This window comes from Hydra vulgaris, chromosome 09 (assembly GCF_038396675.1).
Source record: "Hydra vulgaris chromosome 09, alternate assembly HydraT2T_AEP".
Lineage (NCBI taxonomy): Eukaryota > Metazoa > Cnidaria > Hydrozoa > Anthoathecata > Hydridae > Hydra > Hydra vulgaris.
Genome location: NC_088928.1, coordinates 21,653,763 through 21,725,851, shown reverse-complemented (window position 1 = coordinate 21,725,851; position 72,089 = coordinate 21,653,763). Strand labels below are relative to the sequence as shown.

General features: G+C 29.1%; 3 protein-coding genes and 2 non-coding genes across 5 annotated transcripts; 4 read left to right on the top strand and 1 right to left on the bottom strand.

Annotated features, from left to right (window-relative positions):
• Positions 1–13,831: 13,831 nt before the first annotated feature.
• trnap-ugg (transfer RNA proline (anticodon UGG)) lies at positions 13,832–13,903 on the top strand. Its single transcript has one exon. It is a non-coding gene; the product is annotated as a tRNA-Pro (tRNA).
• A 5,099-nt stretch (positions 13,904–19,002) lies between these two features.
• Positions 19,003–19,401, top strand: LOC136085336 (uncharacterized). The gene has a single exon (XM_065806634.1). The coding sequence runs from the start codon at positions 19,003–19,005 to the stop codon at positions 19,399–19,401; it is 399 nt and encodes a 132-aa protein (XP_065662706.1).
• Positions 19,402–40,156: 20,755 nt separating this feature from the next.
• On the bottom strand, positions 40,157–40,682 carry LOC136085335 (uncharacterized). Its single transcript, XM_065806633.1, has 2 exons — positions 40,343–40,682; positions 40,157–40,293 (listed from the first exon to the last, which is right to left on the bottom strand). The coding sequence occupies exons 1-2, from the start codon at positions 40,680–40,682 to the stop codon at positions 40,157–40,159; spliced, it is 477 nt and encodes a 158-aa protein (XP_065662705.1).
• Positions 40,683–44,108: 3,426 nt separating this feature from the next.
• On the top strand, positions 44,109–44,180 carry trnap-ugg (transfer RNA proline (anticodon UGG)). Its single transcript has one exon. It is a non-coding gene; the product is annotated as a tRNA-Pro (tRNA).
• A 4,028-nt stretch (positions 44,181–48,208) lies between these two features.
• On the top strand, positions 48,209–49,346 carry LOC136085040 (zinc finger MYM-type protein 5-like). Its single transcript, XM_065806399.1, has 3 exons — positions 48,209–48,534; positions 48,615–48,710; positions 48,792–49,346. Exons 1-3 carry the CDS (start codon positions 48,352–48,354, stop codon positions 49,002–49,004), a joined length of 492 nt encoding a protein of 163 aa, XP_065662471.1. The 5' UTR covers positions 48,209–48,351; the 3' UTR covers positions 49,005–49,346.
• The last annotated feature ends 22,743 nt before the right edge of the window (positions 49,347–72,089 follow it).

The window sequence follows — 72,089 nt, the reverse complement described above, 5'->3', positions numbered from 1 at the left end:
GGCTGTCAAAAATGACAGTGTTTACACCAGCATAAAATTTTAAATAATTTTGTCAACGTATAACTCCAATAAATCCAATAAATCCAACGTATAACTCCAATAATCCAAATAAATTAAATTATATAATTTTGAACTATAATGCCAAGAAAACAAAAGATAAGCAAGGTATGTTAAAATTTATTGGGTGGCCATAATAAATTGTCATACGACTGTATGTTATTGAATTATTTTAAAGATTTTGCGTTGACGGCTTCTTCTGGCAAAGAACTTTTTTGTTTTGTTTATTGCTTAAATTTCGCGTTGCGTAATTTATGGACAACTCTAATAAAAAAGATATTCAAAAATTCGATTTTAAAAGAATACTCAAATTTCAAGCCATTAAATCACATTTATTAAACTCTCAATGACGTTAACCGATGCGGCTGAAGTTTTTTTTATATATGAAGATTATTTTGTGTAATTAATGTTAACAATTTAACATTAGTAATGTTAACATGATAACAAGCTGTTAACAGCTTGTCTTTCATTGCAAATAGGTGTTTATTGTAAGTTTTCGTTTGGTTTTTTTAGCATACTTTTTGTCGCGGCTGAAGTTTTTTTATATATAACTAGTTTTTTGAGCTTTAATGTTAGCAGTTTGTCTATTCAAGGTCCTTAAGAAAAAAAGTGAGGGGGGAGGGGCACGTGCCCGCCTGCTCAAAAAAATGTCTTCTTGTCTATCGTACATTTCGCAATAGCATTAAGTGCCAGCCAAAACCGAATCATTATGAAAACCATGCAACCATTGCAGTGCTTTTCGGAAAATGCTTATTGAAAAGAAACAGCAAGAACAAAACAACAAGCAGAAACAAAATGGACCCACACTTGAATGGAAGAAAAATTCTTTATTAACTTTTAGTGCATTATATTAATATAAGATGTATGCTTTAAAAAACTTGTTTTTTGTCTTTTTTTTATTGTGATAATAAAACTATTGTGATATCTTTCGATCTGTTATATGAATTTCTGACATCCAGTCATTCATTTTAGTATGCACTGATATCGAAATCCTACTCTCTTCGTTTTTTGTTACTTTGTCCCTAACTTTTGTGCTCATTCAGGAAGATAATTGGAAAAAAATATCTATTTTATATTTCTGCAGAACGATATTTTATAACTTAACTGATATTATCCCTCTTAAAGTATTTACAGCTTTATTTTTTTTTGGTTTATCACAAGTTTAAAAATCAGCAATTGGATCATTAGTATGGCAATGTTGATCTACTTAACTAGAACCAGCAATTAATCTACTGTCCCAGTTCAAGATATTCAATCAAACTCGGCAATAGCTTTATTGCTATCTATCAAGTAGCCAGCGTCACCAACGGCTTTAGCTTCCTCCGAACAAGCTTCAGATCGATCTGATTTAACTGAATCTTCTTGTAACGCACATGCCAAGCAGGCTACTAGAAAATCAACCCGTAAATTTATCAATTCCTGGCTTGACATATACAAATGGCTTAGTTATGACAAAGACAAAAATAAAACGTTCTGTTCAATATGTCTCCTGATAATTTAAAATTCTTATACTTCTCGTTCACACAAAGTTACTACATATAAGCTAATGTTGCATGGGCGAGTACTCATAAATTCAAACTAATCACACTATATCGAAAACAAAAAAACTAATTCCTTTACAAATTTAAAAAAAAAAATGCACTTGAAGTCTTGTAATTTAGAAAACAATTTCAAGACTTAATTTTTGGTCTTGAAAAGTTTTATCAAGTCTTGATTTTCTTAAAATTATTTTTATGTAACAAGACCACTTTGAAAAAGTATAGATATGCCTTAAAACAATTTTAAGACTATAATGGAATTGTCTTGGTATTGGTATTGAAATAAACTTTTTACGAGACGCAGATCCTTATTTGATGAGACTTCAGACATATCTGTAATGGAACAGGTTTCATTGTGTGTTCGATCGGTCGACCGTGACAAGTTTCAAATTGAAGAATATTTTTTAGGTTTTTACGGAAAAGAAAATACTGATTCTAAAACCCTTTTCAAAGTTGTTTTTGATATGTTGACATTAAATTTACCCGTAAATAATTAAAAAGGCAACGCTTTGATGGTGCGAGTAATGTTTCGGGAACTTATACCGACTTACAAGCAAAAATAAGAGCCATCGAATTTAGAGCATTACTTGTATATTGTCAAGCTTATTCACTAAACCTCGTAACCCTAGACTTTATGAAGAATGTTATCGAGGTAAGAGATATTTTTAGCTTACTAGGGAGTATGATTGAATCAAAAGACTGCATAAAGATTAAAAGGAAACAGTTAAGCGATGAAGTAAGAAAGAACAGAATTTAAAGACGTTCAAGGAAAAAGGGATGACAAATAGTAGCCATTTAGAAAGAACCTGGTGATGAGGCTTTGAAAAAAAGTAATGATGAAGAAGATTGCTCTAAAAGTTTTTTTTTTTAAAAAAACTGGCCCAGTGGGTTTTTTTGGTAATTTCGGGAATTTTTGGGTAATTTTGAATTTTTTGGCGTTTTATTTTTTTTTTGTATTTGTTCAAAAAAAAATTTTTGTTTTTTTATATATTTAAAACTAGTATAGTTTTTTGAACTTTAAATTTATTTAAAATATATTTTATTCAAGTATAAAAAATATATAAAAGTTTAAAATTAACTATTCAACTTTTATTTTAAAGGATGGTTGCCTGAGAAAAAAGAGCATATGCCTCAGTTACCAAACGACACCCAATGAAATTCCCAAATTAACTATATAGAAACATACACAAGGAACCACCAAATTTATGTAGGAATAGTAGATAATTATGATGTACTTATCAAAATCAGAAAAATTATTGAAAATTGAGCAATATTTAGATAAGCAAACAGTCTTTAAACCCAACTCAAAATATTTGGTGTTGTTCAAGATCAAGTATTTAATTTTTTTATATTATAGTTTTTGTTACATATAAGACTTTGTAGGTGTAAAGGAAAAGTATTAAAAATGAAAATATGTTGATTAAATAAATTCAACATTTTTTCAAGATGCAAAGTGACAGCTGTCACCAATCCGAATGTGTTGAGTTGTGGCTCTCACTTCTGAAAAACCCTGAACTAACTCATTACCACACATCTATCAAAAAGAGATGTAACGATGCTATAACACCTATCCATTACCTTGCATACATGACCAATCCTCACTTTTCGGGTAAAAATAAGTTTTGCATTAAAAATTAAAAAAATTATTTTCATACCTATATGCTAATCGAAATTTTTTTTTTCATAGGCAAAAACCTGCCGAATAAAATGAAGATGAGGCTGAAGAATGTCTTTACAATCAATATTTTGATTTTGTACCTCGGTTGATTTTGCTTAAATTAAGGGATTGTGATGCGCATCCTAAAAGGATGTTGAGCGATCAAAATTATTTAAAAGGATGTTGAGCGAAAAAATATTTTCCTCGTTTGATTTTACCTGGTCAAAAGTTAGAAATAAATTAGAAAGTGAAAAGGCTAAAAAGCTTGTGCAAATATATAGACAGTATCAAAAATAGATAGTTGCTTTTGTAATAAGTATATTAAAGATGTAACTAATCTTGTCAAAGTGTTTTTATTCTAAAAAATTGTATTGAACAAATCTAATTTGTTTGGTTTCCAGAATAAAACTGTGTTAAATAAAAATAAAACTGTGTTAAATAAAAATAAAACTGTGTTAAATAAAAATAAAACTGTGTTAAATAAAAATAAAACTGTGTTAAATAAAAATAAAACTGTGTTAAATAAAAATAAAACTGTGTTAAATAAAAATAAAACTGTGTTAAATAAAAATAAAACTGTGTTAAATAAAATTAATATTGTGTTTGAATTGAAAATTTCCCTTTAGCTCTATGATATGTTTATGTTTTCAGAAACGTTGGTTAAAAGTAGTATATATTAATGATATAATAATTCATAAAATTATAAAATATTTCAAATAAACTCAGATTGCCTTGGTTTTATTGAGTTTTTTTAGGCGAGCTTTACTGAATTTTATGCGGCGGGTTTTTTAATGCTAACCCTGAGTTACACTGAACATATTAATTTATTAAATAAAATTAATGATTTCACAGTAAAGCGAAATTATATGAAGATTCAAAATACTGTAATTGCTGCAATAAGATATGAAGTTTCAAACACTGCTGCAGGTGCAATCGCTACAGGATTTTTAAAAGATTTGGTGGAGGCTAAAGTTGTTACAGAATCAGCTCTTTTTTATTACTGGCAAATACAAAGAACATAGAGCCAAAAATAAAGTTTGTCAGAGTGTCAGATTTTCGTAGAGAATAAATTAGATTCTGAAGCTGTTTCTTGTATTCTCTTTAATAGAAGAACTAAAAAAAACTAATTTATTGACATTTAATGAAGAAACCAAAAAATTTTATCCTCTGATTAAAAAGGAAAATCAATATACTTTGACTGATGAATGTGGTAAATATCTTCATCGTTCAACTAAAGAAGAAATATGTGAAAAATCAAAAGTTAAGCCTGCCAAACACGCAGCAAATAAAATATTTTATTAGTCTATTTTGCATGATGTTTTAAGTTCATTGGTTGCGACAACACTTCTACAAATACATGTCATGATGGAGAATTTATCCATTCATTAGAGATTGAATTAGAAAAGAAAATTAGGATGGTTAATATGTCCTCTTCACACAATTGAAATTTGCATTTAGCATTTACTATAAGAGTTTAATGGAAAGACAATCTCAAAGAAAGGATTTTCTGGGCCCAATGATAAGTTGCTTTCTAAGGTTACTAAAATGAAAGAAATTACAGTTTCAAGCCAATATTTATAGGTCCCGGTTTAATTGAATTCGGCGAGAAAATAAAAAAAGAGTTTTCTTCAGACCTGAACGAACCTTAAAAAGTATGCCAGTCAGTAATTTCAGGACTTATTAATGAAGGTTTGTCGAACCAAAAACCAGACTTTATAGTTCTTTCAAGGCGGCTCAACACAGTTTATTCCTTACTTTTATGGTGAGTATGCAACCATGGGTTAGATGGAGATAACTTAAGAAACTTATTTAAACCTGCATGCAACCAAATTGGCTGTGTCAATAACATGGGAAGAGGTTTATAAGTATGTATTAACTCATCTTAACCTGCCAAATGAACATTATTGAGCTAAAAATAATCCTGGATTGTCCTATGGTAGTTCCTTATTTCCCTGTTCACTTACAAGGATTAGAGGCACAAGGAGTTGAGATGGAAGTTAAAGAGATAAAATTACCCTTCCCTATCCTCAATAATATATACGTTGTTAATAATATTAAAAAAATTTTAGTGTCTAAAAAATACTCTTTAAAACAATATATTTTTTATGCAACTGCAGCTTCTGAAACAGTCTTTAGTTTTGAGAGACGAGATTGATTTATCAGTGTAAGTGCAGGAAAAAGATCGATAATGCCTCGTTTCAACACCAACAAGGACCTCATTCAATTTTTGCATTCATTTTTAGTACCTTTAGTAGAGTTATAAATATTGAGAAATGAGTTTTATTTTTGATAGTTAACTTATATAACTTTCATATTTTAAATAAGCATAAAACCAAGTACGCTTACATAAGGGAAGGGAGAAACACTCTAAATATTTCAAAACTGTTCTATATTCACTGATATTATTAAAAAAGTTTTCAAAGTTTTTTTACCATTGATATAGGAACGGTAAAAAAACTTTGTTTGTCCTTTATCGATGGTAAAAAAACTATATTACGATTTTGGTCCCTATAGTAGTATATAATATTTTGATTATAGTAAGTGTGAGTAGTATATAATATTCAGTAGTATATAATGATTTTGGTCCCTATAGTAGTATATAACATTATAGTATGATTTTGGTCGCCCTCCCCATTTGATTTAAATTTTGAAAACTTAAGGTCTGTTTTTGCAAATGTTGCCTTTATTACGGTAAATTTGTTTACGTCTTTCTTTAATGTATAAACTTAAAGGCAAAAAAATTCTAAGGTCCGAGCTTTTTAATTTAAGTTGAAAAGTACGGGATACCCTATTGAGCATATCTTCAATTATAATTCGATGCGAGAACAGAAACCTAATTTTCAATATTAATAACCTCAATTCTAAATATACCAACCATACACAAATGTCACATAAAACTCAAGTTTAACTATTCGTTTTGTCAATAATAATTTAATATGTTTCTAAAAATAAACACCATTAAAAAACGTTTGTCTGACGCTACGTAAAATAAAAGTTTAAAAAACGTTGCACAAAATTTTAGCACAAAATTCGTTTCCGTAAAACGCGATTTTGACATACCTAATAATATAGGTAAACTAGAACCAAAAAATAAGAATCAAAATATTGTTTGGAAAAAGATAAAAATTTAAGCAAAAAGATACAGTTTTCCTTAAATTTATAAAAAAATGTTCAAATTTTCTGATTTACAACTTTTCTTGAGCTCAAATAACAACATTCTGTGTTTTTTGCAGGGTGGTCAAAGTTACTCCAAATGTTTATGATCTTTTGGGATAACTTGACTACATAATTAATACTCATTTCAAAGTAGTCTAATCATTATTTGTTCTGATGGTTGTTTTTTTAATGTTATTTAAATAACTTATTTTATAGTAAATAAATTATTTGCTTTTTAAGCTGAATAATTTTTTGTTGTTATTGTTCTTCCAAATTTATGAAACTTTTTATTTTTATTAACTCGATTAAGTAATAAGTCCACAATAATTGACTAATGTAATGATTATGTGACTGCCTCCTATAAATTATGTGACTGCCTCCTATAAATTATGTGACTGTCTCCTATAAATTATGTGACTGCCTCCTATAAATTATGTGACTGCCTCCTATAAATTATGTGACTGCCTCCTATAAATTATGTGACTGCCTCTTATAAATTATGTGACTGCCTCCTATAAATTATGTGACTGCCTCCTATAAATTATGTGACTGCCTCCTATAAATTATGTGACTGCCTCCTATAAATTATGTGACTGTCTCCTATAAATTATAGTTTATTAAATTTAGAAGCTAGTTTATAAATTGAACATTTATTTTCATAGATAAAATCAGCAAAGATTGTTTGTGTTACTTATTTTTACTATTTTTTTTAGTAAAATGACTCGTGAAATATAACAAACATAATATTAAAAATCGTACATCCAATACTTTTTTTCAAAACCATTCTTTTGAAAAAGTGTATCGAATCAATTCATATCAAGTAATCTTTACTCGTAAACTTCAAAAAGGTTTAATATACCAAAAAGTACTATTCATATTAAAACGAATTTAAAGCATAAATAGTGCATCGGTGCACCAACCATACTCATGATGAGGAGCAATTATTTTTAACTAGAATCACGTTTCTGTCTAACTGAGGATTTGCATTAGATAAACTTGATGTAAAAATGTTAGTTGCTGCTTATTTCAAATTACAAAAGTTATACAGTAAATTTATTTTTAAACAATATAAGTGGTGATGGTTGGTTTCAAATTTTATTAAGTGTTCACAGTTAACCCATAAAATTGAATCAAAGATTAAAAAAAAAGTGCAATTTTTTTTAATTGCAGCTATAAACGGAAAAGAATTGAAACTTTATTTTAAAAACATTAAACAACAGTTTGAAGGATTTTCAGATAGTAACATTTGAACCTATGATGAAATCAATTTGAGTGATGACCCTGGACATAATTAAAGATATAATGAAACGTGGAATCTAGTTGTAAAAAATTTAGCAGTAAGGTTGGCTTCTCTATGATGTTTTGTGAAAACAAGTTTGGGGAAATTTTGCTATACGTAGTAAAACAAACTTAAAAAAAATATTTTGGGATATTTTTCTCCAACTTGAACCATAATGTTATTATTGTTTGTAAAAAGCTTAAATGAAGCTGATGATACAAAGAATGTTACACACACAAAAAAAAAGAATCTTAGCAAAAAATAACTTTAAATTAAACCAGGAGAATTTATTCGAGCGGATTATGAAAGTGACACAGAAACAGCAACTGAAGGATAAAGTGAAGTTGACTCATTGGTAGACTAAGAAGATGTTTGAAATTTATATTAGTTTCTACTGTTTTTTTTTAATTTAATTAATTATTCTTTTTTTTTTTTTATTTAGGTGCGCCAAGAAGTCCTTACGGTCTTATCACAGAGCACCGCGGATAACCATTTAATTGGAAGATCATGCCTCCCTCCTAACCAATGTCGCAAAACTTGCCGAGAGGTGGGGTTTAAGCCGCGGATTCTTTGTTTCTATGGTAAGTGCGCTGCCACAGCGCCAAGGCTGCTCTATTAATTTATACTATTTTTTTTCTTAAAAGTTAATTTATATTATTTGTATCTATATTTTATATTATGTTACATTTTTGAAAACTCTTAATTTTTTCTTCCTTAGACATTAAGTATATGTATCAGTAAGATTTTAAAATCATGAGGATAAATTAAATAAAAATTAATTACTTTATTAGTTGCATTAATATTTCTTTATTATGTTTCTCTTTAAGTTCTTTAAGTTCGTCTTTATAATGTTCTTCTTTATATTGTTCTTCTTTATGTTCTTTAAGTTCTTCTTTATAATGTTCTTCTTTAAATTCATTTAGTTATTTTCAGTTCTTATGAAATAGTTGCTAACTAAAAATTGCATTAAAAATAGTAACACTTTATTTACAACCCTATTTTTTTTTTTTTTTTTTTCGTTACTTAGGTGCCCCAAGAAGACCTAACGGTCTTGTCACAGAGCACCGCGGAAGCGCATTTAACCAGTTCACGCCTCCTTCGTTACCGTGGCGCAAAAATATGTCCCAAAGCTCGTTTCGAACCGCGATCTCCTGGTTATAAAGCAACCGCTCTAACCACTGTGCCACGGACACACAAAATTCTAAAATTTATATCATTGTCAAACTTACTCCATTACTGGGCAACTTTAAGCACTGTATTAATTCCATACAATCTTTGGTGAATACACCATTTTACTAATTAAATATCATCATTTATGTTCAATTTTCAACATCAAATTAGCATTAGGAAAATTTTTCATTTTAATCAAAATATTGCATTATTTATCAAAATTTGTACAATTACCCCGTTTTACGGTATCTATCTTAATTTCAATACAGCTTTGTTTAATCAAGAATAAAATAAACGAAAAGTCAGAAAGTATTGACCTAGTAGATACTTCCGACGTCCGACTTAAAGTAGATACTTCCGAGGAATAAAAATTGAGAAGAAGTGAGCTGTTTTTATTGAGATATCGAATGTCAGCATAATTTCAAGTAAATGAAAAAGTAACCTAATATATACATATATATATTTTTTTTTTTGTGATAAAATTAAATGTGATATTATTTAAAAATATTTTTTTACTTATAAAGAATCACTTATTGCGCGTGAAGAGTAGATACTTATTTGTTTTAACAATTTAGTCAGCAAGGCATTGCTTTAATTAAAAAAACTAGTGAAGTCGTAAGCAGTCGAAACCAGTAATTACAAGTCCTATAAATTTTTAAAGTTACAAAAGTAAAACAATAAAAATTTGTGTTACAATCTTATTGAAGATAATTAAAGTGTTTTATTATATTTATTTGTTATAACGGGTAAACAGAAAAATTTGAGATTTTTTTAACGCTTTTTATTTTTGAATTTTTTTTGTGCACTGATTCATTTATTGTCTCTATTTTAGTGCCCACTCTCTGTAGCTGCTGCTGGCAAAGTTTTATGAAAATATTCTTACTATTTTGTAATCTATATCAAAATGAAGCGTCAAAGTTTGATTGATCGTGTGTACAGTTATTGTGATTCGCATTTCAAGGAAGGTGGAAAAGTCGTCGGGGTTCATTTTTTGAAAGAAAATCACCCAAGAGCAAACATTTACAGATACATTTCAATGTGGGAAAAAGGCAAATTAAAACTTCGTGCTGTTGGTTCTGGTCGAAAAGCTAAAATAGTGACTAAAACCAATATTACCAAGTTGAAAAACATGATTGATGGTCGTTCTGGCATTTCCACCCGACAAATTGCTCGAAAGCTCAAGTGAAGCCAATCTCATGTTGTGTATACAATTAAGCAACACACAAATATTGTTTACCGAAAAAAACAGACCATTCCAGCCGGTACTCCTGAACAAGTATCCAAGTTACAAATATGTTGTGGCAGATTATGTATAAAATTTTATGGGTGTGATTTTATAATTGGTGATGAATCATACTTCACATTTTCTCACTCTCATAAGAACTCAAACGTTGGGTATTGGTCAAGCAATCCAAAAGCAGTTTCTTGTGGTGTGAAATACAAGTCCAAAGCAAAGTTTGAAAAGAAAATGCTTGTATGGTTTGCAATTTCACCTCAAGGCATCTCAACACCCTATTTTGTTCCTTTGGGCCTTGCTGTCAAACAAAATGTGTATTTGAAAGAGTGCATTATCAAAAGACTGATGCCTTTTATTAAAAGGCATCATCCTGAGGGTAAATTTTTGTTATGACCTGACTTGGCTTTACCCCATTATACTAAATCAGTGACAAGCTACTTGATCTCAAAAAACATCACTTTTGCACAAAAAGCCTATGATCCACCTCCAGTGCCTGAACTTCGTCCAGTAGAGAACTTTTGGTCAATTTTGAAGGAAATGATTAATAAGAACAAATGACAGGCTACTTCAGTTGATGAATTAAAACAACGGATCAAGTATTGTTTGAAAAAAGAAAGATGTAAATGCTGTACAGAATATATGTGGAGGGGTGTATCGAAAGGTTGATTTTGTAAGACGAAACGGTGAAACAAGTCTATTGCAACCTCAAAAATAAACTATTTGATAATAAATCTACGAGCTGTTTTTTATTTTATCAAAAAATCTTGATCCACTGCAAAGTAAGATTGTTTCAAAAAAAATCTCAAATTTTATTGTTCACCCGTTAGATAACAAAATATTTAAGTAAGAATATTTTCATAAAACTTTGTTGTCAGCAGCTACAAACTTTATTATTATTACTATTATATATACATACATATATATATATATATATATATATAATATATATATATATATATATATATATATATATATATATATATATATATATATATATATATATATATATATATATATATTTATATTAGTAAAAACACTTGTCTAATTTTTGATTACTTCAACACTGTGTTTCACCATCAGTAGCTTCATCAGGAAAATTTTCTAAACCTAAACAAGTTTTAAATTATAGAAAAGTTTCAAATTATAGAAAATTATAGAAGTTTATAATTAATTATGTAATAACTTAGTGCTTGTCATAAAGGTTCTTGAAGCAATAAACTGACGAGGCGTTGACGACTTTTATCGGTAGCTGATTCCAGATAGGCACAATTCTTTTTGAAAAAAAAGTTTTCTCTTTAAACATAGCTCTTAGTTACTCGCTTAGAAATACAATGAAGGTAACCCCTTATTACACTCGCTGGTCCTTATAAACCGATTGAGTTTGCAATTGTACTTGAGTAATTGTGTTTGATAATGTTGAAATTATTTATCATTTCAAAATGTTAATTGCCTCGCCTCTATTACGCCTTTCTTTTAATGTTGTTAAACTAGTTTTTGTAAGTCTCTCTTGGTATGTCATGTTCTTTATTTCAGGAACCAGCTTCGTAGCTAGTCTTTGGAACTTTTTAATCAGTTTGATGTCTAATTGGTGGTAAGGATTCCAAACTGAGGACGTATACTCTGGATGAGGACGAACAAAAGCACAATAAACTATTAAAATTGTTTCTATATTCCATATTTTAAATGACCACCTCTGAGACCCAAGCATAAAGTTGCTCTGGTTGAAACAAGTTTTCAAGGGTGATTTTTCCAATTCAGGTTATTTGTAACTTGTACACCAAGATCTCGTTTGTAGTTTTTTTTAGCGAATAAAGAGACCCATTGTCGTTAAATATTTTATATTTATATACAGGAACTTTTAGTGTTGCTGATGATTTCCTGATAACCATTGATTTGCATTTTGCATAATTCAGCTTCATTTTCCATTTTTTGACCAATCAATAATTTTGTTCAAATCTTTTTGTAGCGTCGTTCGATCGTTCAAACTTTTGATAATTCTTATTAGTTTTTTGTCGTCTGCAAAGAGCTTGACATAGTGTGTAGTCGCATAGGAGAGGTCAAATTTTTGCAAAAATTTGACCAGTTGTTTGAATCAAGATTTTGAGTGATTTTTATGTAATTACCTCGTCTATTATTCGGTCTTTTGGTTAGCGTTTTAGTTTTATGAGTATATGTACTGATGTTATAGTTCCAAGTCAGAGTTGAGTGAAGATGGTTAAGATTGGAAGAAGCTTAGTGGTGGACCAAACTAGTTGAAAATATTTTTGTAGGATTTTCAGTGATGACAAGATCTAGAGTGTTGCTTACAAAAGATGGTTCGTGCACGTGTTGTACTAGGAAGTTGTTGTTCATAAGATCGATGAATTCACGACTAGCAAGTTTACCTCTGTGTATACACAGACCACCAAGATGAGTCCATTTAATGTCTGGATGATTGAAGTTTAATTATAAATAAAATTAAAGCGTAATTATAAATATCAATAAAACATGCCTATTAGAAAAGATGTTTAATATTGTCTATTTACAATAAATGAATATTTAAAAAAACTAGTAAACAATTTTATATGCATTCTTTAGTGAAATCAATTATTGATATTGTTTGACAACAAGGCATTTGGCCAGTGTGATAAAACATAGTTGTAAAAAGCGTTAATGATAGTTTCTTAAACAGTATCAAAACGTATGCAATGACTTTGAGTTTAATATATAATAAACACATAAAGATAAAAATATAACAATGTTGTATATTTAAAATTAATACATAAAATTTATACATAATAAATGCACCACATAATACCAAAATTTTAAACTTTAGTAAGCTGAAGCATAGATATAAATAAGCAATCAAAAAAAACCAAGAAGTATGCTTCGTTTCTCCAGACATCAAAAAGTCTGGGTAAAGGTTGCATGGTTCGCACACTTATTAATTCATGTTCTTTTAAAATTTGTATGTGAAATACTTTGAGTTTCTACTAATTTTTTCAACGAGTAAAATAAATTTTTGTATGATTGACTGCAATCAAGTTTTGCATGTGTGTAGTATTTCTCAAAGGCTTTCTTGTCACATTTGTTTGACATCTGAACTACAAATTATTACAAAATATTGTATACAATAAATATTATATATACAAATTACTTAATTATTATTTTAATTATGTAGCTACTAATAGCCTGTCTAATTATACAAAAAACATTTTATTTTAATTCAATAATTGCTTAAATGACTAATGATTTTTTACTGCATTACAGATCATCAAAATTTTGTGAAAATTAATCAATAGTAAATATCTTATTTCTTTTAAAAACCAAAACTAAATAGTACAATTATTTTACTTTATTTTATTCATATTAAACAGAGATATATTGTAGCTCAATGCATCAAATAGAACTCTGATAAACTATATGTTTTAAACCATAAACAATAAATGCACTGTATTTATTGTTTTTGCAATACAAAATAACTCTCTTTAAACTATTGTAAGAATTGTATAGAGTTATCTTTAGCAATGCCCAGATTCCTTATTAAACAAATATTGTTTAAAGGTTAAAGAAAGCTTGCCTAAATTTATTTTTTGACAAATTTATAGTGTAGTGCGACAGAATATAGAAACATTTTATAAAGTATGCCAAACAATCTAGCTCACAATATGTACGAAAGAGCAACTTTTGTTTTGATTGTGTTATGCTTGAATGATCAAGATGCATAATTTAATTATAGACGAGTGAATCATTTTTGTGGCTCAATGGTCTAGCGGTATGATTCTCGCTTTGGGTGCGAGAGGCCCCGGGTTCGAATCCCGGTTGAGCCCTCAGTTTTTATTATATTTATCAAAAATTATAATTCAGTATAAATAAGCATGTATTAATTTCCAATTTCCAAAAGGTTCTTCAAAAGTTGGTTAAATTTAGCACTAATAAATGCTGTGTACAACACTTTGGACACAACAACAACTCCCATAGGTTTACTATATATGATTCATGTATGAACACAAAAGAATGAGCATTAAGTCCATAATTTTTGAACGGGATTTAGGTGTTCACGTCGACTCGAATTTATTATTTTTAAAACACATACTAATCAAGTCAACAAAGCAAAACAAATATTGGATTAGGTAAGAAGATCGTTTTCATCTTATCCAAATCTCATTTAAAAAACTTTTCTTAGCTCTGATACTGCCCCATTTAGAATCTTGTGGATCAATTTGTACCCCGCAGCTTCTCAAAGACAAACGTCAAATGGAAAACGTGTTAAGAAGATCTTCTTAACGAATTAGAGGCTTTAACGATCTTTCGTATGAGCAATGACTATTGGCGCTAAATAAGGCAGGTGTATAATAAAAAATTATTTGAGGAGATATAACTAATGTCTTCAAATGGTGTAATAACAATAATCATGGTAAAAATTTATTTGAAATCGATAACTAATTTAATACCCGTGGTCATATAACCAAACTGACAAAACATTCCTTCCGATTAAGTATTCGTACATATCTTTTTTCTATAAGAAAAATTAATAAAAAAAACTCTTTCCTGATGACGTCGCAAGAAAAAAATTTATATTTTTTGGTTGAATTGTATTTCTTTCAGTCCGTCCTTAGGGTGGTACGAGTGGAGCAGCCGCTCAAAGCCTCGCGATTAGAAAGGCCATTTTAAACGCGAGCAACAAAAACCTTTACTTATTTTTAACGAGAGTCAGTGAGGCCTTACTCTCGTTAAAAAGTAACTGACGTTAAAAAATAAGAAAAGTTTTGGTTAAATGAAAATAATATAATAATAATATACGAGCCAAAAATATCTATCTGATTACCCGCGCAATAAGTTCAATTATTCAATAATTGAAAAACATACCAAAAATTCTCATTCGTGCGAGACAAAAAAATCAACAAAATGATGCAAAACATCTTTTGAAGCTATCAAAGCTCTTTTTTGCAATGACATCACAAATGGAGGACTCATTTGTTTAACGACTGTTGTACTTCTTGTTTAGCTTAGCGAAAGCAAGTGAGATTAGGAGACAAAAGCACTCTTAGGTAAAAGTTATTTAATTTAGCAATAGGAGCTAAAAAACTACAGAGTAAAAGCTCGAACCAAAGTTGCTTGAAGAAAACGTGGAACTTTTCCTGTCAAAATGTCTTTAAATTGTGAAGAAGTTGTTGCTGATAGTGCAAATAAAGAATCTCCTCTAATTGTAGATATTTTAATAAACACTGACACTGTGGTTTACTGTGTAAATGTTGAAAATAAAAATTACACTTCTGTAAATATCTCAAAATCATATTCAAAAATACAATAAATTGATATAGTTGAATCAGCTTATAAAAATCTACTATCTGGATTTAGAGTTATTGATGTAAAAGAGTTCTAAAAAGTTCTAGAAAGCCATTTTTATCTTAATAACCGTTTTACCAATTTTGAAGAAATTTTGAGGAGTTGTTTCTCTCATTACAAGCTATGTTTTAATAGAACAGTTTTTTAATCAGAGTTTAAGATTTTGTTATTTTAATACTTTGAATAAAAAATATTTTCGCCATCTTTGGATGTGCACAGCGCTCAGATTTTTAGTTACAGGAAAATGCCTCTATTCAATCACCCTTTGATCTATTGTGAAGCATTTGGTAAAAGGTTATGAAGATATCTTGCTCGGTGATTTGGTTTTTATGGCCGGTGTAAGTGCATTTTTTGCCCATTTTCATGTTTTTGTGGTTACTATGGCAACCAAGGATCATTTTGTACTTTTTTTTAAAGGTTTTGTTTATTCATATTATATTAACTTATTACATTCTTGATTTAGTTTTAAATGTTTCTTGTTTTTGTTTAGAAAGGGGGAGGGGGCTTCCCCCTTAATCGTTTATAGTTTTATTCCATCGTTTTATAAAGTGTTTATTTTTATGGCTGGCAATTATTTGCAAATTAATATTTTAGTTCGTTTTAAGTAAATTCTCATTTGATAATATAGTTTGTATGTTACAAATTTGCAAACTTATAAATAAATTTAACTATTTATATATCTTTATGGTTATAGATATTGAATTATGAATTAATCATTGTAATGGCATTAGTGACTGAGGTTTTAGTGTATTAAACAAATTTAAATCATGTTTAGAGAAAGAGACAAGTATAGAAAACTTGAAAGTGGTTTTGAAAAACGGAAGAAAAAGGACAAACGTAAAAAGTTGTAAAATCACAACAGAATGTGCTAGTTAAATTTTTAATACAAGATGGAGCTGAACTTCAAGGTTAAGATGGAGGATCAACTGTTGTTGAGGGTTTGAGTAGGGTGGGTAAAAAAAATGAAAAATTCGTAGATCAATTTATTCCAAGTACAAATAATGATTAAAAACTAAATGATTTTTTGCCATCTGATACATTTGATCCCCAAAATCTTTCAATTTCTACCAGAGGATTAGCGTCCTCCTGGTCCTCAAAACTTTATTGTTTGTACTGAAGCTGAAGGGATCGTTTCTGAAATTAAGAATCCAGTTGTTTGGCCTGTTACGTTTTCAACTGCTAAATTTGATGAAATTTTCTAAAAGGGCTCTTTGCAATATTTTAGTTTTCCCAAAAGCTCAGAAAAAATATATTTTTCGGCTAAGTACTATAAAAGAGTCATGAGCAACGGAGAGGAAGTGCATAGGCAATTGCTTGTATACAGTAAAACTAGTGACAAAGTGTTTTGTTTATGCTGTAAGTTATTTGGTAACAACACAGGGTCTCAATTATCTTGCGAAGATTACAGTGGTTGGGCACATCAGTGATTGAATCCCATGAGGTCACCAAAGCACGTTGAGAACGTTAAAAAATGGAAGGAATTTAACATTCAAAACGAATTAATAAAGCTGCTGTCTGAAAAGGTAAAATCTAGGAATGTCGCGGATATAAAAGCAGCTATGTATTTCTCACTAATACTAGACTGCACACCGGATTTTATTCAAAAGGAGCAGTTATCCTTAATCATACGATTTGTAAGAATTGATGTGAATGCAAGTTCTCTTGAGAGTGAAAATGAAAGTGTTAGCACCGAAGAGCATTTACTTGGATTCTTAGATTTATTCACCAGATTTAAAACCCATTTCCGAACACATTTATAGCCTATAGAACTTTACTGATTATACCTGTAACTGTGGCAAGCGCAGAAAGGATTTTTTCACGCTTGAAACTTATCAAGACATATTTAGGGTTGTCCATAGGTCAAGAAAATCTGGCAACCCTACCATCCCTGGCAACGTTACTCCTTGAATCTGATACAACAGCCAAAATCAATATTGATGACAACATTGACAACTTTGCTGGAATGAAAGCGAGAAAAGTACAATTCATATAAGGTGAGTCCTAGTTTTGATATCGAAGATTTCATTCCTTTGATGCAGTTTTAAAAATTATCTAACCATGGACAAATGTTTTTACAATATTAATAATACTTTATTATGTTCTTTTATTTTACAGATATGAACACTTATATAACATCTCCCTACCTATAAGCAACCTTCATATCAATTGCCGAAAACATAATGTACCAACCCAAAATGTTTTGCACTTACACAACGCCTTTCAGACAGTAAGATATAAAACTATTTTTTCGTCAAACCGCTTGAAATGACAAGACTAGTTCTTTCAAGAAAGCCTCGCAAAAATGTTTTGCTCCAGGCCTCGCATTTTCTAAGCCGGCTCTGATTTCTTAATATATTTTTTGGGTCAAAAGATTTTAAAATTTTTTAAAGTTCGTGTTACTTTATTTTTTTAAATACACTAAGCTATTACAAAGTAAGTTTAAAAACTGCTTTATTTCAATGCACTCTAATGATAATGAAGGTCTTATATTATTTTAATGATATCTTGCAATTGCGTACCGTTTGGTCGACGTCACGAAATTTTACTAATCTCAATTCTGGAATTGGTATTTGGACAAACAAATCATTCGTATAAGCATAGCTGCTCTATGAAGTTCAATGAATTTCTTATAAAACTTAATACTGTGATATAACTTATATCGCAGCGATAAGTTTTATATATACTGTCGTGCAACTATATGGAAAGCTGTTTCCATTAATTTTAAAAGTGCTTTCAAAACAAATGTTTTATTTATCACTTCCGCGATGTCAAGCAAATAATGTTACCTTTTTTTTTTTATTATAGTATTATAAAACTGTTACTGAATTTCTGAAACACGTGCTTTTAGCTGAAGATTTTTTTAATTATCTTCACTGCAAATTGTTTTAAAAAAAAATGATCTAAAAATATGACGAGTATACACAGATAAAAGTATACACAGATTCTAATGATAACAAATAACTTTAACATTAACTGGGAATATAACAAAGATTAAAAAAAAAACACGCTCAAAATCAAATTTTGAAAAATTCCCTAATTTTTGTGAAGAATTTGAGCATTTGCAAATATCTGCATAAAACTTTTGTTCAAGTAATTTTTGTTAATAAAATGTTATCCAGATTCGCAACAACACTTATTTCCGGCAAAAAAAATAATAGATTTTGATCATCAGCTTTAATACTATTGGATAATTTTTCTCTAATAACTTTTTTCTAATATTAAGTTTCTAATAATTAATTCTAGTAATGAATAAAATAATATTAAAAAAAAATGAATTAATTATATGAACCAATTGATTTTTAGAATAATGACAAATAATAAAAAGTATTATCTCTTGAACTACCAGATCGCACTTTGCAATATATTACTAGCTTGATCGCACTTTGCAATATATTACTAGCTTGATCGCACTTTGCAATATATTACTAGCTCTTAGAACATTGCAGAGTAAAAAAAGGATAGAAAGCACAATTTTTGGATTTGCTCATTGTTTAAAAACCGTTGTGAAAAAGGAACATTTAACAAACTTATTCTTGAGCTACGACTTCATAATAGATAATTTTTTCATCGTTTTTACAGAATGTCGCCTAAAAGGTATGAACATTTGTTGTCAATAATTGCACCTAGCATTACAAAAAAGTCATGTCGAAGCCATCAAACTATATCACCTTTAAAACGATTGATTGTGACACTGAGATACTTGGCTACTGGAGATTCACAACAAACACAAGTTTTTTACTTTAGACTGGGCAGAATAACAGTTCGCGTCATTACAAATAAAACAAAAAATGCCATTTGGGATGTGTTACAACCATGCTATCTAAAGGCACCAAGTATATCAAATGAGTGGGAAAAATTGGCAAATAAATTTGAAAATGAATGGGACTTTCCTTATTGTATTGGGGCCATAGATACTAAAAATGTATGTATAGAAGCTCCTAGTTTGAATGGATCAGCATATTACAACTACAAAATGTGATGCAAAACATTGCTTTGCTTGGTATTTATTTGGTAGATATAGGTAGCTACGGCAGAGATAACGATGCTTCTATATTCAAAGAAAGTGAAATGGGTAAAGCTTTCAAGAACAACTTATTTAAACTTCCTAAATACCAACAGGTGTCAAATGGCACACAAGTACCACCGGTACTAGTTGATAATGATATTTTTGCATTGAAATCATGGTAAATGAAGCCTTTTTCTGGTAAAAATTTGACAATCAAAGAACGTGTTTTTAACTCTCGGTTATCTAGGACTAGACGAACAATTGAAAACACATTTGAAATTATAGATAAGCTAAAATAATTGCCAAATTATAAAATTAAAAATTATAAAACTATAAAACTATAAATAAGCTAAATGGAAAGTATTTAGAGGTCCAATAAAAGCAACTCCAAAAAATGTTGAAAATATTTAAAAAGCTGCAATTTTTTTACATAATTATTTAAAGATTAATGACGGTACTAACATTGTACCATCTGGATTTGTTGATTTATAAACAAATTCTGGTGAAGTTATTCCTTAAGAATGAAGGAAAATAACACTTGAAGGTAATGCTTTACATATTTTACCTCAATGTATAAGTAATCGATACACAACAGATGCTAACACTGTAAGATTGATGCTAACTTAGTATTTTTATCATCCAAGTGGATCCTTGTCATGGCAACATAATTATATAACTAGCTGTGTGCACGATCTAGCAGGAAATAGAATTTTTTTTGGAACAATGAAAAAAAACAATTTTTTTTGTATTATTAATATGTTGAAATAATGGTTTAAATTATGTATAATAAGATGTTAACAAAAACAAACAAATTGTATATTAGTCGACATTACCTTTAAATTCCAGAGCAGCTAAATATTGCTGTGCGTCTATTTTAGCAACTTCTTGGGTTTTAGGAGGTAGTTTTTTGATTATAGCACAAATAGATTTACTAAAATGTGTAATATCGTCGCTTTCTTCATGTACACGAATTCCAAATGTTACATTAATACTGTTCATAGTACTTAGTATTGCATCTTATATTTTTGTACTTTCATCAGATAGAGATCTTTTAAATTGTTTTATTCTCATATTTATAGGAGATTTTATTTTATTTAAGGATTTTTGTTGATTACTGAATGTATATTCACTTAAATTTTCATTTTCTACTTCTGCCTGATTACTAACTTCTTCGTCATAGTTCATAGTATCATAACTTATACAAGACATAGGTAATTTTGTTGATGATTCTTTTATTGTTGCTTTGTCTCCAACATTAATTGTGGCATCTCTATCGTCAATGTAAACATTTTAACCACTGCAAAAAGGCATACTCTTTACTGATAGCAATTCGCCCTGAGCCAGAAGGTCCACTTTTTTTTCCTTTAAAAGCGACCATAGGCCAATCTTATATTTGTGTATCTTGATTCACATTCCTGGTTAGTTAAACAAAACAAAGCACCAATGGCTGTTGAAGCATTTTTTTAATAATAATATTATTCTTGTATCGAATTTGTCGTACAGCACAGGATACTTCTGCATTTAATGCATAAAGCTTTGCTAAATTCTTTAATAAATCTTTTTTGTTCACGTTCCATTTTATGCTGATATGTGAAAACCTTTTTTTTTTCAATATTCTGCATTCGAAATAGTCAACTAATCATATTTTAAGGTTCTTTTGTAGTCAACTAATCATATTTCTTGCTTCTTCTGTGGATAGTTATAATTTATGTACAAATGTTAACCATTTAATGAAAAATAATATACCATTAGGCATAATTGGTGCAATAAGCATTATTAATAGTCAAAACAGCAACATGCAACTAAAAAAACGGCAAAATACAACTGGATTGCAAGTTGTCTTGGTAGAGCAAAGATGGCATTTTTACTTTTTATGTTTTGTTAAATGGTAACGTAAATAACACTAGTCAACAAAAAAAAAATTTCTGGTTCTGAGAAACAATTTGTTTTTGTATAGCATTTCTCATTTGGATTTCAAATATGCAATTCTTTTTTTGCCATCACATAGGGTAAAGTCCCTAATATTGTCGAAAAAAAGTTATTCAAAAGACTCTTAAAAACATATGTGAAAAAATTATGTGAAAAAATTATGTGAAAAAATTGTGAAAAAATTATGTGAAAAAATGCTTAAGACTCTTAAAAACATTCTGTTTTTAAGAGTCTTAAGCATTTTTTTTACATAATTTTTTTGTTAATAAACTTTTAGTAAAAATATTTATGTTTTCTAAAATCTCTATAAAAAAACGCTTCTTTTGAGACCCAGGTTGACATACTTTTGAATAACTTTTTTTTCAACTATATTAGGGACTATACCCCAAATACTAAAGGTTTGAACCTAAATATCTTTACAATTTGACGTAATGGTAAAAAGTGAGTTTCATATTTGAAATCAAAATGAGAAATGCTATACAAAAAACAAATTGTTTGTTCGGAACCAGAAAAAATATATATATTTTGTTGACCTGTGTAATATGCCATCAACATCTGAAAAGATTATTGCTTCTGATCAGAAAATTTTTTGGCTAATCAATGTGTGAGAGCACTAAAATATTGTCGAAACAATTATTTTCATTGCTACGTATCTGAATAATTAAATTATTGGCTTAAGACTAACTATATATATATATATATATATATATATATATATATATATATATATATATATATATATATATATATACATATAAATTTTTGACTAATCAATGTGTGAGAGCTCTAAAATATTGTCGAAACAATCATTTTCATAGCTACGTATCTGAATAATTAAATTATTACAGAAAAAATTATATATATATATATATTTATATATATATATATATATATATATATATATATATATATATATATATATATATATATATATATATATATATATATATATATATATATATATATATATATATATATATATATATATATATATATATATATATATATATATATATATATATATATATATATATATATATATAGTATTTTAACTTTACACTGTGTTTTATTTACGGAGACTCAACAGAAACCCTTAAAGATGAAACACCGTAAAATAAAAAAACATTTGAGAGTTTTTGACTTTATTTGATATTTTTAACTCATTTCTTATTGCTCTGTTCTTTTAAAAACATTGAGCTCTCTATTTTGTAGAATAAATTGTTAAAATGAGATTTAAAAATAAAGAGTTATTAGGTAATAATGTAATTTTTATGATATGTTGCTATAAAAATAGCTTTTATGATTGGATTATTAGTCACTATGACTTCAATAAAATCTTTTTTGGAATAATTTACTTGCATAAACTAGCAGCAAAGCAGTAGAACTTATTAACCATTTGTTTAAGCATTCAATATGAATACATGCCTTGGCAAAAATTTACAGCAGTTAAACAATTCATGGTACAATGTTTATGTGAAGAATAGCTGTTGCCCTGTTTACAATAATCACGTGGCATTTCACAGAAAAACTCAGTAAAATCACCTTAATCAACTTAAAAGAGTAATAAGCGCTCATGAACTAGCTGTTTTTCAATGTTCAAAACAAATTGGTTTCTTTCGTGTAATATCTTTGGTTATGGAACTCTAGTAACTTAAATCATATTTTGCTGGACCAACAAAAGCAAATAATGCCCATATACGACTCTTTTTTTATCTTTAAACACTAATGTTTTACTGATGTTGTTCAAATCTCTAATTTCAAACATATGAAGCTATGTTTTTAATTTAAAAAGTTTTAATTTGCTTTTGCCAGTCTGTCTTTATTTCTTAAATATTTCCAGATATAGGAAACCTTATAAAAAATGTTTCCGGAGGTAATCTATCACTATATCTAGAATCTGATTTACAAATTCCCTAAGAATAATACTTTGTAGGAGCTTTGCTCTTCACGTTTATCAAACTGTTGTCCCATAATCACTTGCGCTACATTTAGTTGTTCTATTTTTAGAGCACAAACGGTACGCGCTATTGATTTCAAACAAAACATTACGTCATAAAGGTCTCGTACTCGTCACAGTTATATATTAAATTATTATGCAAAAGAAAATATTAAGTAATTAAACCAGGATTATTTTTTTATTTTAAAGAGAATGTAGAAACAAAAGCGAATAATTTTTTATACTTTTACATAATTCTCGTTTATTTACATTCTCTCTCATTTTTTGAGTACTTTTATAAGTAATGCAAAAGAACTCGAGTTTTTTTAATCTATTTAGAAAAAAATTACTTGTTATCTAAAACACGAAATCCCCAAAAACTCTTGATCAAGTGGGTTTTATTTATCTCCAATAAAATACAATGAAAGTATATGCGAAAGTATAAAAAATAAAATATGGATATGGAATAACATCAAAAAGTTGCCTTTGGATATGCGTTCAAAAAAATTTTAATATATTACAATTTAGTTATTTAAAAGAATTGCTAAAAATGAAAAGAATAGCATCCCAGTGGGCATGCGTAGTCCGGAGGTCGTCCATAAGACGTCTCCTGGACGTCCAGACGTCCGATGGACGTTTCCCGGATTATTGAATATGGCATATAGCAGATTCCTAGATTATAGAATATGGCATATAGCAGATGGCATATAGCAGATAGCATATGGCATATGGCATATGGCATATAGCATATAGCATATAGCATATAGCATATAGCATATGGCATATAGCAGATGGCATATGGCATATAGCAGATAGCCTATGCTCATATTTGAAAAAGATATGAATGTTTTAACCAATTTCACCTTAATAATGATTCAAAAAGTATTCATAATGGTGTCTTAGTTCTTCACAGAGGGTCAAAATTCTAAAATAAAAAATGCATTTTTAATGCCATATTACAAAAACCTAATTAATTAAAATTATTTCTTCACTTTTAAATTATTTCAGGCCTTTAGGCTGTAATAGGTTGTTATATAACGATCTTTCAAAAGTATACTTCTTTAACTTTTCATTTTAATGATGACTTTTCTCATTTTTATTTTACATTTATTTTCTTTAGCATTTTAAATGTCACTAATACATGTCTATTTAAAATGACGTTTAACATTGCCTATTAACAATAAATAAATATAAACAAAAAAACAAAAAACAAATAAGCAATTTTATATGCATTTTTTAATAAAATGTATCATTGATATTGTTTGACAACAAGGAGTTTGGTAAATGTGATAAAACATAGCTGTAAAAAGCATTAACGATAATTTCTTAAACAGTATCAAAACGTATGCAAGGACATTAATTAAAATGTTTCTTTTCTTTAAAATATCTTAGGTCTTTAGTCTGTAATATGTTATTATATAACAATTTATATTTTTCAGATTGTTTATATCAAAACTGATTGATTGATTAAGGTTAGGATTACTCCCCGCTTCTTTTTATTTCATAAAAATCAAGTTTATGAGAAACTAGAATTATGAGCCCTAAAATCTTAAAAAATATTAGGAGGATAGTTATTTTTCAATAAGTAAACTATTATATTAAGAGTTGGAGGAATTGGATTTCCTACTTTTTCACCTGCATATTTATATCATCACAACACATCTTACTTCTCATTTCTGATGTAAACTAAGCACCGACGAAGCACCGACGAAGCACCGGCGAAGTTCGTTTTACTTCGCCTCCTGAAGTTAAACGAATAGCCAATGTTTGTTAAACTTCGATTACGTTAAACTTCGATTAGTTTAAACAAATAGTACTATTCGTTTAACGAATAATATTAGATCTTCATAAAACTTTATAAATAAATATAGAGTATAAGCGACGATAGTGGAATAGTAACGTAATGTGGAACACTGGTGTTTTTCAGAAATTGTTAGAGGCATCAAAATTCTAATAACTAAATATCATATGTGATGGCGTTTTAAGTTATTTGATCACGTAGCCATAATCTCATGTGCAAAAATAATCTTAAAATATCGCAAAAATTGCGGCTTATTAATTTAACGGCATGTAAGTTATAACTAGGCAGTGCCCTAATGTGGAATGCCATGAAGGTGAGTATTCTACATTGACAAATTATGGTCAATGTTCATCTTTCGGATTGAAATAAGTTCACATATTCTGTTTCATTGTTTTTCTGTGGAGTTAAGTACTATTGGTAAATATAATAGCTAGCAAAGCTAGCTATTCTGCATTAAGTAAATCAAGTATCTCAACAATATTCAAGGGGAAGTGTTTACTCGCTCTGTCAAACAAAAACCTATGGTAATTAAATCATTCCCGATGACTGAGATCAGCGAGTAGACTTTTACAACTACATATTGCAAGCATGGATCCGTTGACGAATCGGAAACATTTAGTCATCTGCATCGTGACAGTTTATTCATCTGTTTACTGCAGTTTAAAGATGCATTACTTAGACAAAGATGGCTTTAGGCATCGCTTTAAATCTATTCAGCAGTCACGTTACTTATCGCAGGAGTTGTGAGATATTGTAGATGTTATATTACATTTTTGTGTTAAGATTGCAGTTCACCTTTAAAGCACGACTTAAAAAAAGTTATTCACTGCGTACTTGTTTTGAAGCTTAACTTAAATGCACATTGGACTCATCAACTGTAAAGACAGTTAAAAAAAAACCGTAAATCAAAATTTGACTATTGAGTTGAAAAGATTTTCCTGCGGTGGAGCGGTAATAGGTGGAGCGGTGTGTCAAGTATGTATGCGGTGACAATAATGAGGTTTTTGTTCGATTGTGTTTAAATGCACGCCACGTCTGACAATTTTTTAAGCTGCTTTTATTTCATGGTTTTGAATAACCGTTTCAAATGTTCAATTACTATAATCACCATTTTAAATAAAGTAAAGCTGAATAAAATGACATAGTAAGTGCTTAAAAGCTGACATAAAAAAAGGTTACAAGTTTTACATTCATGACATTTTGTAAAATGCTACAGCTGTTTGAAATATTTAGACTTTTTTTTTTTTTAATATGAACATAATGTAATGACCGTACTTTTTATTTTTAGCAGTTTTTTTAAGTAGTGTATGACAGAATAATAAACACTTTGATAAAAAAGATTGAAAAATGTACATGACCTTTAAGACGTAATGCTTTGTTTGAGATGAAAGTTATTGATGTCATTAAGGTGTTACTAAACCAATAATTAAAAAGTTTCACATAACTTTTATATAGCTTTAATTATCAAAAAAAAAAAAAAAAAATGAAACTAGAAGTTTTGTATATCAAAAACTAAAGTATACAACTTTCAAAACAATTTTAACAAATACTTTTTTTGGCTCGCTTATCCAAACTTAAAAACACAGAAAAAGAAAAATACGCATAATGCCAAATAACAAGAAAGGATCATCTATTTGTTTTAAAACTTTATCACTACAAAGATCCCATATTGATGTAGGAGTTGTAGTAGAAACATGTGTTGAATACTCATAGTTTGGGAGTGAAAATAAGTTTACCATATTCAACCAGCTGCAAATGTTAAGTAGTGTAAATATCTGTCAGTGTTTCATGAACCGATTTAAATTGAAACCTAATTTTAGTGCACCTCCTGCATATGAATATAATGAATGTACCCTGAAATTTTCATTGTAATTGCACCTTTGGGTCTTTAGGTATTGTATTTTGCGTAATTGTGTATATTGAAAATTTACAAATGTTAAAAAAAGCGTTTTAAAAAACAATAAATTTTGCAAATCGACTACCATTGACAGAATATGCTGCTTTTTCTAATCTGATGTTTTTTTAAACTTATTTTCAAAGATTCATTAGGGCTTTATGTTTAAAAAGACTAAATATTAAAATAAAACTTTTCTTGTATTAAATAATACAAGATCTTGTATTAAAGAATACAAGTTTTATTTTAGTTATAAATTGTAAGAACCATTGTAAATTATAAAAGGGCTCAACCGGGATTCGAACCCGGGGCCTCTCGCACCCAAAGCGAGAATCATACCGCTAGACCATTGAGCCACAAAAATGAGGGGCTCGTCTATAATAACATAATGTATCTTAATCAATCAAGCATAACGCGATGAAAACGAAAGTTGCTCTTTCGTACATATTGTGAGCTAGATTGTTTGGCATACTTCATAAAATGTTTCTATATAATGTCGCACTACAATATAAATTTGTCATAAATTAAATTTAGGCAAGATTTCTTCAACATTTAAACAATGTTTGTGATTTTTTTTTTATGATTAGGTCGTATTTTTTAATTTTAAATACAGTAATAGACATTTTGATGTAAAAAACTTAGGTTACTCTGGTTCCCTCTGGTTTATTTTAACACTTTTTTTAATAAATACATAGAGTCAAAAAAAATCAACAAAAAATTTCAAAAGAAGTCAGTGAAACCCTGATTTTTTAAATAATTTTGTCGTATTTTTTGATTGTTCTATTTTTTTTTTTTTAATAAAGTTCTATTTAAATATTATAGTGTTTAAATAGAACTCTAGACTTTATATACAACCATATATGGTTGGAAACCCTGATAAACTAAATAATTTATAAGAATTCTATTGGCACGTATTGAGCAACAATATATCTATTTAATATAAATAAAAATAAAGTAAAATATTTGTACAATTTAGTTCAGGTTTTCAAAAGAAATGAGATATTGATTATCGATTATATTTTTAAAAAATGTTCAGGCATTATGGAATTTACATTCATACTTTGTATGACTTTGTGTGTCTTCGTGTGACTTTCTGTGACTACATGTGATTTCGTGTGACTTTGTATGACTTCATGGGACTAGACAGACTACTAACTTGTGTATTAGATGTCCAACAAATGTGACAAAAAAACTTGTCTGAAATATTGCATGCACAAAAGTTTATTGCAATCAATCATACATAAATTTATTTTACTTGTTTAAAGAATAGTGGAAACTCAAAGTGTTTCACATACAAATTTTCAAAGATCGTGATGTAATTGATGTGTCAAACGTTCAACCTATAGGGTTTTATGTTGTCTTCGGAAACGAAGCATACTTTTTGTTTTTAAGCAAGTTATTTTCTGAAAAATATTGAAATGATGTTTTCTTTTGTTTTTCTTATGCAAAATAATATCAAACAAAAGTACATTAGTTTGTAAAAAGTATAATATGTTTTTAAAATTGTTTCATTTATCTATTATAATATAAGTAAAAGAATTCCATACATTTAAATATTCATCAATGCTTTTTACAACCATGTTTTATCTCATTTGAAATGGAATAATTGAAGAACAAGTTAGTATTCTGACTATACTAATTTGTTCTTCAATCATTTCAGTTCAAATACTCTGTTTGAAACTATGAGCTTTAAACTCAAAAATGGTTTAAAGCCAATAAACTGTCTTTGAACAGTTAAAAAACCATTGCTACACTTTTCCTTGAAGCAAGATAAGCAATTAACTTGATAACTTATAAAAAAGAAATACTTCGAGAAAATAATCCAAAATTATTAGGAACTGTACTTAATGAAAATTTATCATGGAGAAACTATTTAGGTCTCATAAAATCAAAAATATCTTCTGCAATAAGTGCGTTGTATAAATTGAGATATTTACTGGATATTAAATCACAAAAAATGTTGTACTTTAGTCTTGTTCAAAATCATCTTTAATACGGTAATATTGTATAAGCAAATACATATAAAACAAGGTTAAAAAAATTACAAAACTACACATGTAAAGTAATAAACTTTATGAACAAAAAAGATTGTAATAAAACAACGTGTAATGAAAACAATGAAGGTCTTAGATATAACTTATATATTGTTAGATTCTTTATGTATAAGTTTAAATATAACCTTCGATCAAACGCTGACTAAATTTTTTTTTTTTTAACAATTAATACCTTTAGTTTATTGTGGAAACACATTTTATAAGTGTTATTTATTTTTGTAATGTATAGTTCATGCAATTTTTTAAAAAAGATTTTTTGTAGGATATATATGATAAGATTGTGGTGATAATCTTTTCATTCGTATCTTCTTTAAGTTAATCTCTGTTTATATATTTAATGTGAATTTTCAGTTTTTTTATTAAATTTTTGTTATATGAAAAACTGTGTACAAATTTGCATGTTCAATGAGCATATTTATTTTTAAAACAGGTTCAGGTATGCTTACGCAAAAAGTTTTAAGAGGCGAACAAACATGCTTTAACGATAACGTGGGCTTTCTTTTATATTTTGTAATAAAAACAAAATAACATTCTACTGTTCTGATACATACATATTTTTGTTTTGCACCAAATTAACACAACAATTATTTCAGGATTGAAAAAGTTGTCCCCGGGAAATCCCGGTATATTCCGGGATTAAATAGAAAAAAACGCAATTGTAGAAAGAGAAGCATAAGAAGAACTAACGTTTTAAGTACTTATCAAATGCTTAAAAGTGATTAATTTAATTATGATATAAATAAAGTACTTCATTCATTAATGAAACTAAGTAATTTAAATTATACAACAATACTTTAAAATGATAACACAGTATAAATAAAAATAATAACTAAAAATAATATGAACATGCATGAATATACATGAGTTATGTTTGTTTTTGAATGTACTACCCTAAAAAACTAAAGTGTCAATCATTTCATCCCTTAATTATATTTGATTTTTTGAACATAAAAACTTATAAGGCTTTTTCAGAATTCATACTTGTTGGCCGTATAGATAATATATAATCATATATTTTTTAAGGTGATCTAATCCATAAGCTACTACTTTCAAATAACAGTATTTCTTTTTAAATTTTATAATTTATTTTTTACCTTTATATTTTGTGTTTGTAATGCTGCCAATCTTTTTTCCATCACTTCATTTAATTTGTTCATTTTAATTGTTTTGACATTGTTCTACTCAAGTCTGTTGCTGTTGTTATATTTGCCCAGTATAAACACTTTATATTATAATTTTTTTATTTTTGGTACTTGTATTTGGTAGAAAAACTTCTGGAATTTTTTATGAAGTAACCTGGCCACGAAGATATACTAAGCTCCTTAACGGTGTTCTCCACTCTTTAATTCGGTGACTCAAGGCATTGTACAATTGCTTTCCAATTTCAGATTGTTATTCATTTATTTTTGTCAACATAAACAATTATGCATTGTCAGAAGAAATTAAAGTTGCGTCTTGTCGACAAAGTGCTACCACAGTTGCTTTATTGGGAGTAAAAGTACTACTAAAGCAGATATTATTCTACATTCTTTCTCGTTCATCTTAATTGAATCATCGATGTTGGAATCCAATTCTAAATCTAGACGTGCTGTTTTAGCACAATAGTTTTTAAAATTATAAGTTCTCATTTAAGCTGTTACATCAGATTTTGCAATCCATGATTAAATGGATGATATTTCTAAACTCAATTTTTACGTACTTTTGTAAATAATTTCTGTTTGAGAACCTTTTAAACATTTTTACAATTTTCCTGACATTTTCGTTATAATCAATAATTTGGTGCCTAATGTTAACTTTAGATGTTTCATTACTTAACAATGAGTCATTTGAATCTCGAATAAAATCTTTCTCTTTAAAAACAATTTCTACTTAAAATAACGATAACTAAAGTTTATTTAATAAACCTTATGTATTTGGATAACTTCATCAGTTGAATGGACGTAAAGTAAACTTTTGTAGTTTAATTAATAATAAACCTTCTATATTTTGATAACTTTATTAAACTTATGTAAATCACGCACATTTTTGTAATTAAATAGAGTGGACATAAAAATGAAGTTAAATACATGCAAACATTGGAATCAGAATGAATTAGAAAATTCAAAATAAAAAGGTTTTTCTTTTATTAAAAATGTTTAATCTTCCAATTAGCAAGTGCTGAAATTTTATTTATTTTTAATAATATATTAGTTTTAATATTATACTATATATACATTTTCTATATGTTTAATTGTACAAAATATGTACGATCAAACATATAAAAAACGTATATTCAAAATAGTAATGTAAATAATCCATAATGTTTATATGTTTAATCGCACATGTTTTCCAGATAAGCAACAATGTTTTTAGTTTGCATTTTTGATAAAATACAGAAAGAGGGAGAATACAAAGAAAACATTGCAAAGAGGATAAACAGCTACAAAACCAAGCAGCTACAATTCCAAAGCCTATATTTACATTTTATGATGTCTAAATTTCTTAATTACAATTAAGCTGAAACTTTTTGTACATTTACTTTTTTTATGACAATCCCAAAATCCCGGGAAATTTCTGAGATTAATCCCGTGATTTTGGGACGAACAATTTGTACGGACTCCCGGGATTTCGGGATCCCGGATTGCCATTCCTACACCTGATCATACCTAATTCACAAATACTAGTTTTAAAACCAGTGAATTAATGTATTAAACGAGTTTTTTCTTTAATAAATATTGTAAATAAATTTGTATCTTTAATCAATAAAAAGTTATTAGCATACATAAAAATTAGGTATATTAATATGCGAATCAAAAATGATGATACATCGCTCTTTTGGCCGTCGAAAACATTATCTTGCAGTACCAGCCAATCGCTTTGACACATTAAGATAGTTATTTTGCTTATGCCATAAATGACTCGTTTTTGCAAGAAAGCCACAATTATAGCAGAAAAAAGAAAGATACAGACTAATCCCAGAAGACTACTGTTTCTTCCAAAGTATCCTACTAATCACTTACCTATGAACCAGCTCTCTAGCATTGGAAACATAATTAGATATATGCAGTTTGTCAAATCTAGAAGGTCTTTGAAGTTTAAATCTACTGAGCTGTTGTAGTTTGTAAGATCCCAACTATAGATGTGATACTCTCGTAATAGATGTTTGGAACAGGGCTGGTTTTGGAGAACTCATCAGTTCTGGAGCTGCTGTCAGATAAAAAAAAAATGCAATTTTTAATTATGTAAATACAAAATAAGCAACTCAGCAAAGAATATTAGTTAAACACAAACATAAATTTAAAAAAAGTAATCAATACATAGAAAATTAATTCAATTGAGAAACAATTTTTTTTTCCCATATTATTAAGTAGGGTTTCCAACAGATTTGAACCGACAACCGAAAACACAGTTTTTTGTCAAAACCGGTATAAAAACGGTTTTGGCAGTTTTTTTGCATGATGTCTTTTGAATGATTATTTTTATTATAGAAAGGTAAAAAAATCAAATCTGTAAGTAATTAAATTTTATTTTATGATTTAGATTGTATTTTGCTGGAAAGCTTAACACGTCTTTTCATTTTCAAAATTATTCAAAATTTTAAAAAAACATGTTCGAATATCAAATAAAACACACAAACATATTTGAGTATAAAGCATTCAAATACTCAAATAGGATAGCCTCTTCTTTATATTAAAGATTTTTATTTCTTACAAAAACATACGGGTATTTTTAGTGTGTATTTTGGATTAAAACAAAATATTAACGTATAGGTATGTAATAAAAATAGTTCATTATAATGTTTCTGTTATTTTATTATTTAAAAATATTTTCATCTTCATCACGTCATCAGTTTGGAAATTTGCTGCCCGGCGTAAAATTTAAAGTTCAAGAGATGTTGAAGGCATCTGTAATAGATGTGGTTTTGTTGTAACATGCTCCGGTGGATTCACAACTACTTTGGGGAATCATACTTTGTGTCATGGAATTACTATTAGTAGTCCTTCTACTGGAGAATCAAGCAGCAGCTCAAATCCACCACCGGAAAAAAAAATTAAAACCATGGACAGTTATTTAAAAAAAAAAGCTTTAAAGAAATTGTAGATGATTTAGCTACAAATCGTGTTTCCATTAACACGATAACTTACAACAAGTTTATTTTCTAACTGATTCAATAAAGAGGAAATCATCTTCCTAAAAGTCCAACAACTGTGATAATTTTAATCCATCAAGATTTTTCTGATAAAAAGGAAGTAATGAAACAAAAAATTATCGAAAAAAATCAAATGGGACATAAATTTAGCCTAACGCATGAGGAATATACATCTTTGAGGTACAGAATGTACATTGGTGGCAACCTGCGTGAAAGCAAATGTAAGAAAACTTATAAAACTGGCCTTATTAGGATTTTTGGTTCCTGTCAAGCTGAAAGTTTAATACAAAATATTAAGGATCATTTGAATTCATTGTATCTCTATGGAAAGAAATGTAGTATGTTCTACTTAAGAAGGTGCAAAAATCAACAAGAAGTTCTTGCAATTAACGGACAATTTTTATCAGTTTTGCTTTAATTATGCAATTCATCTTGGTGTATGCGACACATTATACAAGAAATATAAAAACGCAAACGTACAGTGGAAACGGACAGTGATTCAGAAGAGGATGAACATGGAGTTTAAGATAATAATTTTAGTTTTGAATCAGTAAACAATAAGATTAATGTTGACTTCCCTAAAATTTTGATGAATGAACGAAAAGTAATGAAATTCATAAAAATGTCACCAGTTCGTATTCAAATATTTCATAAGAAAGTTACGGAGGAATTTGGTAAAGAAATTAAAGTGCATCTGAATGTTCGTCATCGTTAGAATTTTCTTTTTTGGAATGACTGCGTTTTTATTAAATCTAATAAATGCTTATTCCAGACATTTATTGAATTAAGTTCTCTTGATGTAACAAGCAAGCTAGTTTTTGAGTCATTAGGTTCATTAAATGGCGCTTTAGACCCCGCAAAAATTGCAGTGGAATTCCTTAGCAGTAAAGATGTAAATTTATCGACAGCAGATACTATTACTCAACTCATGCATGCAAAACTATGCTATGAATACAAAAATCACATCTTTATTGCATTCAAATTTTAAAAAAGCGCGTCGAATAAAGAATTAACTAAAATGTTAAGCAGTTATTAACGTGCCTAAAAGATCCTAAAGTTGTTCCATTAAAAAAAACTTTAAACTTTGATGGAAAACTTGCGTTTAGGCTTTTTGGATTTACATCTAATGATGAGAAACCACTACTAGATGAAGTACCATGTACAACATCGGAAGTTTAACTGTTTTTTTTAAAGAATGAACTAAAGGCACTTCTCAATAAAGATAAATTACACACTTAAATCTACTGATCAGTTTAAATGGCTTAAGCAAGAGTTTTTATTGTATTAACAAAATTTTGTTTGTACCAATACAAGCAAAAGAACAAAAAATCTTGAAAAAAATTTACACTGCGATTCTCTTCATAAAGCCCAACAGATGCACTAGTTTTTGCACAAAAATCAAATCACGATTATCTGATGAATCGTTGAAATCTTTAGTTTTCTTAAAATCTTTTTACAATAAAATTAAGTCATAAATTTTATTTCGAAATATAAAAATAATGTTAGAACACTTTGTTTAAATAACTTTTTAAATAAACAATGCAAGATAAACTTATATAAGTTTTAATATTTAACAAGGAAAATGGAAAACCACGGTTAACCGCTGTTTGTTTTTTTTTAAATTAAAACCGAAAGCTCGGTTTTTTTTAAATGCGATTTTTTAGAAACCCTATTATTAAGAGATAAGGTTCTAAAGCTCCATACTAAGTATGAAGTTTCAGAATCTTATTCCTTAATAACCAATCAGATCAACTTCTTTCGCAGGAGGCATGTTGTGTCAACACTGCTTCCAATACTGGAGTATTTGCTGGCGCCATTACCATTCTCACAAACATTTTCAACATCCCCTTTCTCTAGTTTTTCTGCAGGCAACACATGTTGGAGTTAAACATCTTTTATATTATGGAAGCTTTTACTGATGAGAAAACGAAGAGGTTTTTGAAGAGCACTAAATAAGAATTTCATGCCTCCTTTCGAAATAATGTCGCAAAAACTTGCTCAGAGGTGGGGTATGAACTATGGATCTTTAGTTTCTGAGGCAAGTGCGTTTACCACTGCGCCACGGCTGCTCATTCATTTTTCCTTCTAATCATAAATTATTCATTTCTGATTGTAAGTTTTTTAGTCATTTCCAGTAAACTCTCCACCTCGGTAGGTGGAATGTTGATGAATGCAAATTTAAAGGCCATTCACTGATTTTCCGAAGACCCTTTTAAAGATGATTCACCACCCTAAGCAAAAGGTGGAGTTCCATCGGAAAATTAAGTTCCAAGACAGCTTTGGAAGCCTTCTCTGCTTGGATGAGAGGCTTATGAATGCTCATGAATTACATTTAAGTATTTCATTGCCTGCAATTTGCTTCCTCTTGAATGTGAGTTGTAGAGCTGGAATTGAGTTCTTATTGATTTAATTGTTCTAGTTTTTCCTTTTGACTGCAAATTGTCTGAAGTGATGTCACACCAGCAGCAAGGAAGTAAATTGGAGTAAGACTGGATTTCTCATAAAATGTTAGCAACTTTCATGTCACACTCAATAAGAATAGTGTTCTGACAAGGTTCTTGTAGTTTTCTGGAAGGAATGCGGCTTCAGGAATGCGACTACAATTAGTTACTACTTGACAACAGAATCCAGAGATCTGGAATTAGTGAGAATTGTCGTCTTTTGATATGCAGTCTGTGTCTGTGATCTCCTTGAGCCAATAATGTTCAAGCTAAACTTCAAGAAGTTTCTTCCACCATCAATCCCAATTTTAGTGATGCTGCTTGATTTGAACTCAAACTGATGCAAAACACGAACTTTGTTCTGGATATGCCTTTTTTTAAAGCATAATTTTTTCAAACTATTTGTATATATACTAAATATATCTACTAATTTAGTAGTCATATTTAGTATATATATAAAAAGTATGAAAAAATGTTCACAAATTTCTTCAACTGCAACATGTAACAGGCCACACATCAGTGTTGTTCATGTTTAACTGAGAAATGTAAGCAGATTAATTTATGAAATAGCAGATTCGTTATGAAATAAAAAATGAAAAGCAGATTAATTATGAAATAAGTTTATGTTAATTTTATTTTATCGTGTTGTTAGGATATTTATACAAACTAAAATTTATTTGTCCTTTTATTTGGCTGAGATAAGAGCGCGATTTGTGTGAAGAAAAACTGCTAGAAAATCTTTGAATTTTGAAGTTATATTTTTTTATTATTAGATCTGCATTATTGTTTATATCAATTAACACTTTTATTTTTATATTTTTGTTTCGTATTTTTATTTTGTTTTATTTTGCATGCATTTCAAAGTTATGTTTTCATTAAATTTTAAAATTTATCAAAGATTTTTATGAAATTTAAAGATTTTAAGATAATTTTTTTATTTGGTTACATATTATTAACTTATTTTCAAGTTACTGTTAAATTGATAAGTTTTGTTAAATTATTGTTAAATTGATAAATTTTGTTTAATATTGTTAAATTGATAAATTCAAGTTATTGTTAAATTGATATCTTTATTAAACATTTTACTATTTTGAAATAGGATATTTTACTTTTATTATTGAGTGACTACCTACCTGGAATGTATAGACTGGTACTCCTGTGAATAAAAAGTAAAAATACCTACAAAAAGTATTTTAGGATCTAAATTTTTTACTCTCAAACGCTTTTTTACCTTTTAATTAAACTTTTAAACTCAAACTTTTCTTCACCTTTTAATATAACCGTTTTGCTGATAAGTACAAATATTTTACTTTTATTCATTAGTTACACATTCAGATATAAATGTTGACATTTGTACAAATGTCATTCAACTCTAACAATTGTTAGAGTTTTTAATTTAACTTTATGATGATTTTATTATGTATTAGATATTTTAGCTCTATTTTAACTATTAATAAGAGTTAAAATACAGCTAAAATGTATATGTGCGTATAAAGTAGTATGTTTACGTGTGCATTTCTGTAATATATATATATATATATATATATATATATATATATATATATATATATATATATATATATATATATATGTATTAATATATATATATATATATATATATATATATATATATATATATATATATATATATATATATACACATATACATACATATATATATATATATATATATATATATATATATATATATATATATATATATATATATATATATATATATATATATATATATATATATATATATATATATATATATATATATATATAGGTTATTATATTCTAATATATAAATATATATATGTTAAATAAATTATTATATTAATTTATATGTATGCATTTTGTGTTTGAGAATGACTGAATCTATAAATGTAGGTATAGCTTATATGGTATTATTTTTAGCACTTCCCTAAATGACTACTTCTATGCCCTTATTGCTATTGACAATAATCTATCAATGCATTGATTTTCGATTCATATATGTCTTTTTCTTTGTGTTTACTTATTTATTACATTTTTTCATTTCATATTTATCATATGATGGATTTATGCGATATAGAAGAACAAAGTATCGTAAATTTGTATGAATTTTTTAAAAACATCTACTAATAATTAGTTCAGTTAATGTCTAAACTTCAATATATCATTTTTAAGTAGTTTCTAGGCTTTTCTAAATGTGTTTCTTATTCACACGGTTTTACAAGCAAGGTCTACAAGCAAATTTAAGCTGAAAATTTTTTTTAGCCTTTAAGGAGAATTGATGTTGTTCTTTGTTTAATTTAATTTGTTTAAATATAGCAGTTTTAATAAATAAATGTTTGATTGTTCTTGGTTTTTTACTTATTTGTTTTCAGTTTCTTAAGAATTAGGCAACTTAGCTAAGCAAGTTTTGTTTTATTTTTAAGTGCAATTGGAAAGCAATTTTTTAGTGCAATTGAAAGCTATTTTTAAGTGCAATTGGAAAGAACTGAAGTGTTTTTTAGTCACTTCACACAGTATAACTGGTACTGATTTGAGTAAGTTTACTATTTTTTTATTTATTTTATATTGGATTTGTTTTATATTAGATATATATTTTATGTATTTAACATGGAAAACTGACTGTAATTTGTTGACACAAAAGTGATCAACAAATTACAGTCAGTAATTTGTTGATCACTTACTTAAAAAATTTTGTGCATTGTAGTCTAGGTTCTTTGTTAAATTAAAAATAATTGATGTAAATAAATATTGAAAAATATATTTAATAAACGACTTATGTATATAAACATTAAAAGATATGGATTTCAATAAATCTTGAGTTGAAATGTAGTCTTAGATTAGAAAAGATCACAATTTGTAAGATTCTTATACATTTTTTTATTATTCAGCTTTAACAATAGTAATGTTACTGGCAAAGCCGGATTTACAGTTTTAGGGGCCCTAGACCAAAAAAAGCCTGCGGCCCCATATTTAGAAGTAATATGCTAGTTTAAAAAAATATAGTCCTAGTTTAACGTAATTAAAAGTTTTATTTCAATTTTTTAAATATATTTTTTAAAATCTACATAATCTTTTGTATTTTTCATTAACGAAATCTTTAATCATTGACTTCATTTTGTCTGCGTTGCTTGATAATAATGCAAAATTGTTTAACATTTTTTGTGACATAGTTGATCGCAGATCATTTTTTGTTAATCTTAATTTTGAAAATGACCTTTCTCCAGAGCAGTTGGATTTCATGAAACATTTGAAAATCCTAAGAATGATTTCAGTATTTAGAAATGTAGCCTCCGTTTGTTTTTCCTTTATAAGTTTGTACAAAAACAAATGCGACAATTCAGGAACTTGAGTATTAAAATTTTTATTTCAAATACAGATGTAGATGTTCAATTTCTGCATATAAATTATCATCAATATCTTCCGTGTAGTCTTCCACCAGACAATTAACGCATGTCTTCAGCTTATCTTTGTTGAATCTCGTGTCTATTAAAAATACAATTTTGTCATTCAGTTTCTGATAGCATTGAGCTCTTTCTTTTAAATTTGTAGTAAGATTATTAATAGTCTTTAAAAAAACGTTTGTCTTGAACTCTTCACGTGGACTTAAATAAGGTTCTTCTGATCAGTTTTCACCTAGTAGCGCTTTCTTATTACGGTGTCTCTTGTAAATAATCTATGTCTGGTAACAGTAATTTTGCATCTTGTTCTATTAAATCGAATGTGTTAGTTAATCCAAGAAGATAATCTCCAAGAGATGAATAAAGTTCAGCTCATGTATCTAGAGTAATTTTTGCACTTTGCAATGATTTGGAAACAGCATTCATTCGTTGCAAAATTTGATACCATATTCTCTTGTTTTATGTTTCAAAACTTTCACACTCATTGATTTTGACCAATCCTTCCATTAATTTATTGTAGTTCTGGTGAATGGTTTTGACCGAGTCAGCATGAACGCTCTACCGAGTATTCGATAGTGATTTCAATGAACTACTTGCAAAACATGCCACAACTTTGTAGAAGTAGAGAAAAAATTGTACAGTTCTTGAACAAAACCAAAAAAATTTATTCCCTCGATGCAGCAATCTACAGCAGCCTCTCCTACTAAGTTAAGAGAATGACCTGAACATGGTAAGAATTTTGCCAGCTTATTGGACTCCAAAATTCTAGTTTTTATTCCTTTATATTTTCCAGTATATTGCTTGAGTTATCATAAGACTGGCTTCTGCAGTTGCTGATTTCCAAGTTCAATTTTATGTTTAAAAAGTCCACGGTTGCACTTGCTAAATTTTTTAAAGGTGTGATTATCAATGTGAATAAAGTTGACAAATCTTTCAATAGGCTCATTAGAAATTTGATCAATGTACCTCAAGATTACACATAGTTGATCTTTGTGACTCGCATCAGGTGTTAAATCTACTGGTAATCCATAATACTTAGATTTTAAAACATCGTCGCTGATTGATTGCAAAACTTTTCTTGCCATTAATACAGTTAATTCATTACATATATTCTTTGAGAGGTAGTTTGTTTTTCCAGAACCACTGTCACCATAACTTTTGTTTTTGGCCAATAAAGGATTTGTGTTTGGCCAATAAAGGATCAAACTGAGCAATCAACTCAAGCAGACCAATAAAATTCCCGTTGCTCTCAGACCCAAATTTTTCATTTAAACCTTTAAAAGCTAAGTTTTTTTCAATCAATGTGCAAATTACAGCTATAACTCTTCTTACAACCTCTCTCCAGTAGTTTTTTTTCTTTGCGAATTTCGTTAAGAAGTTGATCATTTAAAAAAATCTTGTTATATTTTCTGTGAAAGTATGCTAATGAAGCTTTTCTGTGGTTTGATGAGTGTTCATGCCCCTGAATTGATGCCCCTGAATTTTTCCAATCTTTATATCCTGTTGAAGCTAAAGCACATTTTGAGAGTTCAAAAAGCTTGCAGACAAAACAGAATACACAACCTAATGCTGGAAAATATATGAGCCATTCTCTATTAAACGTTTCACCATTTACTTTTTTCCCCATTAACAAGCTTTTTGAGCAATATCGATCGCGATCTTGATACATCATTTTAGAGGATTTAAAGTCATAATCTGCATTTTGACATTTTAACGAACCGTTCTCTATCCAAAATTGTATATCCTCAGCTGAAAGAATTTCCCAAAATCCTGGATCTTTTCCTATTCAATGGCAAATCGATAGGGAAACATACTCTCTCCTTATTGAGTTCCAATTGCTTGTTTAAAGTTTGAGTTTCATTAATTGAGTCCTCTACAAAATCCAATATTTTACCTCTTTACTTATGCCACAGTTTGCAAGATTAGCTGAAGTTGGTGAATTACCATGACATTCTGCTTTTAATAAAAAAACTATCAATTTTTTGATGTTTTTTTATTTTTTTTTTTTTTTTTTTTTGCAGCTCCACTTTCATAGCTTTTTCCCATATCTGTTAAAAGGTTCTGAAAATGAACACATTTAATTAATTTAATTGCTATTGTTTACGAGCACTGATTTTTCTAATAGATAACACTCCACTATTTTTTATTATTAAAATTAAGTAAAATAGCCTACATAAATAAGCGAAAGTTTGTTAAAAGTAAACAGGGAAACAAACGTTAAAAATTTATGATTACTTTTTTCCCAGCGCGCTTATTTACTTTACTTAAAAGCGTCCAAAATATCGCTTAAGTTTAAAGCAATTTAAAATTTAAAACAATTACTTTCTTCAATTACTGAGATATTTTACTTAAAAGCGTGCAAAATTTTTCTTAAAATAAACGCATTCATTTTATTTTAAATTGAATATTTTAAAACATTATGCACAAATAATAAAAAAACAAATTATTAACTACCGTCTTTAATATCAATCTGCAAAATTAATCAGGCTGTTTTGCAAATAAATGTTTACTACTATTGTAAACCTTAATTAATTAGAAAAACAGCCCTAATTATAGTTGTTTTCTTGGTTTGATAAGTTGAACCAAGTAATTCTAGAAAATATTATTTTAGAAGGTTCTTGGTTGAACTTTTAATAAAAAAATGTAATGTTATTAAAAAAATGTCAAATGTTAAATAAAATTGTTGAGTTGATTGTTCATTAAAGTTATTATTTATACTAATGAACAAAATGTTGCAAAATGCTTTTTGTTTAATTTTCGTCTTATAATATTTTTTTTTTTTTTAATCATGAAAATATTTAGAAAAATAAAAAAGTAAAATTTTTTACACAATTACTTTCTAATGAAAATGTATGCACTTTCCAAAAATTAAAATTTAATTTTGTTGCAATTCGATTTTGGGGCCCCTTTTTTTGCGGGGCCCCTAGGCCATGGTGTATTTGGTTACTGGCAATATGTTTAATGATAATAGTGAAATTGAAGTGGATAATATTAGGCTCAAAGAAGTTATTAAGGCAAATATTAATAGGCAACTTGAAAATAGTTGTATTTAAGTAAAAGAGATAGGTCTAGGCAAGATGAAATTAATAGTTGTGGAAATGTTTAAAATAAATATTCTGGCAAGTAAGTTTTCTACTCAGCGAGCAGAAAGCTTACTTGCTAGAATTAAGTGTCAATCAGTGTTAATGTCTGTTAATTTGATTTTACTTTAGACAGTTTAGAACAAAGCAAAGTATGAATTTTACTATTTATAGTAACAATAACAGTTTTGAATTTAAATGATTTTAAATTTTTTTACAATTTCAAACATAATTATGTTCTTCTTTTTTTTAGTTGCCTTTGTCATCACTTGATTAGTTTGCTTACTGTTGAAGCATGGTTTTAATTTTGTAAATTTAATATGATGTGAAATTTACTCTATTAATCATTAGTCAACAGTTAGAGAGAAGCTGGAGCTTAATTAAGAAATGCTGGAAATTAAAACAAAGGAAAAAATAATTTTATTTACTTGTAACATAATAAAACCAGTTACTACTATTTAGTGCGTGTTTTTTTACTTTTTTAACATGCTACTATGCAAGCACTTTCTTTCCCTCCCCCTCTCTCTCTAGTAGATGAGAGGGAGAATTAATAAAACTTTTTTAATTACTTGGGAGACAGTATTGTGTGCTTACTAATATTTTATGATGTGCGCAATTGTTGCTGTGTTTTGTGTTGATAGACCTAGGCTGTTACAGCTATTTTTTATTCTTTATATTTTCTGTTATATTATTATCTTAATTCTACTAACAGTAAAATGCAAATAATACTTTTTAATTAAAAATTGTAATTTTTTTATTTCTTTTTTAGGTTTTTGCAGGCTTTACTCGACTTTCTTTTCCTGGTACCTGTGTTTTGACAGATTTTACAAAGAACTTAACTGATGTTAATACGGTCTTTATGTCGTTAACTATAAGCAATGATATTGCTGATAGGGAGTCAAAGTTAAAATATTATTTATAGATAAATTTGTATTTAATTTTTTAAATAATATATCAAGTTATTAAGGTTTTAATATTATGTTTAATATTAAATATTATGTTTTTGTTATTAATGATTTAATTACTCGTAACCCCTATTAAGGGTTGCTTACTGCTAGTTTTTTATTATTGTTACTGTTGTAAATTTCTACTGTTATTATTATAGTTGTAGTTGTTATTGTTATTACTACTGTTATTATTACAATAATTATTACTGTATTATTACACAGGTCAACAACAACAAAAAATTTTCTGATGCCGAGCAAACAATTTTTTTTTGTATAGCATTTCTCATTTTGATTTCAAATATGCAACTCATTTTTCACCATCACATCAAGTTGTAAAATTAGTTGTAAAAATTTATAACATTTGCACTTTCAATTAAAGTGCAAAAGCGAATTTGAAAAATCGCGAAAAAAAATCATATAGTTGGGCCAGTAATGGTACCAACTGTTAGCCAACTGTTTTATTACTGTTGGGCCGTTAATGTACCATTAACAGCCCAACACTTAGCCAACAGTTTATAAAACAGTTGGCTAAGTGTTGGTAAAAGCGTTACGCTTTTTTCATGGTACCAACTAAATAGCCAGCTGTTGGGCCAACCGTAGCTAATAGTTGGTTATTAGGATCGGGCCAACTATTTACCAACTGTTCAATGTTTATTGGGTAACTTGTAAAAATATTCTTCATTTAATATTTTAATAAATTATTAAAACTAAAACTCAACAGATAAATAATGTTGTGAACAGACATGATATCTTTTCACAACATTCTTCCATATAATAATATTAGAAGGAAAGCATGGTAGAAGGTAACAAATTATAGTCTCCTAAAAGAAGGTATCATTTACAATGATACTTTCTTTTGGGAGACTGTTTTTGATTTGACAATTACTCAAATGCGCATGATTTATTACCTTTTACTATGCTTTCCTTCTAATGTCATCACAAGGAAGAGTGTAAAATATTAACTTTGGTCGACTTTGTAAATTATTATTATTTTAAACAAGAAAATACAGAATAACTTCGAGGCATTATTCATGTATAGATTTCTAATTTGTTTGTTGTATGTTTCAACGCGGCTCAATGGTCTAGCGGTATGATTCTCGCTTTGGGTGCGAGAGGCCCCGGGTTCGAATCCCGGTTGAGCCCCGTCTTTTAGTTAATTCTAACTTTAATCTTTTTATTTTAAATCTTACTTTTTTTCAACTTCTTCAGCGAATAACAAAATAAGTAACTGATGAGAATGATATTTAAATCTTTTTACAATTTTAATGACGCCCTGTATCTACTGTCTATTGCGTATTTTTTATTTTCATAATGACACCCCAGCAAACTCTCCATGCTTGGTCCACGCATGGGATTTATTGGCTGATGAACGGTTCCACTGCACTGGTAATGCCGTTCATATTCCAATATTTGGCCATGTTTGTTTTACGATCGGTAGACTGCGCCGACCATGCCGATCTTGTTCCATACTTAAACCATGTTTGTTATTGAAAAAAAAATTTGAGTTTGCGCATGCGTTATTTTTATAAAGAATTTTGAAATAAAATCCTAAAAGAGTTAAAAATTTAGTAAAAATAAAAATTTAAAATAAAGATAAAAACCAGGGCCGCCGTGAGGGGGGGGGGGTCTACTGGGTTGTTTTGTCCCGGGCGGCATATTTTGAAACCCTATACAGACTCAGAATAGGCAGAAATTCGCGCAATCTGATTCGCTGATTTTGAAAGAGAGGCTTTTGCGCGTATGTTTAAATCAAAACAAATGTCAAAAAACGTTTAAATAATAAAAGTGAATTTGAGTAACTGCATATAAAACCAAATAATAATAGCAAAAAAAAAATATGATTTTTCTATCCAATTTTGTGAAATATAGTACAAATACTTATACAAACCCTCACAATTCAAACATCCGTGATTTTCAGAATTTTTTCTTAAAAATAAAGATTTGAAAAAATTAGTTTGTTTTTCTAATTGTTTTTATAATTCTAAGATATAAAAAAGACAACCATTGTAACAAACTATAAACCAGATGGTGAAACTTGACTATGCTGTGATTCTCATACGATAGATTTTTTAAAACAGTTAAAATTTACCTACTAATATCGATAGACTAGTATTAACTTGGTATATTTTTTTTCAAATTAAGTTCCCATTTATCCAATCATTTAGCGAGAAAAGTATTTTGAAAAAATAGCCTAATTTCTTTTTAGAACTTTACACTTATTACTCCCATATATAAATTATATACAACACTAAAAAAATTTGAGAGTATTGCTTATTGGTTGTTATAGCTAGCCCAGATGATTCGCAACACTCTAAAATTAAAAGCAATTGTAAGCAAAAGCAAATTTAGATATCCTTTGGTAATATATAGTAATAAAAGATTACAAAGCATTGTAGCATAATAAGCTATTAGAAAAAATCTATAACCTGATGTCCACAAGTGTGTTTTGATATAGTAAACTGATTACCAAAAGCAATAAATCTCAACTTAACACACCTTTATGAAAAACTAACTGTAAAAAGGTAGAAACAAGAAAGATTGCCAACATGCAAGTTCATGTTGTTGTTCATTTCAATTTCAAAACTCAATACATGTTTGTTGATAAATAGCTTTTAACCTGAACAAAATACTTGTTATTGTATTCTATAATTAATATAAAATGTGTATCCTTTAATAGCAACTGATGGTAGATAATATTAAATAAAGCAGCAAACTTTGATAAATTTTATATATTTATAATGCTAATAATTTATTTTACATTATATATTCCAGAAAAAAAAGAAAATATGTCTGCTCTAAAAAAATTAGAAAAAAAATCTTAAATAAAGTGTACTTCATATTTACAATTTTTATTCATAGTTTTATTATGTAATTTTTAATATAACCAATAAAAACAAGTGTTCTTTTTTTAAATATCTGTGAATATCTCTTGTTTATTAATATAAAAACAGAGATGTGTTATGTTTTATTTTGATGTAATATTAATAACTTTTTTTTAAAACTTGCTACTTCAAATGTAAAAGCTAATTTTGATGAAGTTATTTTTATTACAAAAATTGCCATAATTCACCTTTATTTGGTTAAATTTTTTGACTTTAATACTCAGTAAAGTTTTAATGTTCAGTGAAAAAAAAAATATCACTTTTTTGTTAAATTTTCCAATAGATTTTTATCCAATTTATTATTCAAATTATTTCCATTAGATTAATATCCAATTTTCATCCTATAATATATATAAAGAAAAATATTGATGTACGCCTTATCAGCCTTCTCAAAATTTAGGTTGAACAGTAACTTCTTCAGGGTTCATAGATTTATATGGAACATGTAAGCTAGTTTGGCAAAACATCTGTTAAAATTTTCTTTTTCCAAAATTTTAAATGTTAAACTGTTTATAATTAACAAGTTGGTATAAAGATGCAGTAACGAGCTTAGAACAACCTCTACCTCAGCTTAAAATTTATACTTTTCATATTATAAGTACTTTACCAGAAGTCTGGTGCAATTGCATATAAACTTTGTATCGAGTATGCTTTATAAAACACGGACATTATATTTGATCAGAAACACATTTAGAAATCTTGCAAAATTGCACACATGCAAATTCAAGTGAAATATTTCAAGAGTTTATACATACAAAACACATTTTATAATAGCTTTTTTTTTGATAATTCTCTTTTCTTTTTTTTATTACTCTTTTTTCATTAAAACGATTGATTTTAACCACTTAGTTTAGTTTTTTAAATCTTTTTTTCTTTCAATTACTGCAATACAAAAATGCCATAATCATTTGCCATAATCTACTTTTATTTATGCCATAATCCACTTTTATTTGGTTAACTTATTTGACTTAAATACTTTTTCTTGCTTTTAATGTCAGTGTTTATATGAAACTGTACAAAAATTACTGTTCTGTAGACAAACATAAATATCACTTCTTTTGTAAAAAAATATATCAGCCTCCTCCAAACTATGGTTGAAACAAAGCATGAAAACAAAATCTCCTCAGAGCTCATATATTGACATGGAACATGTAAGCTAGTTTTGCAATTAGTACAAATTTTCTATTTTAAAAAACTCTAATTTTCAACTCTTTATAATAAACATGTAAATCAGTTTATAAATAAGGTTCTTCACCAGTAGTCACGTAAAACTGCATATAAACTTTATATGCTAAAGTGCTTCACTATTAGTATCGTACAACATACTTATATAAACTATGCATTTGAGAATGCTTTAAGGCCAAGGGCATATTTTAAGAGAAACACATTTGTAGATTTTTTCAAATTTACTTCAACACATTTTTTTTTCGTTTCTTAAAATTAACAATAGATAAAATCTTCATCACCAAGATAAACTTTATTGAAATTTTTACGAGTGAAAATTCTCTTGTACAATAGATTTTGATACATTTTAAATACTCTGAAGAGTACTAAAAAAAAAAGAATTTCCTGTGTTATATACATGACTTGTATTGATAAACTTAGTATATCATAACTTTGAAATTTATTTCAAAAATCTGTTTGTTTTGATTTTAATTATATTAATTTAATTTTTCAACAAAATCGCACTTGCCTCTCTTTCAAAATCAGCGAATCAGATTGCTCATTTTTCTGCCTATTCTGAGCCTGTATAGGGTTTCAAAATATGCTCCCGGGCGCCAGGTTGACAGGGGCGCACGAAGCCGAATATAAATAATTTTTTTTTTCATGTTTATTTTAAAAAAAAATGAAGTACTGGGAAGCAGCGTGGAAAATAAGAAATCTAAAGCAGCCGGTCAATTTGACCAGCTAAAACATATAATAGACGGTCAATTGCTTTTTTTAGACGGTCAATTTTTTTTAGTTTAATTTTTCAACTTTGTAATGAAGTGCTTCATAATTGGACTTTTTAAATAAAAAAAGTAATTAATGCTTTAAAACTAAGAAATTAGCATTACTTTCAAAACATTAGTTTTAAATAAAGCGATTCTTTTTATATAGCGGTAACTCGCAAATAAAGTGAATACTAATGATTAATTTAACAACCCGCTGAATTAAATGTTTAAAATAACTTTAGTGCATTCATTCAATTAAAAACGGAGATTTTTTACTTTATTAAAAAAAGAGATTAGATTAAATCCAAGTAGTTTGATATTGATATAAAATATTAAAACTATTTTATTAAATTTATTTCTCTAATTTTTAAAATCTCTCAAATTTGAAACAATTTTGAAACACGTGATATCGATGTGATAGTCTGATAGACCCAATCAAGAAGAAATTCAAACAGTTCTTTGCTTATGAGCGGATGCTGTTTCAAAAAGAATTAAAACATGTCTGGTTTTAAAAAGAAAGATTCTGGTTGTCAAGTAAGAAAGAATGCTGCTCAAAGAACTGCGAATGAGGAAAAGAACAAACGCACTCTTCAAGACTGTGGTATTACAGTTACAAAAAAAGGAGAAGATGAAAGTCCTACTGCTTCAAACTCTTTCCTGCCAAGTCAATCGATTCAAGTAGTAAATAGTTTTCCCCGCTAATGGATATTTTCCCATTTGATTAATTCAATGTTATATAAATTTTTAACTTATTTTTATAGGTTGGAACTGAAAACGATGTCACTGACATTTCTGAAAGCTCGGGAGAGCCCCTATCAAAAATCGGAATGGTAGCTGTGAATGAAGAGAATATTTTGGTAAGTTCTACCTCTTTAAAAGAAATGATGTTAATAAACTTTTAAGCTAATAAAATAAGAATTTTTAAAATTTATTCTCAGGTGTTGCCAACAGAAGAACCCATCGCTACCATTCCTTCCAATGATCCTGCTTTGTGGGCAGCACATCTTTCCAAAGTGGAAAGAGATTCTGTGCTTCTACAGGGGCTTTCTCGAAATCCTTCAGCTTTCCCGAAAGATTCTAATAAGAAGAAGGTTCCTGAATCAATTTTCTACGAAACTTCTCTCAACGGGGAGAAGACATGCCGAGATTGACTGGTCTGGAGTGTATCTAAGAAATCATTTATTTGCTTTCCGTGTTCTCTGTTTGGAAGCAAACAATCTTTTGGGATCGGACACCAGTCGCACCTTCTAAGATGGAATGATGGAATAAGCTGCAACTGGCACAAGCTACCTGAGAAAGTCAAAAGTCACCAGAATAACGCCCAGCATCGAAACTTTTACATAGAATGGAAAACGGCGCTAGAAAGCTTAGAAAATCAAAGCGGAATAGATGCAGCTCTTGAAAACTCAATAAGAAATGAAGCAGCCAGGTGGCGTGAAATTCTACGATGCATCTTAGATGTTACTCTTTTTTTAGCGTCACGAAACTTTAGTTTCAGAGGTAAATCTATTTACAATTATTCTATTGTGATACCAACTATTTTTAAATCTATTTAGCTTATATTTATAAGATTAACTAGATATTTTGGAAATCATTAAATAAAACAAATCCTTCTTTATTCTTTTAAATAAATATGTTATAATATTCATAAATCATAATATAAAATCATCATAGAATCATCATAAAATAAAACAAATGCTTCTTTATTGTTTTAAATAAATCTGTCTTAATAATATAATTTTTAGGTTCATCAAAAATGATTGGAGAAGACGACAATGGCAACTTTCTAGCTACCCTAGAGCTCATGGCCAAGCACAACAAGACTCTCCAACTACACTTAGAAGAAGTTTCCCGCTGCCAACAAGAAGGTAACAAAATGAATGCTCATTACTTGGGCTGGAGCACTTAAAATGAATTCATCAAAGAGTGCGGAGGAATCGTTCACGGTGCCATCATCAACGAAGCTCATATGGCCATCTACTATTCCATTCTTGTGGACGGGACTCCGGACGTCTCTCACACCGAGCAAATCACCTTTGTTCTCCGCTTTGTATACTTTGGTACTGACAAAAGATGGACCGTGAAGGAGCGCCTTCTGAGGGTCGAGAATCTTGAAAAAAAGATAGGTGCTGACATTGCCAAGCTTATTATGGACGTCTTAGAACAAAATGGAATCGATCTCAAAAACTGCAGAGGTCAAGGATATGACAATGGAGCGAACATGTCCGGTATATACAAAGGAGTACAGGCGATTATACTGCAAAAAAAATCCTCAAGCTCTCTATATGCCTTGCAGCGCTCATAGTCTCAACCTTCCTGGTGTTCATTCTGCTGAATCTTCGGTTGAAGTCAAGAACTACTTTGGCCGAGTCCAGTCACTTTACAATCTTTTCAGTGGAAGCCCTAGTCGGTGGAAAGTCTTGATTGAAACCACTGGTTTGTCCCTTCATCAAACGTCGCAAACCAGATGGAGTGCGCGAATCGAGGCTGTGAAGCCGTTAGTCAAGCAATCCAGGGAAACCCTCGAATCTTTGAAAAAGCTCCGCAATTTTGATCTAACAGCTGATCAGTTGAATGAAGTAAAATCTCTGGAGAAGTGGGTTCATTCATTCGAGTTCATCGTAATGACAACCTTTTGGTATAAAACTCTTCAATCAATCAACTACGTGAGCCTTGCACTCCAATCAGAAAATATCTCCTTGGACGACGAGATGAAACTCATTAAGACTCTTATTGAAGATCTAAATCGACTGAGATCATCTTGGACCAGCATCCTTAATGAGGCACGTTTGATAGCATCTGGTCTTGCTTCTTTTGGTTTTCAATCAGAATTTGTGAAGAAGAGGACGAAAAAAAGGAAGAACTTTCACGAAGAGGTGAGGAACACCTCATTTCCATGAAGACGAAGCAAAAGAGTTTGAGGTGAGCGTATTCAATACCGCTCTTGATACTCTTATTCAGCAGGTCAGCGATAGATTCCAAGCTGCTGAGAAGACGACGAATATGTTTTCGTTCTTGTGGTCATTGAAATCTCTTGTTATGTCAAATGAAGAAGAATCAGAAGAAAGTGTTGAAGCACCTATCCAATTGGAGGAGAAATGCAAGGTCTTGGCACAAATCTACGCGACCGATGTTGAGGAAGAGAAACTTATTGAAGAGGTCCGCCATCTCGATGCTCTGAAGCAATCCAATCTTATTGTTCCAAAAGAATCTCTCACTTCCATGACGTTATTGAATGGAATATACCAGAAAGGTCTTCAGCCGCTCTTCGAATCAGTCTGCATTTTGCTGCGCATCTTCAACACCATCCCTGTTTCTGTTGCGGAAAGCGAGAGATCTTTTAGTAAGCTTGCTCTAGTTAAGACAGCTTTAAGGTCTACAATGAGCCAAGAACGACTCACGAATCTTCTGGGAGCATAATCTTGCCAAAAAGTTGTGCTACGGTGAAGTGATTTCCAAATTCGCCATGAGTAAAGCTCGAAAGATCAATTTCCTCTGAAGTTGAAACAACAATAGCTGTTGTATTCTAGACAAATTTTTGCTCTTAACATCCAATAGTGTTTAATGATTGTCTTTGGTCTGTTTCTACCATGTTCTAGTGTCGACTTTATCATTTTATGTATGAGTGTATAACCAAGTCAAAAGACCATTGCAATTATCTAGAAATAAACTGTTCAAATGTTCATTAATTAAAATTAAAAAATTCTATATTCTTTTATCCTCTTTGATTTGTTATCAAATGGCTTATTATATGTATTGAATTATGGATCATTAGATCAGCTTTCACTTTCAGTAGGGCGCTTGGGAAATTTTGACCCTGGGCGCCGCAAAGGCTCACGGCGGGCCTGATAAAAACCATCAACTTTTTAAAAAATGTCAGTTTCCTTATTACTTTTTATTGACTTATATTTATTATAATTTTATTGGAATTCATTAACATATGATAAGATTTCTTGTATAGCCAGTGCAGTAGCGAGGAGGGGGAGGGGGAGGGGGCTTGGGGCCTAGCCCCGAGCGCCATTTGGTTAAGGGCGGAATATTGGACAATTTTTCTTTCAAAATTTTAGTTTAGTTTGTTGTAATAGTGTCAATTTTCAATTGTTAAGATTATTTATCTCTTCCCAATTCATCACTCGCAATTTTCTTTCCTTAATGTCTTGCACGTTTCTTAACTTAAGGGGCTATCCCCTCTTAAAATTTCAAAATTTTCAACAAAAAAAAAGATCCTTATTTTTAACTACTTTTACCTATGTAGGATCATAAAAATTTTTTTAAAAGTAGCATATTTACCTATAACTATTTTAAATTGTCTATTTGAATGAACTACTTCGAAGTGATATCCCTAGCAACGCGTTTGAATAACTGTATACACCATACATACCACCTAGTTTAACCCAAACAAGTGTTATGATAATTATGTATAAGCTTGAACAGCTTTTTTATGAACTATTTTAGAATTTTTGTTAAGGTTGGTACATCAAGTACGACAAATGAGTCAGTTATTGTGTTGTTTTATCAGCTTAGTTTTATTAGTTAAAAAGGGAAAAGATTGTCGAGTATAGTAACGTACACAAACTCACTGTAAAAGGAAAAGATTTATGGGAAATGTTAATCTATTATTATTGATTGTTTAAATAAAATCTGTTAACATTTATTGTGTTTCTGATAGGGTAAATATTGAGTTGCGATCAATTAATTTGAATGCGACACTTTTGTTTTGAAGCCTAATATCGAAAACTTACTTAAGTTTGTCCGCTTTATTTCGTAAAGTTGAAGACTTAAAAGATGCACTTCTTTTGAGACCTAGTATATCTAGCTATCGTATCATTGATCTTGCTGATTTAATTTCTGTTTTGAGTTCTTTTCTGTATCCAAATATGACAGTCCCACACTCTCATTAGGCAGAAGAATTAATTAACAATATGATTTATCTTGTTATATCTTAAGTTTCTGAAAAAAGATTGCAACTATCTTTGTCAGTTTTACACCTCTATCAAGGATTACAATAAAAAAAATATTTGATATTAATAAGCGAATAATTTATAGCTTGCGATTATTGGGCTATGGATATGCAGGTATAAAAAAGTTTTGTACAATTATGAATTTACCTAAGCCTATGACCAAAAATTTTTTTAAAAATTACTAAAAGTAATTGTAAAAGATGTTAAAACTGTAGCAGAACAAACTATGATAAATTCCGAAAATAAATTGGCACTGACGGATATTTGTGTATCTTGCGATGGTACATGGTACAAACAAGGACATTTATCGCTGAACGGAGTCTTTTCTACTGTTAGTGGCAAAGTGTTAGATGTTGAAGTCATGTTCAGATATTGTAAAGGTTGTAGTGTTACTCAAAGCCTCCAAAAGTCTAATCAAACTGCTTATGCACAATGGAGAACTTTCCATGTTTCTAACTATACGTAGTTACCAAGGTTCGTACAAATATAATGCTGATAAAATAAATAAAACAACATTAGCCAGGACTGTATACCAAAACAAGATCAGGTTTACCAATGGGCGTTATTATGAAATTAAGATATATATTTGAAGAGAAATGTGTTGAAAAAATGTAAAGAATGTGAATTACAAGAATGTTTGCACGGTAAAATACAAAATGCTAATGAATCGTTTAATAGAATGATTTGGGACCGTATACCAAAACAAACATTTCTCTCGCTTACCCAATTAGAAATTAATGTATATAATGCTGTAGCTTACTTTAAAATTGGAGCCAAAGATATTTTAATACTACTGGACATAAAACAATGCTTTCATATGATTGCAGGATGCAAAGCATTAAATAATGAAATAATAAGTAATGTCAAAGTTAGAATAAACTCTGATAAAAAGTCAAGGCAATTATTACGCTCCAAAAAGTTGAAAAAAAATGACAAAATAATTGAAAAAGATAGTGATTTATATGTACCTGGTGGATTTTGAAATTTTGGTTTACTTTTTTTACCTATTATATGAATAAAACTTTTCTGTATTTAAAGTATTTACTTTAATCGTTTTTTCTCAGAATTGCAATTTGTGCACGCCGGCCAATATATTTGGAGACCGTATGATATTTTTCTATGAAATTTTTAGGAAGTGTTTACCATATTACACTCTATGATATGAATGGAATAGGTTTTAATTAAATTTTATAAATGAAATTTTTTTTTAATAAAAAGATAAAAAATTTGACTCCGAAATTTGGTCGTCCTGTTGTGGTGTTGACAAAAAGTTATGAGAAATCTGTTTCACTCATATCATAGCCCTGCCTTATGGCAACATTATGGTTCAATATTGATTGGTGGAAATGTGCCTGTTTATTTATTTTTCGGCCGACGTGAAGTCTTTTTTTCGTGAAGCTATTTCAAGCATGAATCAAAAGTTTGATAATTTTCAAACAAGTTTTTAAGATGTTCGACGCGAACTGACGATATAAAATCAGGATCGAATTTTGTTGGTGGCGTATGCGAAGACAAAGTTAAAGCAGTAGGAGAAAAATAAATAACATTTGTGAAGATTTAACAAATGTCAGAAAAATGCAGGGAAAAATATCTTTGGAAAATACCGAACTAAAACTAAAGAGATAGTGAGGATAGAAACAGACGAAATAACTTACGAATCGATGGGGTAGTTGAAACAAACAAAGATTGGGATATAACAAAAGAAAAAAGAAAGAAACTTTTTAACGTACAAATTGGAATAGAGAAAGATATTAAGATTGAACGAGCCCAATGAGTGGGACTAGCTAAAGTAGAACGAGCTCGAACAATTGTTCTAAAGCTTCGTGATTATAAAGATAAAAAGGAAATCTAAGGAAAAGCAATGAAGTTGAAAGGGAGCATTATCTTTATAAATCAAGATTATAGTTTTACGACTCAAAAAATACGAAAAGAACTTTTTGAGCAGGCCAAGCTTCATCGACAAAACGGTCATTGCGCTAAAGTCGTGTGCAATAAACCTACTGTTCATAAATTTAAAGAAAACATCCACAAAGTAATTGTTAATTCGACGCATGGAAATGAAGAAATTGACCACAGCACAGTTAGTTGTTTGAAGCACAGAAACGAATAAGATTTTTTTAAAGTTTTGATTTAATTTATTGTTTTTTGTCTATAGATATTTTATTTGATCTTTTTAATTATTCCTTAAAAATAACTTTGAAAGGGTAACTTTTTAAATAACCCTGAAGAATATATAAATGTTTTTCAAGAAAACCCAAATGAACTTAATTGACATACCATATATTGATCCTTTTGATTTTAAAATAATAAACGATCATTGTTCTTTTTCAGTTTTGCATATAAACATTAGAAGCATGCAGCAAAATTTTGAGAAACTAAAAGAATTTTTAAATATTATAAATTACACGTTCGACGTCATAGCTCTTTCGGAGACTTCGCATGATTTTGAAAATTCTCTTGAATTAAGTTCTACTTTTAATTTGCCATCTTATAAACTTATTAGTCAAACAAGAGGAAGTGGAAAAAAAGGTGGAAAGTTAGGGCTTTGTGTCTCAAAAAAGCATGATTTTAAGGTAAAAAACATACTACGCTTCCCAAACGATAATTATGAAAGCCTTTTCATTAAAATTGTGAATAAAAAATTTCGAAAGATTTTAATTCGATGCGTTTATCGTCCACTAAGTGGTAAAATCAAATCATTTCAAACTTTTATCAAAAATACAATTGAAAAAATAAATAAAGATAATTAAACTTTATACGTTATTGGAGTCATGAACCTTGATGCTCTAACTTATTCAAAGTCTCTGAAAACAAAACCCTTTTTTGATATGCTTCTTAAATTTAATGTTTTGTCAGCAATTAATAAGCCAACACGAGTGTCAAAAACCTCGGCAACGGCAATAGACATTATTTTAATTAATAATTACCTGGAAATTTGAAACCGCGATATTTATGACTGATATTAGCGATCACTTTCCGATATTTATAAAAGTAAGAAATTTAAAAGCCATGTCTGATTGTGAACAAAAAGTTATAAATTTGAATAAACAACTTCCGTGAACTCGCTAAAAATAAAGTATCAAAAGGTATCGACCAAGTTATTATTAAATGTTTTGTTTTCCCAAGTGTTAGTTGATCAAAAGTCTACATAAGACTTTGTATTAAACAATCAATTGAAAATATTAGTTTATTATTGATAATTGACATTTAATTAGGTAATTATTTGCATATGTGTTTTTATCCTAACCTTAAAATTAACATTCCATGCTTGAAATTAACATAATTAAAAATACCCAACACGATTTTCAGAAAACAATTATGTTCAACCTAAAACCTATTACTCTGTTACTAAGTTCTCAATTGCTAACAGAGGTCCTAAACTTTGGAACATGCTATTAAATAATGAGTTAAAAACTATTTCTTCTATTAAACAATTTAAAAACAAACTTAAGCAAAAGCTTTTAATAAATGACAACGAATTAAAAATTTTCTGAAGCCTTTGATTAGGAGTAATCACGTTTGTCTATTTCTTTATAAATATGGTTTAAATATATATTCTATATACATTTCAATTTGTACATTATGACGTTGTTTTTTATCTGATATAATAAACTTTACATATATAAAAGACACATTAAGATACTAAAAATGTTTTTAAAAATGTTTTTTTTTGTTTGTTTGTTTATTTGTTGTTCGTGTATTATCTGTTATTTTATGATTTAAATTCAAAAGGTTTATAAATCTAAAACCAGTTAGGAAAAAAATAATTTAATTAAAATAATTAATTAAAAAATCTTCGTATACTTTTGGATATATTACACTGTAATATAGCGTAAAATGTTTTTTAGTTTTTATTTATCGTTATTTTATTTTAACGCAACGTTTTGTTTAACGTTTATTTAACGAGTTACTTTGTTTTGTATTTTTATTATTGACATTTTTATTTAAAGGGGCTTGGTGATAAGTCAGAACTTGTCTTCGTCTTGCCCCAGCCATGTATTTATATATTTGTATTGCATAAACTTGTAAACTTTTCTTATCGGTGAAATACATAATAATAATAATAAAATAACGTGGAATTGAGTCTATTTTTGAGAAATTAAAAAATTAGCTGCGACTTTTTGCGACTATGCGAGAAATTTCTTTTTGAAGTTTGTGCTACCTGGATTATAGCCAATTTTCAATTTTTTGTTTTCCCAAGTGTTAGTTGATCAAAAGTCTACATAAGACTTTGTATTAAACAATCAATTGAAAATATTAGTTTATTATTGATAATTGACATTTAATTGGGTAATTATTTGCATATGTGTTTTTATCCTAACCTTAAAATTAACATTCCATGCTTGAAATTAACATAATTAAAAAAAAAATTAAAAAGAACAAAACGTTATATATTCAACTAAAATTAAAAGCAATGGATTTTACAGCTAAAGATATTGTTAGCTGTTTTGAATATTCAACAAAAGAAGAAAATATAAACAATGCTTTAAAAATTTAAAAAGAACTAAAGGATATACATTCAACTAAAATTAAAAGCAATGGATTTTACAGCTAAAGATATTATTAGCTATTTTGAATATTCAACAAAAGAAGAAAATATAAACAATGCTTTACTTTTCATAACCTCAAGAGTTTGTATGAGTGATGCTAAAATAGAAATTTTGGTACAAAAGTTAAATGGAGTTGAATCAAATTACCAAAGATTTTGGAGAGATTCATCAAGAAACACAGTTTTTTTTTGAAAAGAAACACAAAAAATGGTTAAATCAAAAGTTTGAAATAGACTTTTCGTCATTGGAATTGGCACTAAAGATAAAAGGGCGACCAAAAAAAGATTTTGATGATATGAGTAAGAGAAGTAAACGTCGGATAATTGCAGGAGAGCATACAAATTCAAATTTTGATTCAATTGAAAAATCATTGCTTATAGCCCGTAGAAAAGTGTATAATCAAAAAGATTTTTCTTTATTCAATGTGTTAACACATGTCATCAAAAATCTTAAAGATTCACATCATATGTTTGTTCAGTTGACATATGACAACGATAAAATGGCAGCTGAAGAAGCGGCTGCAATAGTGATTGGCGTAGATCTTAGCGTATCTGGTTATAAACGAATCCAATAGGCATCTAAAATAAGTTATCCATCTAATTCAACAGTTGAAAAAGCACTTAAGTTGTGTGGTCCACAGGATTATCACTTGGAAGGCAGTGATTTAAGAGTCAAAGTAGATTTACAAGCACTTATGAATGATACCGCTGAAAGAATTGTAAAAATGAGGCAAAAGAAATAATGAATTATTTGAATATCAGTAACAAACTAAGTGAAAATATGTTGCTTTTAAACAGTTGGGGTATGGAGGGATCTACTGGGCAGGTATTGTAAAAACAAGCGTTTTCCGATTCTGTTGACAGTCAAGATTCAAGCATGTTTGCAGTTGTAACAACACCTTTGATTCTCAGTGTGTCAAGTTCAAAAAATGAATTTTTATGGACCAACTTAATGCCTCTTAGTGTAAGATTTTGTAGGCTATTGAACTTCATTTCATTAAAGAAACTGCCAAAGTCGTTTTAGGAAAAAAACGTCAAATAGAAAATGAAATTTTGGATTTGCATTCAGTGAGTATTGAATTGGTTAATGGAAAGTTTATTTTTATTGATTTCAATTTTATTTTGAGCATGATTGATGGAAAGGTTTTAGCAATTATAACAAACACATCGTCAACGCAGTGCTGTTGTATTTGTGGAGCTACACCAACTGCAATGACTTGTTTGAAGAACTTTCTAAGTGGATTTACAGCAAAAAAAGGTACACTTATCTATGTAGAAATCTTATCCAAGCATGTAACGGATATCTCCGTTACATGCTTGGATAAGATTTCTAGAGCGTCTTTTACATATTTCATACCGAGTCGAATTCAAAAAACGGAAAGTTACCAAAAAACTCAAGACAGTATACGATAACAAAAAGAAGTTTATCCAGCAATTAATGTTCAAAAGGAAGCATCTCCGAGTTGATTTTCCCGCAGTTAGTGGAGCAGAAACATCTACCACCGGAAATGTTTGCAGAAAAGCGTTCTCTGACACAAAAGAATTAAGCGAAATATTAGGGATTGATGAAACAATTATTAAAATGTTCAAAAATATCTTAACTGCAAAAAGCTGTCAGCAAACATTGAATCCAGAGTTATTTGAGCTATACTGTAAAACAGTATACCGTCGATATTTAGATCTGTATGATTTATATAAAATGCCGTCAACAGTTGACAAAGTTCTTGCACATGGAGCAGAAATAATGATAAACTCGCCAGTTCCCTTGGGAGTTTTAGCCGAGGAAGCATCTGAATGCCGAAACAAATATTACAGACGACATCGTGAACTACATGCATGTAAATGTTCAAGACAAGCAAATTTTAAAGACGTCTTTAACTGTGCAATGAGATCATCCAATCCTCTTATTAGTTCTATCTCCTTGGAATCTAGACGGACGAAGAAAGTTGTGCTCAAACATCCAAAAAAAGTAAAGAGTTTTTCAATTGTAGAAGTGGACAATAAGGAATCAATAAAACTGACAGAACTAGAATCCTCAGACTTAGAATTATCGGAACCAACAGAAATTATTAACTTATTAAATTAATATGAAATGATGATAAAAGTAAAAATTAAAAATTTTTAAAAGTAAAAATTATGAAAAATTATCACTTTGAAGAAAGTTTTTTAAATATTCTCTTTTTAAAAATTAAAACAAGTTAGTACCCTTTTGTAGAAGAACTAGTGTCCTCTTAGGTATTTATGGCCTACACAGTTTACTAATTAGTTCTGTGAGGGTAATGTTTACAAGTTACCTGCTCCAACGAAACAATATAATTAATAATACATAATACAATCAGTGCTGCGGCTAGATGTTCAGAGTTGTCCCTAAAAAAACAGTCATTAGGGCCCAACAAATCTTAAAAAATTTTTCCTTCATTAAATTGAACTACAAAATAAAAAAAAAAAACTTTGACATTTGTACTTTTATAAAAAAACTCTTAAATTGGGTCAAAACGCAGCGTCGTCCAGGTGTTTGAACTAAATAACTTAATAAATTAGTTTAAATGACATAAGGATAAAAAAAATTAAATAAAAGTTTAAACTTTTTTCAAAACTATTTTTAGCCACCCATTTGTATAAAATTATGACATAGTGGATTGCTTTAATGAAACCTGTCCTCAAGAGAACATACAAATTAAGACAAAAGCAGTTGTCAATCCGTTCATGGATAAATCACTGATAAAATGCTCAAAAAAGAAGCAAAAACTTTATAATAAATTAAAAAAAAATAAAAACACTGAAAATGAGATAAACTACAAAAATTAGAAATATTTTTACCAAAATCTTATCAAAAAGGCTAAAAATAAATACTAAAGTAATCAAATCATTAAATGCAAATCTGATAATAAGAAAACGTGGTCCATCATTAGTGAGATAATGGGATGGAAAAAAATAAATTCAACTTCTTTACCAAAAAGAATTAATATTAACAACACTGACATATTCTGTAAAAAACAAATCTCGGAAGAATTTAACAAATATTTTATAAATATTGGTCCTAATCTCGCTAATAAAATAAGCCCAACATCTGATTTATTTAAAAACTACCTAAAACCCGCAAATAATGCTATCATGTATGAAAATGAATTTAACTGTAAAGAATTCAAAGAAGTCTTTTCCTCTTTAAAAAAAAAGAAAGCACCATGGTTTGATGAAATAACTAGAGATTTAGTTATCTTCAATAAAATCAGTCTAAGCAGACCTCTGATCCATATGCTTAAGCTCTCAATAACATCGGGGATTTTCCCTGATGTACTTAAATTAGCAAAAGTAATTCCTATTTTTAAATGCAAGGAACATTCAGACATAACCAATTATAGACCTATATCAATACTTTCGGTATTTGCAAAACTTATTGAACATGTAATTTATAATAGAATCTATAATCACTTCACTAAAAACAAATTATTTTACCCAAACCAGTTTGGATTTCAAAAAAACCTCTCAACAGAGCATGCAATCGTTGAATTAGTTAATCAAATAACTTATGCTATTAAACAAAACAAATTTACTCTAGGAGTGTTTAATGACTTATCAAAACCTTTTGACACAGTTGACCATTGTATCCTAATAGATAAACTAAAGCACTATGGTATAATTAATAAACTTACAATTGGATTAAAAGTTATCTTACCAATAGAAAACAATACGTGTGCATATACAATCTGGAGTTTTAAATGTTTTATGTGGAGTCCCCCAACGATCTATCCATGGTCCACTCCTATTTTTAATTTATATAAATGATTTTTGCAATGCACGTTCAAAACTTAATTCAGTCATGTTTGCTGATGATACAAATATATTTCTTACTAAAAATGATATCAAGAAATTATACTTAGATATGAATATTAAACTAAATAAAGTAAATAATTGGTTTAGGGTTAACAAACTCTCACTTAACTCAGAGAAAACAAACTAAAAAACACAAGAAGAAAACCTTCCTCTTAAGTTGCCTGACCTTATTTTAAATAATAACGTAATTAAAAAACAAGCCAGTATTAGGTTCTTAGGAGCTTTTGTTGATGAGAATTTATCCTGGCTTCCTCAAATAAAATGTATTTAATCTAAAATCACTAATATAATTGTTATGATGTAAAAATTTAAAAGTTGCACCTCCAAAAAAACCATCAGAGGCATATTACAAAAAACAAAAAGCACAATGAGAAGAAAGCGAAAAGAAACTTGAAAAAATTTTTTAAAAATGGTTTGTGAAAGACGCTGATATTTTTGTTAGTGGATCCCAAAATGAAAATTTAACTGAAAAAATCCATTGATTCAACTGAAACAAATCCATGTCAAATGCAGACTTATATGAATTCATCCAATTAAGACATTAACAAAATTCAGTCTTCCTCGCCATTATCAAATAAAAATCTAAACAAAACTAAGGTTTTTCAAATTTCATCTAATATAGACAAAGCACTTGTTGAAGATAATTTGTGAGTGATAAAAAAAATAACTTTTAACCATCAAATCCCAATGAAGAAGGGAAAAAGATATTCCAAACACAAATTTTGAGCTAAAGGATTTTGCCACATGGCCACAAATAATTGATTGAGTGAGGTGCTTTTCAATTGAAAATGGACCCGAGCAGGAAACCAGAGAAACCTTTCCATCAGCTTCTTCTTCTGATACAAAAAAAAGACATTTCACTTTAAAGTGGTAGAAAATGATGTTTGCCAAAAGCAAACTGGTGAAAAAGCAATGGTTGCTATATAGCTATTTAAAAAATCATCATTCTGTTTTTGTTGTGTACTTTTTTCCTCAACAAAAGCTAATAAGTTGTTTGATATTTCTAAAGGATTTAGTGACTAGAAAAAGCTTAATAAAAATAAAACGACAAGCAAGCAAATGGAGGGACATTTTAAAAATTATTGTTGATGCCATATTATTCTGTGCAAATAATAACTTAGCTCGAAGAGGCAGTAATGATGCAATAGGGGAACAAAAAGGTTGGATCTTTTTAAGTACCCTAGGGTTGATTTGTCATTACAATCCTCTATTGGCAGACCATATTGCAACAATTAAAGCCAAAAAAGGTGCAGTCTAATATTTTTCACCACAAATTCTAAATGAAATAATCACTCTTGTGAGAGTAAAAGTTAAAGGAGAAATCCTCTCACAGATTATAAATCCAAAATACTATTTCTTGCTTTTTGGCTGTACATCTGATGTTTCTCATAAAGAACTGCTGAGTGAAGTAATAAGATTTGTTCTGATAAAAAATTGAATGTGTTCAATAGAAGAAAGTTTCGTGGATTTTATAGAGAGCCATCAAAAGACTTGAAATGGCATTGCAGAAGAAATCCTAGGAAAACTGAAAATTGATGGATTAAATATTTCAGATTGCAGAGGCCAGGGCTATGACAATGGAGCAAATATGGCTGGAAAATACAAATAAGTTCAAGCACAAATCATTAATATCAATGGGCTAGCATTTTTTGTATCATGTGCAGCCCATACTTTTAATTTGGTTGACGTTCATGCTACTGAAGTCTCACCTATTATGGTTTCAATCTTTGGATCTATTCAAAAAATATTCACATTTTTCTCCAATTCTACATCAAGATGGGAAAAACTGATGAAAGAACTCCCAATTTCATTAAAGGCTCACTGTGAAACAAGATGGTCATCAAAAAAAGAAGCAGTTGCTTCCCTAAACAATCAAGTTGTGGAAGTTTTTAATGTTTTACAAGACATGCGTATAAAAACAACTTTAAATGATGAAACTGTTGCTGGTGCAAAAGACCGACTCAAATTGTTCATTAAATTTCTTTGTTTGTTGAACCTGCGGATTAAAATTCTTTTATTAATTGACAGAAAAAATTATGCAATGCAAGCCAAAAAAATGTTAATTGCCATCAAAAAAAGGAAAAAGCTTGTCTCGGCCATCCAGTATCTCAGAGAACATAGAGTGAAAGACATCATAAAGTCTGCCAAACAAACAGCAAAAACAATTGACATTGACACACACATCCCAATTAGACGAAATAGAAAAGTCAAGCGTATGATGTTTAATGAGGCTGATTATGATGGCATTTTAATCAAACTAGAACAAGACCTTGTCATTCAATACAACTGTGTGTTTGACATCATTATCACATAAATGCAATGGCGATTTAAGGAAAGTATCATCTGACTTCTATTTCTCATTGGAAAACAAATCTTCCTTAACTCTGTTGAAAAATTCAAGCAAAAAGCATTTAGTCTAGCCCAGAAGTACAAATATAGTTTGAATTTTTTAGAACTGCAAGCTGAGATTGAGAGTTTCAAGTTTCAGGAAAAGCTATGATGGAAAATTTGGAGTGTGCTAATCCAATTAAAGTATTGCAATTCATACACTCGTACTCTTTAACAGATGCATATTCAAACATTAAAGTTTCACTCGGGATTTTTCTTACTCTTCTAGTGACAGTGTCAACATGGGAAAAAGGTTTTAGTAAACTTAAATTAATCAAAAATTAGTTGCGATCAACCATGGGTCAAGAACGTTTATCCAGTTTGGCTATTATTTCAATTGAGAATGAAATAGCAAAAAAGGTAAATTATGACCGAATTATAGATGATTTTGCATGCATAAAAGTACGAAAAGTCAATTTCACTTCATCTATATTAAACTTATTTGTTATTGTTAATAAATTTTTAAGTGCTAAAGAATTTTTTTATTAAGACAATTTTCAATTTTTTTGTTACTATCTCTCAAAGGTTCAAACCACAGCCTGTAAACGTGATTAAAAGTTACTAAATTAGTTTTTTGGAGAAGAGAGGTCATTTTTAAGGGTAGGTTATTTGTATAAGGGGTGGTGGCAGGGCCATTTTTAATGGGTAGGCGCAAAATGTTCTCAGGCCCCTGGCGCCATTTTAGCTTGCTACGGCACTGTGTATAGCAAAACGAATTGTAGTGGCACATCACACCCTGTAAAAATTGGACGTTGATACTTTTGGAGAGCAACGAAAAAACCCTTTTGGGGTCTTGTTATATACACATAGGTGACTTACCTAGCAAATTTTCAAAATTCTTTACCGACGTCCAAGGGAGAAAAAGCAATTTGAAGTTAGTAAAAATATCCAAAAAAGAACCAAAAATGTCAAAAATCATTTTTGTTTATTGGCATTAATTTTCTTCAAAAGTGAAATTTTTTTGTACAATGATACCAAAATATTACAAACACAATTAATAAAAATAGTTTTATAATTTTGTGCCAATAATTTCAATTATTGCTTCTATCAGAGCTTAGAATTCAATGTTTTTAACACTGGGAAACAAATTTCTCTGAAAATTCTTTTAAAAATTTTTCTGAAAACTTTTCTTCTAACTTTTAAGCATGTTTGCTGTTAAATTCCACAACACAGTGTAGAAGCTGGGTTCCATACTCAGGATGTGAAAGGCTTTGCTTGAATCTTTGCCAGTGAGTCTTAAACTTTGAATGCATTGCTTCAGTTGCTTGTTCACTAAACAATCCAAGTGCAGACCCATGTCGATCAATGAACTCAAAAATGTGATAAAAAACTGCATGTGCCTTTGGAGTCACTGTAACTGGCAGAGAGAGAAAAGAATCTTTGAACTTTTCAATTTTTTCTTTGAAGTCACCCTCAAGTGACTTTCCAAAGCAGGAAGAAACAACATCTCTAAAATTGCGAAATGTTTCAATGAAACCCTGAGCTTCATAAGCACAAGCCTTTTCAGCCAGTCTTTGAAGAATGTCAAGATTTTGCAAAAGTTTGTGACATTCATTTCCAGCAAATTGTCCCCCGTGGTCTAGCTGAAGTTGAATATGCAACAGAGCAGGCAATTGTTTTGCTCCTGGCCAAAGTTCTGTATAATTTTTGAAAAGATGATTGACAATTCCTAGTAGCAAATGTAGTTCCATTGGTGGAATGATGTCCAAAATAAGTCTTGAGTCCTCCATGTTGATCAAAGAAGGATGAATTGTGTTGTCAAAATCTTTAGCTATTTTGAATTTGGAGCCAACAGACACAAATGCTCTGTAGCTTTCTTGTATTGAACCAAAACTTCTGGAAACTCCACATTCTAAGAGGTTGTCTGAATCGATGTTACCAACACCAGGGGTGTTTACTTGAATGAGACTGAATTCCACATAAGATGTTAGCATTTTGAGATCACAAGAGATGACAAAAGAGACATCTTTAATATGGATTTGTTCCATCATCACCTTGACAGTCGCATATGTTTCAGGCACATCTTCCACACAATTGAGTTTGTGAGTAGGCGCGAACTTTTTTGTTGAGAACTATTTGACTCATCAACTTCTTCTGTAATGCCAAGACTGATTTTCAGAAATGAACCACCACCATCTATTCCCAGCTTGACTAAATGCTGAGGGTAGTAATATCTTGAATGCAAAAAATAATTTGTTAGGCCTTGCAGGTTTTTGCAGTGAACCATTGATCGTTTTTCTTCTTTTCCCCTTTCCATGGTAAAATTTGACTCTAACAAGTTACAATAATAGAACTATTATACACCTATTTTGGCCACAATATTTGTTGCTCTAAATCAAAACTATGTTGTTTTATAGTATTTCATTGTATTGTAACAAGTAATGTGGTATAAATAAAAAACAGCAATGCAAAATAATTTAAACGGTATTATTTTTTAATATGTTTACTTTGCATAGCGGACAAAAAATACTAAAAACCAGAGGAAACATATAATACAAATCACTGCATATTTTTAATATGTAAAGAAAAAAATGCCTCAAATCTAAATGTGTACATGACAGTTTCCAGTAGACCAATTTGAAATGTATGCTATTGACATTGCCATTTTGCATATTGCCGTTTCAAGAAGTTTTAGTGCATATGTATAATATATTATAGTATACAACAGCAAATTTAATATGCAAGGGGTCAAAATTATGTGTGTCTAAGAGATGAACTTCTTTATTCTAATGTTACCTGGTGTAACTGGAAACAATTTTCTGCCAGTTCCTTGACTGAGTACAACTGTTTCATGAGGAGAAGCTTCCTTGTAGGCAATGATAGATACCGCAATTTGCTCTGCCCCTTTAATGTCATCTTGCACCAATGACTGTAAACTTCTGTGTCTTGTTCCAGGTGTGCAAAAATGTCTCTGACCTTGAGCTATGACTGACAAACATTGTGTGCACCTTTTTTCTGCAGATGGAGGTAGTTGATTTGCACTTGATGTCCCTGGTGTTGCAATAGTTTGTTCCTTAGTTTGTTGCTTAGATGGGGATTGAACTAAGATTGGATGCTGTTGATTTAAATTGAACCTACTGATTTGGCAAATGGCATTCCCTGACAGGCATTCACACCTGCCTGGAATTCACACCTCCCTGACAGGCATTCACACCAACCCTGACAGGCATTCACACCTATTTGCTGTTCCTATTAGAGGCTTTATAACAATGGAGTCAAAATTGTAAAGTGGTGGTAGTGGACTGTTCAAATCACCATTGTATCTTTTTTGCAGAAGAATACGGCTAGTGTTGCAAATTCCTCTTGGAACTCTTTCATCCTCAAATTTCAAATCACTTTTTACAAGTTTCAGCACTCGTGCAATCATAAAGTCAGTTATTTCTCTGTCACATTTTCTCATGCACAAAAAGCTAACAGTTTTTTTGCAATCTTCATGAGTTCTGGCTCTGTGTGGCATTTTGATTTGTAACAAAAACGTTTTTCACCAGTGTAAACAAAAAACTTGATATTTATATTTTCCTCAGAGTTGTTTACTTTTTACTTTTTATATTCTTTGGAAAAAGAATTTTTCGGGAACTAAATTACTTAATATTTTTTAAAAGTTCAGCTAGACATTTCTTAAAATTTAATTCAATTGAAAAATACTTTTAGCACTTTTAGCCAATAATTTCCACATTAAAATATATTTTATAGAAAATGGTGAAATTTAATTTAAGAGGTTGAATTCCTTGCTTTTACACTCAAATACTGATAAAGAGCAATTAAAATAACAAAATTACAAAAAGAAACTAAACAGGAACTAAATTTCTCTAGACACTAAGCAAAGTTCCCAAAAAATTAGCAATAACTAAATTTAGTTCCACCATAAATAAGTTAACAACCCTAGTTTTCAGGTATTGTTTTTTTGTGTAAGGGTGGTAGAGGGAACTATTTTTAAATGTGAAGTTATCCCCATTTTAGGAAATTTCAAAATATTTTAAACTAAATTTTTAAAAAGCAGGAATTAAAAATATATCACATTATTTGTGCTAGTCATTTTATTCATAATAATATGGGTAAAAAAGTATTTCGATGAAATTACTGTAAGATAAAAGTAAAACTATTCCTATTAATTGTGTTTTGTAATATTTTGGTATCATTGTACAAGAAAATTTCACTTTTGAAGAAAATTAATGCCAATAAAAAAAATGATTTTTGACAATTTTAGGTTCTATTTTGGATATTTTTGCTAACTTCAAATTGCTTTTTCTCCCTTGGATGTCGGTAAAAGATTTTGAAAATTTGTCAGGTAAGTCACCTATATGTACATAACAAGACCCAAAAGGGTTTTTTCGGTGCTCTCCAAAAGTATTAACGTCCAATATATGTACCTATATATAACGTCCAATATATGTACCTAATATATGTCACAGGGTATGACATATATTAGGTACGCGAATATCGCGTTTTACAAAGGCGTAAAAAGTGCTAAAATTCTGTGCCACGCTCTTACTTTTTTTAAGTAGCGCCAGAGAAACTTTTTTTTTTGTGGCATTTCGTTTTTGAAGTGTATATCAGCTTAGATCATTTTTGAAAAATAGAAAGGTGGAGCTTGATTTTAATGTGGTATTTATGTATAGTAGGGGTGTTCAAAACAACGAAATTACACAAGAAGCCAAATTTGCGGCAAATATTAAAAAAGTACGATTTACAAAAAAAAATATTGCGATATTCTTCAGTAAACACTTTACTTTTATCCCATATTTTTAACAAAGTGAATGTCATTTCTTTCAAAATAGTGTTGCATATTGGGTCAAAATATTGTTAACATTATAATGGAACATTAAAATCGAAAGTTTAAAAGAGTATAAGTTAAAGTCACAAAAAGTAATAGTTGTAAGTGCAAATAGTAGTGAGAAACTTTAAAAAAGTGGTAAAGAAAAGCGAAATAGAAAAATGAAAAAAAAACACATTTTACTATTGAGAAAGTCAAATCAGCAATACCAGTTAACAAATTTGTTATGAGTTCATTTTTAGTTTTAAATATTATTTCAATAAGGTTTCACGTTGTAGAGGAGCAACCGTACTGGATTTTTTTTTTTAAGTTGATCAACTGCCAACTGGATAGGATATTTTACAGCACATCACTTTTAATCAGTCCATGCTTCCTAAAACATCAAAAAAATCTTTAATAATTGCTTGTTCAGTAAAAAAATAAGGAAATATGAAAGGTGTGTTGAACGGCATTGTAAGTGTATTCTTAGCCAAATAAAGGGTTCGTGGCTTAGAGCTGGATTTCCCCTTCAATCAGATAATAACATGATTCAAAAGCTGAAGTTGAACAAACAATATTGTAATTAAAAAAAAAACATGCACAGGATGTTGTCTTTAGAAATGAAGAAGCATCAAGACTTTAGAAAAGAACTGGGAAAAATCTTTTGGGCAGGAATACCTGACTTACAAAACTGGATAAAAAAGGACAAAATTAGACCTTACCTTGATAAAAAGAGGACCTAGAATTTACATACGATCAAAAACACAACAGGAAGTTATTTCTTGGGCTAGATGACAAGAAATACAACGAGAAGGTAATCAATTTCATAACCTTTTACTGAATTTAAAAACTCACCTTTCGCCACTTTTTCCACTATTGATTTTTATTTTTGCTTCATTGCTTTTTACATTATTATCTTTTTTAACTTGACAAACTTTTGATGAAGAAATTTGAAAAGATTAATATTGAATAATAATAATAGTGCATGTTGTTATAATTTCAGAGAATACAAGAAAAAGAAATCCATCTAGAAAAGATGCTGCAAAATCAGTGGAATTAAGTTCAGAGTTCGAATTTAGTCCGGACACGAGCGAAGATTCATCGTTTAATTAAGATTTTGACCCGGATACAGGCGTTCTGCGGAGTCAAATAGTATGATAAAATCTAACTGTTACAGTTACTAATATTTCTCCCAAAAAAAAAAGTTACTGATGCAATCCTTGATAGTTCTGGCGTTGATCTTACAACTGTAAGTTGCAGCAGGTCAACAGCATCTAGAAAGATGAAACAAACAGCTCAAGAAATGGTAGTTATTGCTAAAAAAGATGTTAAACTTAGCATCCAAGCATCTCCCGACCCATGCATTGTTCATTTTGATGAAAAAACGCTTTTCGAAATCAATAATGGAAAAAAACTAAAGCATGACTGACTAGCTGTTTTGGCAACTATTAATAAGAAGTCACATCTTCTCCGTGTTACACCATTAGCCTTTTCACCAGGGAAAGATCAGTATAATGGAGCGATAAAACTCCTAAAAGAGTACAACCTTGAATGAAAGATTGGATTACTTTGTTTTGATACAAAGTCAAGCAATACAGGTATACGTAAGGGTCTCAAATAAGAATATCTACTGCGCTCGACATGTATCTAATTCTCTTGGCTTGCAGACATCATGTTTCTGAGTTAAGAATCACACACTTCTGTGAAGCTGTAACGCATGAAAAAACTACGGGCCCTGATAATTCTCTGTTTAAACAATTCAAAAACTTGTTCAAGCAGCCTTGATTTCGAGTTTAAAACATCTTTGCTAGTTAAGTTTTCTTGGGAAGAAGTTAAAGGAATTGTTGTTAAAAAAGCTGCTACAGAATCTCTTGACTAGTCTTACTTTTCAAGAAATGATATTGTCAGGGAAGATAGAAACAAGTTAGCAATGCAAGTGGTCAGCTATCTTTCTTCTTCTAACATTAAAATTAAAAAGACTGGACCTGTTCATCATGCGAGATTTTAAGGGAAATCTATATACTATTTAAAAATGCATATTCTTTCAAATCAAATCGGTTTTTATTATGCATTCTTTTGTTAAATGAGCGTTAAAATTATTTTTTTTTGCGTATTTTTTTGCAAGATCTTTCTTGAATTTAAACAAAAAATATGAAAAAAATAATATACCCAACAATCTAAAAAATAAATTTGGACCATTAGGAGCACATTTTTAAAAAAGTTATAAAATATTGAGATTTACCTTGCGCTTAAAGCCAAGTTACTTGGGAACTATTTAGGGCTTTTTTTGTGGTATAATGATGCTTGAGCACAAGGTTAATGTCAATATTTTTGGAAAATTTTCTTGTAATCGTATTTTTTTTATATTTGCCCCAAATTTAACTTCTTGTGTATTTGCGTTTAAAAAATTTTGTTTTTTTGAACACCCCTCATGTGTAGTTGATACATTATGATTTGACTTTATTGATGCTGAAAATTTAGTTGCTGTTCTCGTGTCAAATAAATGTCGAAGGAATGTTCGGACTTTTTTAAAAACTATCAGGATAATTTTGAAACACATTATCTAAGCACCTGCCAAATTTCAGAAAAAAATATGTAGTCGCAGATACCATAAAAAGTCGCACTTTTTCTACCTAAAATTCCTTTTTCCGAACTCTGTATTGGGGGAGGGGGTGATATTAGATTGAGAATTTCGTTAAGACCAAAGACATTGTTATTGACTTAACTCCAATATCATATTAATGATATAGTAAATTTTGATTTTATTATAATTGTATTTAATATTATAAAACATTGTAGTTATTAAATCTAGTAAATATCTATTATTAGTAATAATGCATTAGTTAAATGATTTAATAATCATTATTACTAATAATATTAAATAATGTACATTATAATAATTTATAAATTATTAATATTAATAATATTATTAATGATTATTAATATACATTATAATAATATAATACATTATGTATTTCATTATACATTATTACTAATTATTTATTAGTATACATTATGTATACATTATTACTAATAATTTATTAGTAATAAAGTATACATTGTTACCTATACAATTTAATGGTGAATTATGATATAATTTATGGTCCATTATTATAATGGACCATAAATTACTTATACATAATTAATTGTAAGTGTTAATTATAATGATTATAGTTAAAATTACTATTGTAGTGGTGTTAAAAAATAAAGACAAGTTATTAATTTGTATTAATTCTTTTAATTTTATATTAGTAATATGATAATGGTATTATTAGTGATGATATTATTAATGATAAAATCATGAATGCTGAATCATTAATATAATAACAATTTCTTTAAAAATATTAAATTAATGTTTGATTTCATTTTACATCTGGTATATTAAGTTCTTTTTTAAATATTCTATATAGAATTTACATATAGCTATTGATATGGAAAAAGGTTTTTATTATTTCTATCATTGAGCAATAATTTCTATAAATTTAAAATAAATTTAGTTATTATTTTAATTATAAATTTTTTTTAGTTGAAGGTATTGTGAACCAATTGCTACGTAAGTAATATTTTTAGCTCTATCCCTTGCAGATATTTGACTAGCCAGCTACTTTAATGTAGTCAATTAAGGCAATTAACGGCTAGGAAGACTGTTAATAGTTAACTAAACCTGTCCGCATTTGCTTAATACTAATTTACCGGAACTGTTGAAAAGTTGGTCAAGACACTATTGTCATTAGTGAATGATGTCTTCAGG

Coding starts and splice junctions, on each gene's coding strand:
- LOC136085336 (XM_065806634.1), top strand. CDS start 19,003: ATGTCGCCTAAAAGGTATGAACATTTGTTGTCAATAATTGCACCTAGC.
- LOC136085335 (XM_065806633.1), bottom strand. CDS start 40,682: ATGATGTATCAAGATCGCGATCGATATTGCTCAAAAAGCTTGTTAATG. Junction 40,294..40,342: donor AAAACTACTGGAGAGAGGTT/GTAAGAAGAGTT, acceptor AAAAAAACTTAG/CTTTTAAAGGTTTAAATGAA.
- LOC136085040 (XM_065806399.1), top strand. CDS start 48,352: ATGTCTGGTTTTAAAAAGAAAGATTCTGGTTGTCAAGTAAGAAAGAAT. Junction 48,535..48,614: donor CAAGTCAATCGATTCAAGTA/GTAAATAGTTTT, acceptor TTATTTTTATAG/GTTGGAACTGAAAACGATGT. Junction 48,711..48,791: donor TGAATGAAGAGAATATTTTG/GTAAGTTCTACC, acceptor ATTTATTCTCAG/GTGTTGCCAACAGAAGAACC.